This window comes from Thalia democratica, chromosome 3, assembly GCF_965202585.1.
Source record: "Thalia democratica chromosome 3, ktThaDemo2.hap1.1, whole genome shotgun sequence".
Lineage (NCBI taxonomy): Eukaryota > Metazoa > Chordata > Thaliacea > Salpida > Salpidae > Thalia > Thalia democratica.
Window position 1 is genome coordinate 3,307,657 of NC_139167.1, and position 51,672 is coordinate 3,359,328.

Consider the following 51,672-nt stretch of genomic DNA (forward strand, 5'->3'; position numbering starts at 1 on the left):
AAGAAAAAATATTCGTTTCCCTACGCCTCCCCCTACAAACTATTAGTTGACTTATATATTTTGTAGTTATGAATTTTGTTTTATAAGCCATGATTTTAGACAAACTTCTTTACTGTGTGTACTAAGTAATATATAAATTTGAATTTTTTGAACTGGATTTTCAATTTAGATCATTTGTTTATCATATTGTGTTTAACTTTGTGTTTTCATTTAAATTATGTTTGTATATATAAATATAATTTATCTTAAAGTTTTGAATATAAGTTTATTTTCTTTTTCTCTTTTTGTGCTGTTTAAGTGGCTCAGGTTTTGATGCCTGAGTCCAACATTGCACAATAAACAATACAATAATAATAATAAAATAGTCAATATCAATTTGATAATTATCTGCTAGGTTTTTTATGTAATTATTAGCTCGGATTTTTATATTAATTTTGTGTATATACATCAGTACTTTCGTTTACAATTACTTATTTTAGATATAAAAACATAATTTTATATACTTAAGAAACAGAAAAATTTTTAAACCATTTGATTTTTTTATTTATTTTTAAATCAACTAAAAGTGAGAAACTAACAGTATATAAAAACTTCTCTAAATATTCAGAAAAGTTGATAAGTTAAAGCAATAAAATAATTTAAATATACTTACATAATTAGTATTACCTGTCAACTTAAAATAGTTCATAAGCATAAAAATTTTTAAGAAACTAAGGAGTGGATGTAATGCATAATCATTAAGAAAGTAAATTTGTTTTGATAGGCAATAAAAAATAAATTATTTAAACTGTTTTATGAAAGTTAATTAATAAACTCCTACAATTAAAACTTCCTACAATTAAATGTAGGAATAGTCATTACATAAGCTAAAAAAAAAATTTCTATTAGTTTAATCCTATTGTAAACTTGTATATTTAATTAGTTAAAATTAAGACAACTTAGATGTAGTTGTGCAAATGCCTAAATATGAGATGAACTATTTATTTTTGTTTATATGTCATTATTCAGATCAATTTAAAGCTTTAAACTTAGAATTTTTCAAATCTACGCAGCATCAGTTTTACAATTTATTTTCATTTAAAGAGTTATATTAAAGTTTCGTAAAACTTAGCTGTATTTATATAAAACAAAATTAAAAGTTTGTACTTTTGTCTTGATGTTATCAAAACAAGATATTTTTTATAAACATATAAAACTTTGCAGAAGAAGAATTTTAATTTAAAACTCTTACTTGTTAAAGCTAGCAATTTTTTTTTCGAAAAGTTATCAAATGCGTTAAAAGCAGTGAGTAACTTTTTTTTTATCCTAAACTGTTTTTTTTTATTTTATCACAGAATTGTATGAATACAATTTTTTTAAAGTACAAATTCAAAATCAGGTTATAGTATTTTTTACATTAGTATATATTTTTATTGCAGTAGTTCTAAGGTGATATTTCAAATTTAAAAAAAGAAATGGATACGACAATTATCTAATTTTTTTCTTAATTTCTGTCCAAACAGTTATTTTTTATTTTTACACGGTAATTATCTTCAACGTTCTAATTCAGTAAAGTCGTCACCATTCCAAGCCTCTAAGTAGCTAGATTACAAGCGCCCCCAAAGCGCCTAGCTTTTGAAATTAAAAGTCTTAATTTTGAACTTTTGAACTAGTTCTAATTTAACAAAATATAAACAGGTATTTTAAATAACTGGAAACCAACCTTATCAAGTATTAAAACAAACATTCTACTAAGACACAGTTAGTTGTTGCTGTTTTATTTTAACACGGAGTTTTATTTTAACTTTAGTTATAACAAATTAGGGGCTGGGAAAAGAAAAACTTAAATGTAGTTCATATACACAAAATTAACAGTGGCTTAAAAACATTAAAATTATTCAAAACTTTAACTATAATAGCTTCTTCAAACATAAATTAAAACTAATTAAAACATTTAAAACGTTGACAAATATATCCACAAAAAACTGATAACCATGACGCGTTACAATTAATTTCGTGGTTACATATTAGTTGCTAATGTATTGTATTGAAATGTATTCGCCAAAATGTTATCCAATGATTTAAACATAAAAGATTTTAATAGTATGTGTCCGAAACTATATTTAAATTTGTTTGTTTCTTTTATTCAAAAACCTAATATAAGAGAAGTATACCTTTATATAATGACTCTTAAAGAGACTTTTAACGTACTTTTTAGCTTAAAACAAATTATTTCAAACGAATACTTCTTATGCAGTTTTGCTTTTTAGATTCTTATAGATTTTAGATTATGTTACTATATAGCAGTGGATGTTTCTAAGTTTTATAATATTATATTTTATATTTAGCCACACGTCTAACACTAATGTGCAATTAGCTAAATTAATACTTATAATAAATATAATTATATATTTGTTTTGATATTATAGTTTGCGTTTTTCAACAATGACCTAAATACTATTCTTAGATAACGATCATATAATATATTAATAAACTAGTTTTTGGTGTTTACTATATTATAAAAATTCTAGTTGTTAAAAATTTACTAACTAAATATTTTCCGTTGTACATTCACATGATTTTAAATTTAACAATTTTATTTTAGTTTACAATAAAAAAGTTTTTGTATTAATGTTATCAGATGACAGTTATAATTAAAAGTATTTGAAATATTCTGAAAATAAATTTTGATATTGAGTAAAATACTTTTTCACTTTAGTTTTAAATAAAGTACTTTAAATTTATGAACGTGACATTTTTCAAAAGCTTTTTTTTTTTAGATTTAACACTTGATAAAAAAGTGTCTAATTTAATTTTTGTTTATCTTGAACGATTATGTTTAATTCTTAATTGTTATTTGTAAGCTGTTTTTAAAACTTACTCAAATAAACATAAAAGGAAACATATAAAAAATTTACTTTTTAACGTATATGGATTTAATTTTTTTTTTACTATCAAAAGACTTGTTGAGAATTGCAACTAAAATATTTTTATTAAATTTTTTAGTAAATAACAACTTTAACAAAACAATTAAAAATGGATCCGACGTTTACCTAGATTACATTTTAATAATTGAATATAAGATTCGTATGAACATTAACTTAGTTTCTGGACACATTTTATTATGCAAGGTGATAGTTTTCAGCGTTCTAATTCAGTAAAGTCGTCACCATTTTAAGCTAGCTTCTAAGCAGCTAGATTACAGGCGCCGGCCAAAGCGCCCAGCTTATAACATCAAAAAATATGAGTATTTAAAACATAGTTAATAAAATAAATAAAAAACTAAAACAGTAGATTTTTTACGTTGTCGATCAACATTCTTAAGTTTTAAAATTAAATTATTGATCTACTTTTAATAACATAACAACATATCTAAATATCTGCAATGAACTAAGTTTTAATAATTGTTTAGTTACAATTTTTAAATAGTTGGTAAAAATTAAATTCCTAATCTTATTATAACAAAATAAGCAATAATACTTAACAAGTATCGGTTTTAAATTTTGTCATTAATATGTTAAATACAAAAAATAAACATTAAACTTTTGGTACTGAAGAAGTAATGAAGTTTTAAAAACTAACTCAAGTAAATTAAGTGGTCGTATATATTGTTTTGTAAAACGTTTAAAATTAGTTAAATGCGATATTTATTGAGTTATTTGTTGATATAACAGTATCTTAGTCACATAGTACTATTTAAATTTGTAAAACTAAACCGAAGTACTAAACTTAAGTTTTAGCAATTTTTATTATTACTTTTAGTACTTAGTGTTGGAACTGTTTTTTCTATAACTAAAATCAATAAAATTACAATGTTTTTTATTACCATTTAACAATTAAATTATTCTAACTACTCTATATTTTATAAATATACTAATTTTATAACTTGACATAAGTTTCTTAACTTGAAGTCTCTTTTATTAATCTTTTAAACTAAAAAAATAAATTTTAAAAAGTAGTTTTAGCATTTGCCTTCTTTTGCTGTTAGCTTTTTTATATGCTAAATAAAATATCTAGTTTCTATAATTTTACATATTCTGTTCACCATTTCAAGCTTCTTACGAAGCAAATAAAAGGCGCCCATTTTTTAATTTGATATGTAATTTTTTTCAATTTTTTAAAAGATTTAATCAGATTTTTAAAAAATTGTTTTTTTTTTATCAGCTTTGGTTAAACTTTTAATTGTTGTGATATAGTTGAAAAGAAACATATTTATAACTTTAGTTGAGTGTTTAGGTAAAACAACTGTGTAACTAAATCTAAGATGAACTTTATGAGTACATTTTACAATTTTCTAAGAATTCAACGAAACTGCTCGGTCAATAATTTCAAACATTTAAAACACTTTTAACAAGATTTTCAAGTTATAAAAGTAAAACTTCAGTTTAAAACAAGATATTTTTAACAAACTTAAAGGATACCCATAAAAAGTTTTAAAGCTGAGTTTAGTTTTTTTATGGGTATCCTATTGAATTTCAACTTTTAAACAGTTTCAACATGTTTTCAAGTTATAAAAGTAAAACTTCAGTTTAAAACAAAATATTTTTAACAAACTTAAAGGATACCCATAAAAAGTTTTAAAGCTGAGTTTAGTTTTTTTATGGGTATCCTTTTGAATTTCAACTTTAAAACAGTTTCAACATGTTTTTAAATTATAAAAGTAAAACTTTAGTTTAAACCAAGATATTTTGAATAAACTTAAGGATACCCATAAAAATTTTTAAAGCTGTGTTTAGTCTTTTTATGGGTATCCTTTTGAATTTTAACTTTAAAACAGTTTAAACATGTTTTTAAATTATAAATGTAAAACTTTAGTTTTTTACAAAATAAATTGAACAAACTTAAAGGATACCAATAAAAATTTTTAAAACTGCGTTTAGTCTTTTTATGAATATCCTTTTGAATTTTAACTTTAAAACAGTTTAAACATGTTTTTTAATTATAAAAGTAAAACTTTTGTTTTTTACAAGATACATTGAACAAACTTTAAGGATACCAATAAAAATTTTTAAAACTGCGTTTAGTCTTTTTATGAATATCCTATTGAATTTTAACTTTAAAATAGTTTAAACACGATTTTAAAGTATACAAGTAAAATTTCAGTTTAAACAAGATATTTTGAACAAACTCAAAAGGATACCTATAAAAAGTTTTAAAGCTGTGTTTAGTTTTTTTATGGGTATCCTTTTGAATTTCAAATTTAAAACAGTTTAAACATGTTTTTTAATTATAAAAGTAAAACTTTAGTTTAAAACAAGATATTTTGAATAAACTTAAGGATACCCATAAAAATTTTTAAAGCTGTGTTTAGTCTTTTTATGGGTATCCTTTTAAATTTTAACTTTAAAACAGTTGAAACATGTTTTTAAATTATAAAAGTAAAACTTTAGTTTTTTACACGATAAATTGAACAAACTTAAAGGATACCAATAAAAATTTTTAAAACTGCGTTTAGTCTTTTTATGAATATCCTTTTGAATTTTAACTAAAAAACAGTTTAAACAAGATATTTTAAACAAACTCTTATGTTAAAAAGATAAAGGATACTTATTAAAAGTTTTAATGCTTTGTTTAGTCTTTTGATGGGTAACCTTTTAGGTTTTTGCATCTAAAACAACAAACAACATTTTAAAATCATTTTAATAAAATTTAAGTTTAAAGAAATTGAATAATTTTGTGAAAAAAAAATATGTGAAAGACTTTAAAAAAAATTGTTCAAAAAAACTAAAAAAATACGTCACATTGATATATAATTGTACAATTTCTTATAGTTATCCTTATGCTGAAACTAGGATACCCATAAAAAGACCGACAATACACTTTAAAAATTATTTAAAGAATAATATATTTCTAATACATATTTGTTATAGCGACATAAAATGTAGTTGTAGCCTTTATAAACACAAATTAGAGCTCATTAAGCTTTAGTTTTGTACCGACCTTAATACAAAACAACCAATGAAAGTAAAAAGAAATGCCTCGAAACGGGATTGAACCAGGGACATTTCCGACTGAGCTATCGAGGCACGTAGTTAAATTATAGTTGTAGCGTTTATAAACACAAATTAGAGCTCATTAAGCTTTAGTTTGGTTTGTATAAAAGCTAAAACAACAAAATCATATATGTTTGTTTTAAATGATCTTGATTGATTTTTGCGTTTGAAAAGTTGAGCCTATTACTATTATTTAAAATTAACCTAAAATTAGCCTTAAAACTTTTTATGCTTTTTCACTCAAATATTTTTAAGAAAAAAAGAAGTTTTATTACGTAATAATAGAGCTGTGACGTATTTTAAAAATCTGAATATTTTTAAGTTATACTTACAAAAAGTTTTAAAGTTTAAGTACAAAAAATATTTATTTATATCCATACTTTATATTTTAAAAGTTGTTAAAAACATTTTTAAACTAATAATCGAAATTGCTATAAGAGCTTAACTTAATTTTATCTTATAAACAAAACCATACTTTAATTTAATGAATTTCTTAACTTTAATTTTTTTGTAAAACTATGAACATAAAGGAATTTATTTTGTTTTGTGACTTTTCTTTCATTAAAAGCAAGTAACTTATAAATTTTAAATAAATATGAAAAAACAAAACATTCTGTAATAATGAAAATTTGTGAAAACTAATTATAAGCCTTTTTTATCAGTTAGTTTTAACTTTAATTCATTATTCTGAGATAGTAGCATTACTTAAGTTTACTTTGGTTAATTAGAAGTAACAATTATAAGATTTCTAAACCCATTCATTATACTATGCGATAAAGCAAGAAATAATTGTAAAGCATTAAAAATGATTTTACAAAAATGTCCTTCGAGCCGGAGTCGAACCAGCGACCTATGGATTTCTAACATTCAGCTACAGTCCACCGCTCTACCAACTGAGCTATCGAAGGCGATGGATAGATGAACTTTATCGCGCGCGATTATAAAGTTTAATTTGAGCATTATAATCAGCATAAAATTTGTTAAATCTGTTTTTCCTCAATAATTTCCAATTACAATATTAAAATTAACTAAACATATTTCAGTTTTAAGTTTGCTAAAATGTTGTTTTTAAACCACAATGGGGTTCTGAAAATTATTTATAAGCTTTTATCTACCGGATTTGAAAAATTGTTATTGATAAACTTTATACCACAAGAATTCATACAGTGAAATTTAAAATGTCAATAGCTTTTGTTAAACTTAGTTTAAACTTTTGTTGCTCACTTAACTTTTTACTTTATTTTAAATTTATTTTCTAAAGTAGTTCAATTTAAAACAAATAGTAAACTATGTTACAATAATATAGTTATGTTAATTTAAAGTTTTAACTAATAACATATTTCAGTTTTAAGTTTGCTAAATTTTTGTTTTTAAACCACATTGGGGTTCTGAAAATTATTTATAAGTTTTTATCTACCGGATTTGAAAAATTGTTATTGATAAACTTTATACCACAAGAATTCATACAGTGAAATTTAAAACGTTTATAGCTTTTGTTCAACTTAGTTTAAACTTTTGTTGCTCACTTAACTTTTTACTTTATTTTAAATTTATTTTCTAAAGTAGTTCAATTTAAAACAAATAGTAAACTATGTTACAATAATATAATTAAGTAAATTTAAAGTTTTAACTAATATCAAAGATTTAAACAACATAACTTAAATTTGTGCTGACTTAACAAAATTATCAAAAATAAAAATTTTAAGATTTATATAACCTACAATATAGTCTTATTTTTTACTCAGTCATTAAATTTGTTTATGTTAGTATCTAAAGTTGAAAACTCTTTAAATTTGTTAGCATACTTTTATAAATAATATTAAGTCTTTAAGAAACTTAAAGTGTTAATAACTAATTTATATCTATATGCTTCATAACATACATTATTTATTTAATTTTAAACTGAAGTGTAATTTAATTTTTAATTTGGGCTATAGATAAAATTAAAATGTTAAAGTGTGTTCTAAAAAAAACTATTTATGACTTAGGCTAAGTTGTTCAAATATTTTAGTTAAACTTTCTAAATCTTAAGCTAGTTATTCCATCTTATATTCAGAAACATATATGATACACTTTGTTGTAAGCATAACTTTAAAATGGACGGCATTTAGTGAATTATACTTCTAAACAAATAAACATAATAAAAAATATTACATACTTTTATAGAGACAATTTAATTTATTTCTAGACATTTTCAGATTTTTAAAAACTATTAAACCTGTTTGCCTTAGAAACAAGAAAGTTTTAAATCTGTTTAAATTCTGTTTAAACCAAAAAAGTATGGTTTAAAAAATAGCTTACTCATAGATACTTCTATATTTATTAAAAAATGTTTATATCAAAACATAAATTCTTTCGTCTTAGTGACATATGAATATATAATATAGCTTCAGGCTTTACTTAACTATTTGATAATTTCTGCAACAATCTTTCAAAAGTCTTGACAAAGTTGTCAGTAAAATATTTATGACAAAAGTATTTTATAACCGCGAATAACTTGTCTTAATACTATTCACACAAAAATATTTTTAAATTTACATTTAGATTAGTTCATATGTAAGCTATTTAGGTCGCGCAAATCATTTTATAGATTTTGATTATTTTGTTGTTTTATTTTTTTTAACTTAAATTGTACAAAGTTTGTCTTTAATGAACTAAAGGTATAAACTTATAAAACATTAAAGTTGGCCTACTAAATAAATTTTTATTTTATAAAAAAAACAAAACATATAAGATTTTACATGTTGCTATATGTTTTAAACTTTTATACTGGCTAACAATAAAATAGTGTGAAACTTAAACTAAACACAAACCTATATAACTAAAAAAACTTTAGAATTTTACACATATGAGAAGATATTACAGTAAGATTTGTTTATTAATTTACAAAAAAAAATTCGGTACAACTTTGATTCATGCTTTATATACATATATACTTATCAGTGAGGTTTTAGACATTACAATAAAAATGCTACAATATACAAAATTTTACTTGTTTTAAAACTTTACAATAACTTCAAATACTTCAAAAAAGTATATTAATGTACAAAATACTGCTATACTCGACGTAAAATTGATTATTTTTAATATAAAAAAAAAGTGTATTAGTATTTACAATCCCTTATGTATTATAAGTAAATTTTTTAAATCATTTTTATAATAAAATTTAAATAGTAACAACTATTTACAAATTTACATTGAATTCACAACCCTATTATTTGCGTTAAACAAAAATAACAATAAATTTTTACTTATATACATATATATATCTAAATTTTTTTCAAGTAAAAAAAAACAGTTTTTTTAAATAAAATGTTTAAAACGACGAAGCAAAAGAAAAGTATCGATAAACATTTATTTGACATTAAATTACTGTACAAATTTACAATCTGCTAATTTTTCATGCTTTACATAAGCCAAAAACACAAAAAAAAAGTACTGTACAAATATACATTGACACCGCTTAACAAATTAAAAACACAAACAATTCAACTAACTAAATCTGTACAAATTTACAAATCTACCCATATTCTTTGCATTTAAATTAATAACGAAATGATATTTTCTGTACAAATTTAGTGTGATTACATATAGTTTTCATTTAAATCAAAAAATATTTTTATTATATACAATTTACATTAACAACAACGTCTTGTAGAAATACTAAAAAACTTTAATAAAAAAATACTGTACAAATTTACGTTGAGACCACTTTATTAAATGAAAACAACAAAAATTAAATTAATAAATTTAAATCTGTACAAATTTATAAATCACGACCCGTATTTTTTGCATTTAAACTTGAAAACAAAAAGAACAATTTTCTATACAAATTTACATTAACAACGTCTTGTAGAAATGTAAAAAAAAAACAATGAAATAGGAAAAAATACTGTACAAATTTAGAATTTATGATCCGTATTTTTTGCATTTAACAAGAATAAAACAGAAAAGTTTTTAATACAAATTTACACTGCAACCTGCTTGTATAAACAATAAAAAACAATAAATAAATTTAAATTCTGTACAAATTTACAATGTAATGCTTGTTTGTTTATGCAAAAGTTAAAATAAATTAAGTGAAAACTTCTATACAAACGTAAAGTTAAATTACTTTAAATTCATCAAAAATAAAATCTGTACAGATCTACAATAATGTTAAATGAAAAACTAAGACTTGTTTACAAATATAAAATTAAAGAAAAATAATAACGACATTTTTATACAAATTTAGAATAAAACATAAATTTAAAACTTTATACAAAATTACACAAACCAAGAATACAGCCAAGAAAAAAAAGACTTTTTTTAAATCCACGATGATAAATTAATTCTTTATAAATCTACAAAATTTATGTTATTTTTTGTATATTAGCATATGTAATTTATGAACAAGGTTTTAGTTAACTATGAGTAAATTATCAATTGATAAAAAATTATAAAAGCAATTTAAAAGAAACTATTTACAAATATACACTGCCAGCTTTTTTTGTTATAAACATATCATAAAAATAAATAAATAATAAAAAAATAAAATACTGTACAAATTTACAGTTAGGCCGTTAAACTTCATCGTTATCCAAAACAAAAATTACAAAAAATTATAAATTTACAAAGCGACATTTTAAATAAATCAATGAATTAATGACTAAAACAAAATTTAATTAATGTTTGCACAAAAAAGCATTCATTTTCGTTAATCATACATATGACTAAATAAAGTACAAAAATAAAACGAAAAAGTATTCAATTCAAAAACTCAAAAACCCCATAAGATAAAAACTTTGTATAAAAATTTACAATAATTTAGTTAAGTACGATATTTCGTTTAAACTACGACAGAGAAATTAAATTTAAACAAATTTTACAGTTTGTTGATTAAAGCTTTTATTAATTATAGAAAATTTCTGAACAAAATTACAATGGGTAGCATTCTAACAAAAATAAATCATAAAAATAGGTTTGAAATAAAAATGAAAAAACAAAACTTCTACAAATTTACAAATAATCAGATTTTAAGAATTTGAACATAAAGTAACAAACAATTAAAGCTACACAAGATACTACTAAAAGTTATACCAATATACAACTAGTAATTTCTAATATTATGAGTTAATCAAAACAACATTAATTCTTTACAAATTTACATGAATACTATAGTGTGCCCGCATAAACTACTAAGTTATATATATATAGTTTTTAAATTGTCAGCAAAAGAATTTTTTAAGTTGGCAGTGGGCAAAGCAGTACGACTCTAAAAGTAATTTTTAGCTTGAGAATATTTTGTGCAAATTAAATAAAATTTTTGACAAAGAATTTTTCGAATATGCTTTTTACTTGAATTTTAGTGTTGGTCGTTAAATAATTATTTCACTGCAAGTCTAGTTTTAGAGATTATTTTTTTAAATTTTGCCGTAAAACTTCTCAGAACTATGGGGCCGGCAAAAGTTAGTTAGTTAGTTCGAGTTCTGAATTTTTTTTCTCCTTAGTCTGACTAAAAAAACAGCCCAGCCCTACTTGACTTAAATAATTACATGAAAAATTATCAACAATATATAATAAATGTTGTTTACAAATATACAGTAACCCCTTTAGTTTGCAACAAATTAAAATTAATAAACATAAAAATTATTTTGTAAAAATTTACAATTGGTTCCCTTTAATCTAAAGTGTTTATAAACAGCAAGCCAAATTAAAAGTATACCAAAAAACTTTACAAATATACAAATAATGTTGCTGATTTTCGAGAAAATAAATCGTAAAAAAAAAACTTTATAAAAATACAAATTGACATAAATTTTATAGCTAGTTACAACATTACGTTAGTTAAAATATAAGTACAAATAATTTTTTATAAAAATTCATAATCAAAAGTAACAACTTTATTAATTATATTATTTACAAACTTACAACTTTAAGGTAGAACCCCCCCCCCCGAAAAAACATAATACTACATATAACATATACACTAAAGATATTCTACAAATATACAATTGAGCCTTTGGTACATGTGAATAGATTTTAAATAAATAAACAATCTGTAAAAATTTTCAAAATAGAATACTTATAAACAATCAGTTTAAATATAAACATTTTAAAAGGAGTACATAAGAACTGTACAAATTTACAAGAATAAGCCTTAAAAGTATAAAAAGAAAAAACTGAACAAATTCTATATAAATTTACATTAGACTGAGTAGCTTTAAAGAAATAACAAAACGACTAAACTAAAGAAACATTTACAACTATACAAATAAACAGGTAAAAACAACTAAAACAACCAAAGAATAAAGAACTTATTAAACATGATACCTATGTACGGTGTTAAACTTCTAAAACATTTATTAGAACGAAATTATTAATTAATTTTAAATATAGTTACTTTGAAGTTAAAGTTTTTTTAATGCTTTCGAGATGAATTACCCAATTAGATGATCGTTTATTTTAGATGACTTTGCAGAAATCCTCTAGTTGTGTGGAAAGTACACAATACCTGATAAAAAGCTTCGTTAACATAAAAACAAAAATTGTATTACTTGATAGAGTTCAAAATAAAGCAAATTGACAAAAACTGTTTAAAACAGTTAATTTTAACACAGAATGATTTAAAAATTTATAAGTCAAAATTTTAGCTGTTATAAATCAATATAGTATTGTCGTTGTAAATTAAAGTGTTTCAGTTTAGTTTAGTTTATCATTTTTTAATACAATGTTTATATAAATCAGTAGTATAAATTTATATAATGTAGAACATTTTGTGGTCAATTTTGATTAGAAAACTTGTAAAAATTTACGTACAAAGTTTCTCATCATTTTCTGAAGTGTTCCTGTTTATTTAAAATATATTGTTATTTCGTTTATTTTGCAGTTCGAAATTTATAATTTGTGCTATAAATTTTTGTTAAACGGTATTTATCTAACTTACGACTTTTTTTAAGGAACTTACCAAAAACTAATGTTTTTTTATGATTTCAAAGGAGCGTTAAAATTGTATAAAGCTTTTTTTTCAATAAAACTTGAACTTAAATTAACCTTTGACTATAGATTAAATCTGAACCCGTATTTTCATAGTTTAAAGTCTTACACATTGTAATGTTTTATTGTAAATTTGAACGCTTACTACGTATTTTGAAATTATAATCGATAACTGCTTATGCTAATCATAATCTATGTCATTTATAAGATCGTTAGACAACTGTACACTATCAGTTACAATTAACTTTTTACCAATGTGAAGTGGGCGACGCTTTATGACGTCATATTACATTAAAATACTAATTTCATCACATAATTTATAAATTCAAAAAATTATTCAACATTACTTTTACATTGAAAGTACAGAAACATTTATGTAAGATATAATGTTAAAAATATTTTGTGTTACTCAACATTAGTTGTCACTATGACGTCATAATTCGTCACCTGTTTCCCATTGAAACCATTAGACTTTAAACTTTAGCCTCTGTCCATAAAAGTCAAACCTTAACCCAAAAAAACTGAAACTAAACACTAAAAAACCCAAACCAAACGCCAAAAACCAATATTTGTTTGGATTTAACTTATAACTCATATTTAATACGTTATTTAAACATATATTTTAAAAATTACCGTACCTTTAAAACACTATCAACTAGTAATTATCAAAAATGTTTAGTTTCTAACCAGAAAGATTATTTTATTGTACATGTTTAAGATAAACTAAAAAACCTTAGTAAAATTTTTATAAGTACTTCTAACTAGCTTTTTTTACTTCAAAACTAAAGAAAAAAAAATGTTAAACTTAACTTAAACAAGCTGATTAAAAAAAAATTAGATTATTTAGTAAGTTAACGCAAAAGCACTTACCAAGTTTCAATTCTTGATGTTTGCAAGCCGAAATCAAAAGTTCACTAATAAATGTTTACTGACTTATATAATAAACGAGAAAAGAAAAAAAAATCATACGATTTATTGTGTTTGTTAACAATTAAAACAAATTTTTGTACTTATATGGTATCTGTAAGCGATCTACAACATATTGTGAAATTCTAATTACAAAGCTTTTCCGAAAGCTACTTATAAAACTTTGTAAAATTGTACTGACAGAATTTTTGTTGACTTCGTGAAACGCCGATAAGTTACCGTGAAATCTTACTAAAATAATATATGGTACGATTTTTTCGTGTATTTTGTTTCCTGATTTGATAATAATAAGTACTTCCGTATTCATTACACTACTTCCTAATCGTGTTAAAAAATAAATTGCAGTTTTTAAATTGAAAACAAAATTTAATTTATTTATATTAAATAGCTGGTAGATACTATACATATACCTAAAACTTTATAACCAGTCATCACTAAATGTGGAAAAAGTAAACTAATTAAATAAAAGGAACAAAAAATACTTAAACTTAATATAGTTATTTTCAAACTCTGTGGAGTATTTTTATACTGATTGTATTTTTAATAAGTTTTTATACAGTCTATGACTGGTCTATGTGACAAATGTTTTTAGCTATCTGATTAAAATTGTAGTAATTCATATTTTAGTTTAACACATTTTAGTACCTCATGTTCATTTTCATAAACGGCTCTTTAACAGAGGTTTAAAAAAATAATCACTTCATTTATAAACATTGCCCCTTTACTAGTTACTAACCCGTTTACTTTTTTACTCACTTACTAGTTACAGCTGCCTGGTAGCTAAAATCGCCTGTAAAGATAATGCACACATTGGGATATATTTGTTTAAAATAACAATAAGTATTGTTAAATTTTGAAATTGTAGTAATTTATTTCAAACTTGTTGTTTTAAGAAAAACAGTTTCTAATCAAAACAAAATTTGTTCGCCAACTTGCTAAAGATTTATAAATTTTAAGAAGTTTTAAAATCATTTTGTTAGTTTTGTAAATTTTTTTAAGGTTTTGTAAAAATTTACTAAGAGCAGCTTATATTTTATACAGTATTTGTGCAATAATGTATTTATTTCTTATGTAGTTTATGAAAAGTATTTCTGTATATAAAACATTAAGTAAAACTAGATATTTAAGTTTTTACTGAATAATATACAACATTAAAAAAGTAAAACAATATATAACAAAACTTTAAACTGGTTTCGATAATGTAAGTAATTAATTTAGAAACTATTTGTATTTGTTGGTTAAAACTACAATTCAAAAACACAAATGAAAATAAAAGTTTATTTTAATTTAATGTATTTAAGAGTTTTTATTTACGGTTACACTGTTGATTTATTTTTCAAATGTTTGGCTAGTTTAAAATATAAAAACTCACAAAAAAAAGTTCAGTAATGTCGTAGTTTAAGTTACAGCGAGAAAATAAAAAATAATAAAAACTTGAACTACTTTTAGTTATATAAATAAATTCAAAGTTAATACTTTACTAATGTATAGAAATGACTATTTAAAATTATTTCAGCTTTATCGATTAGTAAAACATTAGTAAAGTATTGTAATACTTTACTAATGTTTTACTAATCGATAAAGCTGAAATAATTTTAAATAGTCATTTCTATACAAAATTATATTCTGGCTCTAAATTTGTTCTGTATAAAGAGAAAATCTTACAATCTTTATACTGTGTATATCGTAATCTGTATTCTAAGGACTAGCCTAAAAATTAACTTTGATGTAATCGTTTCGGCATTTAACCTTAGATTAAAAAAAGATTTATATTTGCTATGATTTTCTTTGCAAAATAAACCATTATTTTTGTAATTTCTATCCTCAAAATTAATTAATGTGTAAAACACAGTATTTGTCAACTAGAATAAAACGTTTTTGTATCGGAGATTTTAAAAACTTTTTATAATTTATTTTTTAATCAAAGCCTTTTTTAAACTAATGGTCTTTGTTTTAAACAAAGATCATTGAAATATGACAATAAGTCATTCCTTATTTTTCTTTGTCAAACATAAATATAGTTTGCAAATAATACTACTTAAAGTTTTTTGTATCTTATACAGTTTTTAAGTCCTTCTTTTTAAGCTTTTTAAGATTATTTAACGTAATTTTTCAAAATAAAAAACCTTTCTAGAACTATATACTAATCTTGTAAAAAAACATTTTCACAAAAATCTTCTTAGTTTGAAAATAAATATCCAATACTATATAAAACTATACTTTAACTTAAAAACTTTAAAACAACTCGGGTTCCAACATAAACTAAAACTTTTTGTTTAATTTTTTTTCTTACTTAAGACTTTATTATTTCATCAAAGTTTAACACCGATTAATGTTTTAATTAGTATCAGTTCCATAATATAATGTAATACAATTTTCTTTGTATTTATATAAACTATAGGAACGTATAGTGCATCGACAAAAATACAAAATTAATATTAACAAATTTACAATAATAAAGTTTGTACTATAGACAAAAACAATAAAATAAATTCACAACCAACAAATATTATCTATACAAATTTACAATTAAGCAAGTTTTTTTCACTAAGTAAAACAACAAAAAAAGAATTATCAATAAATATCTATACAATGTAACCCTTTAACATACAACAAAACAAAAACACAAAAAACTTTATGAACAAAATTACAACTATGCGTACTAAGAATTAGTATAAATTTTGAATAACTCTATAAATATAACTCTCATTTTATACATTCATATAACAGCTTTAAAAAAAAATTAGATAAATTTATTCAAACTTACAAGTATAGAAAATAATTAAAAGTAGGCTTTAAATTTTCGAGGAAAATAGGTAATAAATGATACAAATTTACACTATTGTAGTCTGTAAAAACTTGAACGACACAACATAGAACAAACTGTTTAATTTAAAACTGTATAAACTTTTTACAAATTTACAATTTTCTCACAGATTTAGATAAAACTAATTATCAAACTAAAAATAGCTCTGTACAAATTTACACTGCCCCGTTGTTTAAAACAATAAAATTTTATCAAATATATTTTATTATTCAAGTACTATACAAATTTACAATAATACTTATTTTGCCGAGAAATAAAAGTTACTACAAGTTTTTAGTTATTTTCTCTGTACAAATTTACAATTTTACTATTATTTCTGTTAAAATTGAAGATATCTTTTTTACAAATGTACAAATTAACTTGTGTGCCACAAAAAAAAAAACTAAGTGTTTTATACAAATTATGCAATTAAGGTATTGTAAAAAATTTATAGTTTTAAAAATATTTTAAATTACTGAATAAACTACTAAGTTCTTTACAAACTTACATAAAGTTAAGCAAATATAAGTGAACTTTACAAACTTAAACCTTGAAAATGCAAAGATAAAAAGGTGATTAAATTAAAGAACTTTTTTTAAGTTGTAAAAAACTCTGTACAAATATACAGTGAGTTAAATTTTAGATTAAGTGTAATTTGAAAATAAATTATATTTTCACATAATAAGTTTATAAACGTATAATCAAAAACTTATTTGTAACAAACTAATTAAATACAATTTGACAATCCAAAGTTATAAAAAACGAAATATAACATTATAAAATTAGAAAAATTAGATAAAAGTTTTTTACAAATTTACATTTAGGCCTTGTGCTATGAGAAGAAAAGTATAAAAATAAAATTATCTTTACAAATTTACACAATAAAAACAATAAGAAAACTTCTTTTTACAAACAGATAAGTATTTGCATATGCCATGTTTATATACACATTTTTTTAATTCTGTACAAATTTACATGGAGTTTTATCAAGCCAACAAAAAATATTTAAACACTAAAAAAAATTTTACAAATATACAAACTAGTTTATCTTAAACTTACAACTGTCGAATTTAAATATTGTATTTTAAAAAATTTACATTGAAAACTAGTAAGAAATTGAAGTTTAGTTATTTCTGATGCCCAATGAAGTGGTTAGATTGTAGAAATTCCGTAACCTAGAAATAATTAAATATTAATATAAATTATTGAAGTGATACAATCTTACAAACTTTCTTAAATCTAAACTTCAGGGGCAACAAAAACTGAGTAAAAGATTTAAAAAACTTACCGTAGTGATGGAAAATTGTTGATTTAGTTTAGAAAACATCGAAAATTTCACCAACAGAACATCTCGTCATTTCAAAAACAAAAAGTTAATTGAAGATTTTCTGTTAAAATGTTAGAATTTTTAGTTGAAAATAATAATTTATGTTGATTTTTATAAACTAATTACTATTAAAATTATGAATAACAATGCGTTTTGCTTAGTTTCTTATTTCCTACGAAAATGAGATACTTTTTAGTTTTAAAAATTCAGGTAATTGAAAATAACCAAATAAAAAACAATTTATTTTAAGTATGTATGCTGTTTTCAATACTTGAAAAAAGCTTAAACTTTCTGAACGTTTGAAATAACGAAAAATAAAATTTATTCAAACTACTTTTTTCCTTTAAATTTTTTAAATGCTCACATTAATCTTATTTTAAAATTAACTTAAGCTGATACATGTTTTTTAATAACTACCTAGTTAAAAACTTAAACTAACTTACTTGGTTTAAAATTGAAATTTCTTTGTTACCAAGCCAATACGAAATACTAACTGAAATAAATTTTACGAGTTTAGTAATCAAAAGAGTATGAAAAAAAGAAAAAATATCATACGACAATTTTGTTGATGTTATCAAATTTGTCAGCTTATTTGGTAGCTTTAAGCTATTTATAAATGGTTGTGAAATTTCAAAGTTTTTGTGAAATTCTACTATAAGTGGCTGTCGTTTAAATGAAGTGCTAGCGTGATTTTCAAAGCCTTGTTTGGTAATGTATAGCTACTCTCAATATATAATATATATAGTTATATTCTTGAATTATATTCTAAAAGTTTATTGAGTGAATTTTGAATTTGTTGCGGGTTTTATAATTTTTAAAGTTACGACCGTTTTAAATGTAGTTTTAGATTTTAGAAATTCTTAAACATTTATCTATTCAATACTAAACTTTTAGAATAAAAAATTGGGAAGTTTAAAGTAAAACATCATTAGTTTAATTTGGATAAAAAAGGCTGTTTCTTAATCGACGTGAATTTCATTATTCTATAGAAAATTTGGCAAGTATTTTTTAAATATACAACTAAAGCTATTTTTACGATCTTTTAACTAATAATAACTTTATAGCTTTTTGTTTTTATTTTACGAAAGCCTAGTATATTTGTCGGCAGTCGCTGTTTGATTAACAATACAAAAAAAAAAAATTCTTGGTAGATAAACAACTTTTTTAATTAAAATAAAAGTTTTGCTACCCTTAACTTTAAACTTTTAGCTTAACATTTTGCTTTGAGTTTTGATGTTTTAATTTCGTTCTTTCGAACTGAAGTCGTTTGATTTGTTTATTTTTGCTGCTAAAAGGATTAATCTTAAAATATAAAAAAATTAATGTTTTTAGTTTGCGTTAAAAATATGTCGCAAATCAGTGATGTATTTAATAATTAATCGTATATTTTAATTGTTTTTTTTTGTTGTCATGCCCTTAAAACTATTTAATTTGCACCTTTCTGTTATCATACTTTAAATAAAAGCTGATTTACAATAATTCTAGACCAGGGGTCGGCAGCCTTTTATAGGTCGCGGACCAATTTTCCAAGACAAAATTGGTCGTAAGCCGCTGGGTAAAACAAAATTCTTCCGAGAGCAGTAGTTTATTTATTGTGGAATATCAACACAAAATAATATTTTAGACCAAAAGTGTGATAAAATAAGCAATAGTGAGCACTAGTAATCAGAATTACAAAATTTAGAAGACTTTTAGGCCTTTACCATATGTTTTTTTTCTTTTAACTGTTTTAAAAAAGTATTTTTTTACTTAAAATCTCGCAAGCCGCAGATTTAGGTTTATTTTATTTAGCAGATCACTAAATTAATTGATGCAGAAATACATATTACTAACTTACCAGGAGGTTTTATGTAGTCTTTGATATCAGACGATCAGTTTAAAGAAACTGTCTACTTTAAATGTGATAATATTTACCGTTTTTGATTAAAATTTTGTACCCAATCGGAAACTATTTCTAGATCAAAATCGTTAAAAGTAAGCTTTTATAAGTCTAACTGAACTAAAATCAATATTTTCTGCTTTTAATCCATCAACAGTGATTTGAGTACAGAAAATAATTTTAGACTACTAAATTTACAAAAGCTTAAATTATGGCAAATCATTTACAAAATTACAGTTTGATATTAACGCGGTTTGGTTACCGTTAAAAAATCTTAAATTTTACAAACAAAATGTTAGTTAAATTTTTTTAAAATTGTATACTTGTTTAATAATAATCAAAAAAGATTAAAAACTGCTATATTTTGAAACTACAGTAACCTCTCGCTTATTTACGCACATTGTGTCCAAATAAAACATGCGTAAAGATACGAGATGTACTAAATATGCTTACTATAATGGCTGCTTATTTATATTGCTTCTAGTTTAAAGCAGACTGGGGGCTTTCCCAATTTTAAAAATTTGTTTACTTTATTTAGAAATATGAAAACAAAAGATAAAACTATATATATATTGAAAAAAATTATATTTATTTAGAACTACATTTCTAACTAAAAATTTTTAATTATTTTAATAATAAGTAAACTTTATCTTTATCTTTATTTATATGAGACTTACTCTTTTAAAAGACAATACTCAAACTAAGCTATTATACTGGACTATGTAATATTTATAAAGAAATATTTTTTAGTCTTTTGATACAAAACGGAATATTTAAAACGACTTTTTTATTAACGCTTAAAATCATAAATAAACCACCAACAACATTGCAGATCGGTAAAGTGAAAATTAGTAAATAAACTTTTTAAAGTTTTAAAGTTGTATTTTGCAAGCATAACAAACTGTAAACTTTAAGATTTTAAAAGCATCATTATTTTTTTCTAAACTAGTTTAAGTTTTAGAAACTAAAGTTTTGTTTTACTCAAGTATATATTAGAACATTTCTCTGGCATTTAATAGTTTATAACACTCATTTAAAAAGTAAATTTACATATAACTTTATACATTCGCTTTCACAGAATGTAATGTTTAAAAAAGCTGTTTTGATTGCCAAACAAAGGTTAATGACTTTATTTTGTCGACTTAATAAAATAGAGTTGATGAAAAAATTTAATTTTAAAAAGTTTCGGAAATTAAATTTGTTTACTTGCAAGTTTAGTTTCAACTGTTAATATATCTATGTTTTAGTTTTTGTTGAGTTATTATTCGGTAAAGCATACTACAGTTACTTAAAGTATTTGTATACATATTTTTCTTTTATCTACAAAGACTTATATTTTCAGTGTATAACACCCAAAAATTGTTTGTGTTTGTTTCTAAAACCTTAAAAGTTGTTTGACTCTTAAAGGACATTGAAAGCAAAGGTTTTATGCTACTTTTTTGTTATACATCTAGCTTTTATCAAATTAAAGTTAAACTCTTTATAACCATTTTTAAGTTAGTCTTTTAGAGTCTTACTTTTTACCTAAACAACTTTGTAGGTTACTTAATAACTAAACGCTTAAAAAGGTTTTTAAAATTTTTATCAGGCTTACTGTCCTGGACAAGACGTTAAAGGTTTTCAAGCGATATGCTACTAAATAATCAATGAATTTCACCGCATGACAAGCAACAACAACATCCGAGACAATCCTACGACCGGTTTCGTCCTAGTTTGTTGTTGTTGATCTTGCGGTAAAGTTCATTGTTTATTATTGAAGGCATAAAACATTTCAACTTTGTTGGTGATGGCCGAAATGAATACTGGCTACTAATAACCGAAAGATTTTTACGTGCACCAGGCCCTAAGACCAATTATTTTGAGCGTTCTTTTTTGTCGTTTCATAAACACTAGTATAGTTTCAACTTAAAGTTTATTATTATGTAAATTTAGCTAAATGTCATACTTATAAAACTTTTATTGCTTTTTATATTTATAGTTTCTATATAAACTTAAAAAAAATAATAATTAGTTAAGTAACTATAAATTACTTGTAGCTGATAGAATAAGATAAAATAACAAAACTAAGTTAAAAAAACTAAAGTGCAGTAGTTCAATATAGACAGTTAATTTTTTTAACTTTTTTTTTAGTTTAAAAAAGTATATAGTTTTTTTTTCTTGAGTGAGGTTACTATAAGTTCTATAGGTTTTGTAACTTCTTTTTAGTTGTACTACAGAGTTAAAGATTGTATTTTGAAACTGTCAATTTTACTTAAATTTATAGTGCTATTTACTCTGAACAAATTTATATGAATTAGAGATATTATAAAATAATTCTAAAAATTATTAAAGTTGTGTTATACCATGTAAGTTTTGTTAAAAAGTTTATGCTTATTGACTCTTAAATTAAATTACTTTATTAAAAGCAGTTTTAAATTTTCATAAAAAATAAAAGCTGATTTGCTTTTGATCTTTTCTAACTCTAGTATAAATATTTATCACATTGTTTTTGAAACTTAACTATTTAGGATTGTATAAAGTAATCAAATATATGTTTTCACTTGCCTACAAACCTATTAATTGATTTACGAGTTGACTACTGTTATCAGGTTGATATTTACAGCTTTAGTTTAAGTTGAGCCTAATGTCTTCTCACATGTTTACCATATTTTTCCAGATTTTACTTTTAACTGATGATCTCTTTTGTTGAGTGAAACATTGTTTTGAAAACAAAATATTAAAATGTTTGAAGTTACCAGTGTATAAACTATGACTTTTATCATAAACAACATTATTATAACTGTCAAATATAGTATTGTTTATTGAACACATATAAAAATCTACACTCCAAAATAAACTGATGTAATGAAAAACCTTTAGACTATCGAGCTACCAACCACTTGTTTACTTTTTTTTGAGTTATTCTTAAAATATATGTAAATATTTTTAATTTAAAATTGAAAACAGACTAAATATTATGAATATCAAACTGTAATTATTCACAGTTATAATTTTTTATAGCCTTAACAGGATTAGAATAAATTTAGTTACTACCTTTTGTGTAGGTATAGCTACACTATTTTAAACTACATTGCAGGGGCATGTGTGCCACCCAAAATAAAATATAAGTAAAAAAAAGAATGCAATATCTTTATCCTTTATTGTTTATTTATTCTGCTTAAATTTCTTTTTTTCAACTATGTTTATCTAGTAATCAAAAAGTTAAACGAAATTTTGAATACCAATTAGTGACACGTTAGGAAAATTACCCAATATACTGATTCGGTGCGCAAACGAAAATGCGCACCGATGTTGATGAAAAACTCCATAAGGAAATATTTTTTTACTTCATTAACTTCATAAGAATTTAGACTTAAAAAGCACGGAACTAATGTTGTGCACCGCTGTAGTATAACCTTATGGCAGATTTTTCTACAAAAAGTTTACAAAAATACGTCACGCTTAAAGGAAAATTAAACAATTTTACAAGGTTTTTTTATGCTACAATAATGTTAAGGCTACTGCTAGTTTTGTGATCTTTATTATTGTAAACATACAAGAAAAAGCATGTCGGCCTATGAGAAATAAACTTTGTTTGTGATTATTATTTTAAACAAATACAATCAGATGATTTAAACTTAAAAAGTATACTTTTAACTATTTTACAAAGTTTTAATAAACTGTAATAACAGTTATAAAGTTGGTCTATTTTAATTTCTGTGCAACTTTATTTAAATTATGTGCAATGAAGTGTTCTTATCACTGTTATATTGTATATTAAAGAGATTGATATTTTTTTGTAAATAAAAAAGATACTTTCGTGTTATTGAACGTATTCATTTTTAAAGATATAAAGTTTACTGTAAGTAGTAAAAACAATTTTTATTTAATAAGTTTACATTTGTGCAAATATAAGTAATTCTAATGAAATTTATACTTATTTTTTAATTGTTAATTTTTGTTATATATAAGTATTTTTTAAAACAGTTACTTCTGACTTATTTTACTTAATGAATTTATTACAATTATATTACTTGTAATAATATATTTTCATCGCTAATTACAAAAGTTTTAATTTAGGGGATTTTTTTAGAAAAAAAAATTGCGCACCCCCTGACCAAAACGCCACTGCTACATTGTGACTTTTGTAGAGTTTTTCAAGATTTATAATGCATAAAAATATGATTTTATAAACTTAATTTAACTCGGACAAATTTAAGTATTGCTCTTTATATTAAACAAACTATCTATTTAAGGTTAGAGTTTCGTTTAACACTAAAAATATAGATTCGATACTTAAAATACATTATTTAATGCATTTTAAATTTATTCATCTCAATTTACGTTAGTCATGTAATAGAACTGCACATGTTTTCCATTAATTTCGAAGGTTACATTTTTTTTAGTTAATCTTGTAATTAAAATTGCTTCAAAATTTATAAGATTTGAAAAAGTAATTTTTTTCATTTCAATGAAATTTTTTAAATCATCAAGTACGTTAAAACTGATTTAGAATTGAAATATCTGATCTTTATTTTTTGCACAGAAGTTACATTTTCTAAACATGATTTTTTAAAAGTTACATTAATTTTATTAAGAACTTTGTATAAGTAAATTTATTCATCAAAAAAGTGTTGTTAGATCACCAGAGTATAAGAAGGTACAGAAAAATCAGTTATTTGTTTTAAAAAACAAAACTAATAACTTATCAACAGTTAGTACTAAACATTGAATAATAATAATTCATAACTTATAAAATTCAAGATTTAAAATGTTTACAATATTATAAAAAAATTTCATGTTAATAACAATTTAAAACATATAAAACGGTTAGTTTAATATGTATAAATATACATATTTGTTCCAGGTGAGTTAAAAATCAAATTTAGGAAACAATGATACAAATGTACAAGAGAAGATAAAGAAGACAAACACAATAAAATATGTAATTAATAACTTAAACGGAAATCAACAAACTAAAAAAATACAAACTACACAAATTTGCATGGTTGCCAATTGACTGTGTTAAAAAATTAAATAAAAAAACAAAAGTTGTTTACATATTTACAACTAGATTAATTATTTGCTTTAAAAACGTAAAGTTTTTTATTGTTCATTACATTACTTAGACATACTATTTACAAAAAAGTAAAAAAAAATACTTGAACTTTTTACAAATGTACAGAAATGATGGTTTGAAAATTTTAAAACTGATAAGATACAAAATAAAATAAAAAGTTTTATAATCAAAGAAAAACTCTGTACAATTTTACAAGTTATTAGTTTAACCACTAGAAAATCAAATTTATATATACAAATTTACAGTAGTGCCAATATACTTAGAATATAAGTTTTTTTAAAATAATTATATACAAATTTACAGGTAAATACTTTTTTTATAACAAAAAGTTTTTGTATTGCACAATTAGTAATAGCTTCAAAATTAGCAAGATAATAAAACTTCAGCAGTAAAACAAAATTATGTACAAATTTACAAAGTAAGTACGATCAAATAAAATACAAAATATTTTAAAACTAATTAGTTATTAATTTAATATTTACAATAAAGTACCATTACACTTACAGAAATGCCTTTTTCAAAAAAGTTCTATACAATTATACAAGTTTATATATTTTAAAAGTTAGATACAGATAAACATAAGCTCATAAATACAAAATTAAATAGATAAAAACACAAAATTGAAACAAAAAAAATATTACTGTACAAATTTACATGGTAGTTAACTTTTTTCAGAAAAGTTTAAAATATTTTGAACAAATTTTCGCGTTATTTTGAAAAGCTCAACAAACTTTTTTACAGAAATATACAGTTCACAAAAAATAATAATTTCTTGGTAAACTAAACTATGTGCAAGTTTACAAAGTAAAAAATAGTCTTCAACAACGTCTGAAATACGGATAAAAAAATCTACCAACTATACAAGTTAAGAAAACTAAAACAATAAACAACAATCAAATACAAACAATCATAAAAAAGACTACAAACTATACAAGTTAAGAAAATTAAAATTATAAAATGACTACAAATAATTTCTATACAAAATTAAAGGTGTGTCACTTTTCATGTAAGAAAATAAAGCATACTGAAAATGTAAAAACTGAAATTAAACATTTTAAGTTGTTTTTTACACTTTTGTATGTCTATCAGACTTGTTGCAATTTAAAAGTTAAATTCAAAAATCTGTACAAATTTATAAATTAGGGAGAGCTTTTCTTCAAAAGTTTAAATGTTATTTTGATATTTACAAAATTACAAAAAGTGCCAAGAAACTGTATAGACTTAAATTTTGTAAATATTGTATAAAAAATTTTCATTTTTTTATTATTAATTTGAACAGTTTAACGGCTAAATAGGCAGAAATTTTATGTTTTTTACAATGATTTTTGTGAGTGGATAATATTTTTCCTTGAACTTTTAAATTGAAGCCACAAAATATAAAATAAAAAACAACTGTAAAACTTCTATACAAATATACAATATAATCTCTTTTCTTTTCATACAAAGTAAGTTTTTACAAAAAAAAAGGTTTAAATTTAACACCAAAATCGAAGCAACAACTATGAAAAAATTCTCATATGATACAGCCAAATAGATAAATATTTTGCTTACCGAATCTATCTACAAATACTACAAATATCTACATTTTTTGTTATTTTTTACAATCAAAAAATAAAATAAAACAACAATCTACAAAACTACTATACAAGTTTACAATGATACAGAATGTTTTCATACAAAACAAAGTATAAGCAAAGTTAAAACATCAATTGACAGACAAAAACAACTGTAATTTTTTCAATGACTTTAATACATAATAACAATTTAGTAAGACATTTGTTTCAGGTTTTTTTTTAACTTTTACAAAAACGTTAGATAAAGTTTAGTGCAAATAGTATATATTAGTAATTAGTAGTTTTCTTGAACTTAAATATTTGGATCAATAAGTACACTGTTCACAAAAGAATGTAAAACTTATATACAAATGTACAATGTCATCATATTTTTCATATAATATGAGTATTTTGCAAAAAGAAAAGTTAAAATTTTGTATGAATTTTGTGAAACAATCAAAATAATAAAAAATTAAATCTCTAAGTCACCAAGCTACAAAACAATTACACAAATTTACAACGGTTCATACATAAGTATACACAAAATTTAAAAATACACCGACAATAAAAAAGTAACTTTAAGGTGCTTAATTACTTACATAGTTTAAACAAAACAATAAACTAATAAACAAATTTTAAAAAAGTTTAAAAAAGTTAAATCAATAAAACACAAAACTCCAAAATCAATCTACAAATATATAATGTCATCATAGTTTTAATATAAAAAAAATAGTTTGCAAAATAAAAATATGCACCAAGTCACTTTACAAATTTACAATGCTAACATTTTTTTTATAAAACAAAGTATACACAAAATTTTTATTTACATCGACAACAAAAATACAACTATAAGTCGCTCAACAACTTATAGAGTTAAAACTAAACAATAAAATATTATTTAAACAAGTTTATATTAACAAAATAAGAAATTAAGTCAATAAAAACACAAAACTACAAAATCAATAAACAAATTTACAATGCTAAGAATGTTTTGTTATAAAACAAGGTACATACCAAATTAAAACATACATCAAAAATAAAAATATAACTTTAAGTCGCTCAACAACTTACAAAGTTAAAAAAAAATAAAATAAAAATTTAACAAGTTTATATAAACCCACAAAATAATCAATAAATCAATAAAATCAAAAAATTACAAAATCACTATACAAGTTTACAATGCTAAAGAATTTTTTGTAGAAAATAAATTAAATAGTTAAAATGGTACATACAGAATAAAAAAATACGTTGAAAAAAAAAAACTATAAGCATCTTGATGACTTGTATACATAACAAAAACTAATTTTGGCTTTGAACATATTCAATTTACAAAAAAAAAATAACTTTGAGTCTTTAACAAAAACACCAAGTTACAAAATAACTATACAAATTTACAATTATACAGAAAGTTTTAATACATAATAAAGTAAATACAAAGTTTAAATTCAAGATACATTATTAATCTTATCGATTACTTATCTACATAATAAAAAATTAATAAAACAAACTACTTTACAACTTATATTTACAGGAGAAACACATTTTTGTGTTTTTAGCAGCATTTAAGTCCTTGAATATTTTTTGCGTTCTATTTACAAGTCCATTACTAGTTACCTGTGATAAAAAAACAATATAGTTATAATTTCTGGTTTTAGCTTAAAGCTTGGATCAAACTAATTACTTTTTAGTTACTAAACATACATTAGTTTTCTTTAAAGTGTTTAGCATACATATAGTTTATTGATACAAAAACAAACTTTACAAGTTTATAATCACTTTTAAAATCTGACTTAAACTTAGATTTCACCTCACAGTTAACTATATTTAAGTTAAGTTGTTTATTTAAAATACTTTGTTTAACACATAATAGGTAGTTATAAGTTGAAACTAAAACTTACCAATAAGTACTACTAAAAACTATTTAGCAGTTTACTACCAAACGTATTAATCGACTTTCTTTATTCTTTATAGCTGTTTTTAACTTTAGGTTAATAAATGATTCCTGTTTGTAGATTTATTTTTTTATCAAATTTAGATTAATCGAAAACAAATATCATTGGTAAAATAAAATTTTACTTTTAAATAACATAGATATCAAAAAATTACCAAAGTAAAAAATTAATAAATGCTGTTACTTTATAACAAGTAAATTTTTATTAGTTAACAAAGGTTGTAGCAACTCTTATTGAACTTAAAATTGTTTCAACTTATAAATCTGCAGTAAAGTTTTTTTAGCTTTGTTTCTAAACTTATTTGTTTCAAAAATCTTTTTGCTGAGTTTTATATCAACATATATTTTATAAAAAAAATGTTCAGTCTTATATGGCCAAAATTTTTAATTATTATCTAATAAGTATAAGGAAATCTGCTTAATTTAATTTAAGGAAATATGCTTAGTACAATAAAGTCTACTTCATTTAAAAAACTATTTAATTAAAAATATAATCTTTTAATTATGTCTCCATTGTATGAACAGAGAAAAAAAACAAAAACTTTTAATTTCCGTGTTTAAGAAAATTTATTTTGTCATTTTACTTAATTTATTATTTTTTTATTGGGTAGATTTCATAAATTGGATTAGAAAACTGCATGTTTATTAATTTGTAACATATAAAATATAAAATAAATAAAGTATATTGTAAATACATATTTCAGTACAAACTGTTTATAATCAAAAAAGTAAATCCCAATTAATAAATTTTATTACATTTTTAAGTTATTTTAAGCTTTTGTTTCAGTTAATTAATAATAATAAATATTAAAATAGATCAGTTAATTTAGTAAAGCTTTAAAAAAAAGCATACACTAAAAATATGCACTTAATGCTAAAACGGAAAAATATCTTAAAGCCCAACACTTATGCAAAGTTTCAAGTTGTAAGAGATTTTTAAAATTTTGATACCTTTTAAGTGGTATAACCAAATAAAAAACAATGTTTAGTAGAAATTTGCATAAAAAAGGGCCCACAAAAACCTGTGTGTGGTAAATTCAGCCAGTTATATGTAAAAGACTACCAATTAATGCCGACCTTACTATTAAACAACATCTAAAACTAAAAAGAAGTGCCTCGACCCGGGATTGAACCAGGGACCTTCAGATCTTCAGTCTGACGCTCTCCCGACTGAGCTATCGAGGCACACATTCAAATTGTGGTTGTAGCGTTTATAAACACAAATTAAAGCTCATTAAGCTTTAGTTTTGTTTGTGCAAGTGCTACTAAAACAATGAATTCATATGTGTTTGTTTTAAATAATCTTGATTGAATTTTGCATTTGAAAAGTTGAGCCTATTAAAATCATTTAAAATTAATCAAAAATTAATATCCAAATTTTTATGCTTTTCCATACTAATATTTGTAAGAAAAAAAAGAAATCTTATTACGTAATAGTAAAGCTGTAACTTTTTGATAAAATTTGAACATTTTCAGATAAACTTACAAAAAGTTTTGAAGTTATATTCTTCGAAGTTGAATAAGTTTTTATAATGGATAATTAGCGAAAAAATGTTAATCATACTTAAATTGTCTACTCAACAATAGTAATAATATCAACAAATTTAAAAAATAGCATAAAACTATTAATTTATATTTATAAAAGATGATAAAGCTTAATATAAACATAAAGTTACTTAAACTTTATGTTTTGCTTGCAACTTATATCTTTATAAAGTTCAAATTTTGTTAAATGTTTAAGTACAAAATATATTTTTTTATATCCATATTTTATATTTCAAAAGTTCTTAAATTTAATTTAATTTTATCTTATAAACCAAACCATACTTTAGTTTAATAACTTTTTTAAATAAGTAATATGAATTAGTAATATTGTGAGCAATATCTTAGAAGTATTAACTTTAAACTATAAGTAAAACAATCAAATTAAAGGAACTAACTTTGTTTTGTAACTATACTTTCAATTAATATTGATAATAACAAGTTACTTATAACTTTTGATAAATACAAATTGTTAAAACTAAGCATTCTGTAATAATAAATTTATAAAAACTAATTATAAGCCTTTTTTATCAATAAGGTTTAATTTTAATTCATTATTCTGAGATAGTAGCATTACTTATGTTTACTTTTGCTAATCAAAAACAAGAATTATAAATTTCTTAAACCGTTCATTGGTTTTAGCGATAAAGCAATAAACATTTGTTGATTACAAAAATAACTTTTAAAAAAAGTCCTTCGAGCCGGAGTCGAACCAGCGACTTATGGATTTCTAACATTCTGCTACAGTCCACCGCTCTACCAACTGAGCTATCGAAGGCGCTGCGAAAATTAACTATGTTGCGTTTATAAAGTTAAACTTGAGCATTGTAATCTGCATAATATTTGCTAAGTCTATTCTCCATAAAACATACCAAACAAATTTCAGTTTCAATTTTGCTAAATTATTGTTTTGAAAACATATTGGGGTTTTGAAAGTTTGTAATAAGTTTTTATTTACTTGTTAAAAAAAATACTGTTTATAAACTTTGTAATATAAGAATTCATACAGTGGATTTTAAGATGTTTATAGCTTTTGTTCAACTTAGTTTAAATTTTTGTTGCTTTCTAAACTTTTTACTTTATTTTAGTTTATTTTCTTAATTAATTTAACTTAAAACAGCTTAGAAATTATGTTAAAATATCAAAATTATGTTAATTTTTAGTGTTTAAATTGTTCAATGGTTGTGTTTTAACTAATATCAGAGAATTAAACCTCATAACTTAACTTTTTGTTAACTTAACAAGTTTATTTAAAAAAAGTTCAAATCAATAAAACCTATAATAAAAACTTTTTTTTACTAAAGCTTTAAATTTGTTTATGTTAGTATTTATTTAATAAAGTAAAAAGTTGAAAACTCTTTAAATTAGGTAAACATATTTTTATAAATATTATATAGTCTTTAAATAACTTTAAGCTTTAATAACTCAAATATATCTCTATGCTTCTCATATATGCTACATTATGTATTTAATTTTAAACTGTATTTTAAATTTAATTTTATTTTTTTATCAACTTTTAATTTGTGCTATAGATAAAATTAATATGCTTAGGTTTATTCTAAACAAGTACTATATTCAACTTAGACTTAGTTGTTTAAAAACTTTAGTTTAACTTTCTAAGACTATTTTTAAAGATTAATGATTTAATATACTTTATATCTTTACAGAGACAATTTAGTTCAATTATAGACAGTTTAATCATTTTCAGAGTTTTAAGAACTCTTAAATTTATTTGTGTTAGAAAAAATAAAGTTTTAAACCCGCTTTGAACTACATTTACCAAAAAAGTATGGTTTAAAAAATAGGTTACTCATAGATACTTCTATACTTATAAAAAAAAGTTGATATTATAATATAACATTCTTTTGTCTTAGTGACATGTGAATATACAGTATAGCTTCAGGCCTTTTTATAACCTATCTGACAATTTGTTTAAAAATCTTTTAACAGTCTAGTCTAGACCAGTGGTCTTCAAGCTGATAAAAACCCATACACACTAAACTGCGAATAAGAATTTATGAAACCTTGGTGTGAATTATACATTTATAAATTATGATTAGATAAAACTAAAAACTAAACTAATTTAATATACTGGGAAGTTCCAAATATAAAAAACAAAACCGTTTATGACTTAGAGTTCATTACTCTAAATGTTTAGTAGACTTCCTAGACTTAATTTGGACAAAACAAGAACTTTTAATTGTTTAGTAAATTTTAATCTAAGTTTTAAATGCTAATACACTTGAAATAATACAAACAACTTAAATACTTCATTAGATGAGAACAATGATATTCGTTTTAAACTTGCAACGACAACAATTTAATTTTTGTTATATTCAGTATATAATAGTGAGTTGTCAATTAATGTTCGATAAAGTTTTAATTTGACATTTATTATTACTTATGAAATTTACAAACTTTATTAAAATATTTAGACTACTAACTTTTATTAAAGATTGTGTTAAATTATTAAAATCATCAAAAAGCACTTTAAAATTATGAGTCTTAGTATTTAAAAAAAAACTTTACCTTGTTTTTAAAACAATGCTAGTTACACCATTTGTGTTGAACAACAAACTTGTAATTATTAACTTTAGTGAAAGAATATCCTACCGCAAATATCATTATAAATACAAATATTCTAAAATTTCTTAAAAAAGTTATTTTTTTTACATTTAAGATAATTGTTTATATATTTTCAGAGTTTAAACATTTTGACTAATTTTTTTTTTTAGGTTACCGTTTTAAAACTAGCTTTTAAACTACATTTAGAAAATATTTTGTTTATAAAACAGCATACTTATACTTTGGCTAGACATTTCTAAACTTGTGTAAAATTTGTTGATATAATAACATAAAATTCTTTTGTCTTAGTGACATGTGAATATATAATATAGCTTCAGGCTTTATATAAACTATATGACAATTTATAAAAAAAATTTTCTAGAATCTAGACAAAGTTGTCAGTAAAATATTTGTGACAAAAATATTTATTACCGCAAATAATTTTCCTTACTACTAGTCACACAAAAATATTTACAAATTTACATTTAGATTACTTTATATGTAAGCTATTTAGATCGCGTAATTAAATTTAAATAATTTTATAAATTTGTCCATTTACTTGTTTTAAATTGTATAGTACAACGTTTGTCCTCAATGAACTAAAGGTATAAATTTATAGAAAATTTAAGTTAGCCTACCAAATATTTTTTATGATTTTAAAAAAACAAAACATGTTAGATTTTACTTGTTGCTACCTTATATATGTTATAAACTTTTATACTGTCTAACAATCAAATATAGTTAAATTTAAATTAAACACATACCTATATAATAAAAATAAACTTTAGGATTTTACACATATGAGAAGATATTACGGTAAGTTTTGTTTATTAATTTACAAAAAAAATCGGTACAACTTTGATTCATACTTTATATACATATATACTTATCAGAGAGGTTTTAGACATTACAATAAAAATGCTACAATATACAAAACTTTACAATAACTTCAAATACTTAAAAAAAGTATATTAATGTACAAAATACTGCTATACTCGACTTAAATATGAATATTTTAAATATAAAAGAAAAAAAAAGTGTATTAGTATTTACAATCCCTTATGTATTATAAGTAATTTTTTTAAATATTTTTAGAACAAAATTTAAATAGTAACAACTATTTACAATTTTACATTGAATTAAATATAAACATTAAAAACTAAAATCAACTACTTCTCTACAATTTTGCAATTCACAACCCTACTATTTGCGTTAAACTTAATTAACAATAAATTTTTATAGGTAAATTTATATACATATATATATCTAAACTGCTTTCAAGTAAAAATAACAGTTTTTTTTAAATAAAATGTTTAAATTGACGAAGTAAAAGAAAAGTGTCAATAAACATTTATTTGACATTAAATTACTGTACAAATCTATAATCTGCTAATTTTTTATGCTTCACAAAAAGCCAAAAACACAAAAAAAAAGTACTGTACAAATATATATTGACACCGCTTAACAAATTAAAAACACAAAAAGTTAAATTAACTAAATCTTTACAAATTTACAAATCTACCCATATTCTTTGCATTTAAATTAATACCGAAATGAACAATTTTCTGTACAAATTTACAATGTGATTACAATTAGTTTTCATTCAAATAAAAAATGTTTTTTTTTATATACAAATTTACATTAACAACAACGTCTTGTAGAAATACTAAAAAACAATGAAAACAAAATACTGTACAAATTTACGTTGAGACCACTTTATTAAATAAAAAGAACAACAAATAAAATTAACAAATTTTAATCTGTACAAATTTACAATTCGCGACCGGTATTCTTTGCACTTATATTAGAAATAAAGCAAACAATTTTCTAAACAAATTTACATTTACAATGTCTTCTATAAAATTTAAAAATAAAATGAAATAAAACATAAATTAGTTCTGTACAGATTTACAATGTGATGCTTGTTTGTTTATGCGAAAAAAATAAGACTTATATACAAATGTACAACTAAATTAGTTTGAACCCATCAAATTCAGAAAAAAAAAAACAGTATAAATTTACAATTCACGGCCCGTATTCTCTGCGTTAAAATTAAAAAAAAAATAGTACAAGTTTACATTGCAACCTGCTTGTATAAACAATAAAAATCAATAAATAAATTTAAACTACGTACAAATTAATAATGTGATGATTGTTTGTTTATGCAAAAGTAAAAATAAATTAAGTGAAAACTTCTATACAAACGTACAGTTAAATTACTTTAAATTCATCAAAAATAAAATCTGTACAGATCTACAATCATGTTAAATGAAAAACTAAGATTTGTTTACAAACATAAAATTAAAGGAAAATAATAACGACACTTTTATACGAGTTTAGAATAAAATATAAATTTAAAACTTTATACAAAATTACACATACCAAGAATACAGCCAAGAAAAAAAAGACTTTTTTTAAATCAACGATGATAAATTAAATCTCTATAAATCTACAAAATTTCTATTATTTTTCGTATATAAACATATGTAATTTATGAACAAGGTTTTAGTTAACTATGAGTAAATTATCAATTGATAAAAATTTATAAAATCAAGTTAAAAGAAACTATTTACAAATATACACTGCCAACTTTTTTCGTTATAAACATATCATAAAAAATAAATAAATAATAAAATAAAAAAATATTGTACAAATTTACAGTTAGGCTGTTATACATCATCGTTATCCAAAACAAAATTACAAAAAATTATAAATTTACAAAGCGACATTTTAAATAAATCAATAAATTGATGACTAAAATAAACTTAAATCAATGTTTGCACAAAAAAGCATTCATTTTCGTTAATCATACATATGACTAAATCAAGTACAAAAATTAAACGAAAAAGTATACAAATCAAAATTCGAAAACCTATAAGATGAAAACTTTATATACAAACTTACAATAATATATTTGAAGTACGATATGTATTTTAAACTGCGACAATGAAGTTAGATTTAAATAAATTTTACAAATTGTGAATTAAAGCTTTTGTTAATATTTGAAAAGTTCTGTACAATATACAATGTATAGCACTCGAACGAAAATAAATCATAAAAATAAGTTTCAAATAAAAACTTATAATCAAAACTTCAACAAATTAACAAATATATCACTTTTTAAGAACTTGAACAATAAACAATAAACAATCAAAGTTACACAAGTTACAACTAAAAGTTTGTACAAATATACAACTAGTTATTTATAATATTATGAGTTAATCAAAACAACAGAAATTCTTAATAAATTAAAATGAGTATTATAATGTGCCCGTATAAACTACTAAGTTATATATATATATAAAGTTTTTTAATTGTCAGCAAAAGATTTTTTAAGTCGGGAGTGAGCAAAGTAGTACGGCTCTAAAAGTTATTATCAGCTTGAGAATATTTTGTGCAAAACAAATAAAATTTTTGACAAGGAATTTTTCGAATATGCTTTTTACTTGAACTTCAGTATTGGTCGTTAAATAATTATTTCACTGCAAGTCTAGTTTTAGAGATTATTTTTTCAAATTTTGCCAAAAACTTCGCAGAACTATGGGGCCGGCAAAATTAAGTTAATTAGTTCGAGTTCTGAAAATTTTTTCTCCTAAGTCTGACTAGAAAAACAGCCCAGCCCTACTTGACTTAAATAATTACTGAAAACTTATCAACAATATATAATAAATGTTGTTTACAAATATACAGTAGCCCCTTTAGTTTGCAACAATATGAAAACATGAAACATTAATCTGTGCAAATTTACAATTGGTTCCCTTTAATCTAAAGTATTTATAAATAACAAGCCAATTTAAAAGTACACCAAAAAACTTTACAAATATACAAATAATGTTGCTGATTTTCGAGAAAATAAATCTTCAAGAAAAAAAACCTTTATAAATATACAAATTGACATAAACTTTATAGCTAGTTACAACATTACGTTAGTTAAAATATAAGTACAAATAAATTTTTATGAAAATTCATAATCAAAAGTAACAACTGTAATAATCATATTATTTACAAACTTACAACTTAAAGGTAGATCCCCCCAAAAAAACATAATACTACATATAACATATACACAAAATATATTCTACAAATATACAATTGAGCCTTTTTTATATGTGAATAGATTATAAATAAATAAACAATCTGTACAAATTTTCAAAATAGAATACTTATTAACAATCAATTTAAATATAAACATTTTAAAAGGAGTACATAAGAACTGTACAAATTTACAACAGTAAGCCTTAAAAGTATAAAAAGAAAAAACTGAACAAATACTGTATAAATTTACATTAGACTGAGTAGCTTTAAAGAAATAACAAAACAACTAAACTAAAGAAACATTCACAACTTAACAAATATACAGGTAAAAACAAATAAAACAATCAAAGAATAAAGAAACTTATCAAACATGATACCTATGTATGGTGTTAAACTTCTAAAACATTTATTAGAACGAAATTATTAATCGATTTTGAAAAAAGTTACTTTGAATTTTTTTTTGCAGATTGTTTTAATGCTTTCGAGATGAATTACCCAATTAGATGATCGTTTATTTTAGGTGACTTTGCTGAAATCCTCTAATTGTGTGGACAGTACACAATACCTGAAATAAAAAAATCTTCGTTAGCATAAAAAAAAAATTGTATTGCTTGATAGAGTCTAAAATAAAGCAAATTGACAAAAACTGTTTAAAACAGTTAATTTGAACACAGAATGATTTAAAAATTTATAAGACAAAGTTTTAGTTGTCAGAAAACAATATAGTATTGTCGTTGTAAATTTAAGTGTTTCAGTTTCGTTTAGTTTATAAATTTTTAATACAAGGTTTATATAAATCAGTTTATCTTTTAAACACATAATTAGTTTAAACATACAACGTTGAATGTAGAAAATTTTGTGGTCATCTTTGATTAGAAAACTTGGAAAAATTTACGTACACAATTTCTCATCATTTTCTGAAGTGCGCCTGTAAAGTTTAAATATATTGTTAATTAGTTTATTTTGCAGTTCGAAATTTAGAAATTGTACTATAAATTTTTGTTAAACGGTATTTATCTAAGTTACGATATTTTTTAAGAACTTATCAAAAACAAATGCTTTTTTTATAATTTCAAAGGAGCGTTAAAATTGTATAAAGTTTATTTTTTCAAAAAAAACTTGAACTTAAATTAACCTTTGACTATAGATTAAATTGGAACCCTTATTTTCATAGTTTAAAGTCTTACACATTGTAATGTTTTATTGTAAATTTAAACGCTTACTATATATTTTGAAATTATTATCGATAACTGCTTATGCTATCACAACCTATGTCTTATAAAATATCGTTAGACAACTGTATACTATCAGTTACAATTAATTTTTTACTAATGTGAAGTGAGCGACGTTTTATGACGTCATATTACATTAGAATACTAATTTCATCACATAATTTATAAACTTTAAAAATTATTCAACATTACTTTTACATTGAAAGTACAGAAACATTTATGTAAGATATAATGTTGAAATTATTTTGTGTTACTCAACATTAGTTGTCACTATGACGTCATAATTCGTCACCTTTGTCCCATTGAAACCATTAGACTTTAATCTTTAGCCTCTGTCCATAAAAGTCAAACCTTAATCCATAAAAGCTCTAAAACTAAACACTAAAAAACCCAAACCAAACGCCAAAAACCAATATTTCTTTGGATTTTACTTATAACTCATATTTAATACGTTATTTAAACATATATTTTAAAAATTACGGTACCTTAAAAACACAATCAAATACTAATTAACAATAATTTTTATGTTCTAATCAGAAGGATTATTTTATTGTACATGTTTAAGATAAACTAAAAAACCTTAGTAAAATTTTTATAAGTTCTTCTAACTAACTTTTTTTACTTCAAAACTAAAGAAAAAAAACGTTAAACTTAACTTAATCAAGCTGATTAAAAACAAATTAGATTATTTAGTAAAATAACGCAAAAGCATTTACCAAGTTTCAATTCTTAATGCTCACAAGTCGGTATCAAGTGTCGACTAATAAATGTTTACTGACTTATAAAATAAACGAGAAAAGAAAAAAATCATACGATTTATTGTCTTTGTTAACAATTAAAACATATTATGCCTTTATATGGTATCTGTAAGCGATCTACAATGTATTGTAAAATTCTACTTACAAATTGCCTCCGAAAGCTACTTATAAAACTTTGTGAAATTCTACTTACAAATTGTTTCCGAAAACTACTTGTAAAACTTTGTGAAATTCTACTTAGAAAGTTTTTGGTGACTTCGTGAAACGCCGATAATTTACCGTGAAAACTTACTTAAATAATATATGGTACGATTTTTACCGTGTATTTGTTTCCTGATTTGATAATAATAAGTACTTGCGTATTTATTACACTACTTCCTTAAACGTAATAAAAAATAAATTGCAGTTTTGAAATTGAAAACAACATTTAGTTTAATTTATATTAATTAGCTGGTACTAATATCTAGTATACATATACCTAAAACTTTAAAACTATGCATCACTTAATGCCGTAAAAGTTAACTAATTAAATAAAAGGAACAAAAAGTACTTAAAATTAATATAGTTATTTTCAAATTCTGTGGAGTATTTTTATACTGTTTGTATTTTTAATAAGTTTTTATACAGTCTATGACTGGTCTATGTGACAAACTTTTTGAACTATCTGATTAAAATTGTAGTAAATCATATTTTAGTTTAACACATTTTAGTATCTCAATATAATTTTCTTAAACGACCCCTTAGCAGAGGTTTAAAAAATAATCACTTCATTTATAAATATCGCCCCTTTACTAGTTAGTACCCGTTTACTTTTTTACTCACTTACGTATTACAGTAGCCTGATAGGTAAAATCGCCTGTAAAAATAATTTACACATTGGGATATATTACAAGAAAAAATAAATATTGTTAAGTTTTGAAATTGTAGCAGTTTACTTCAAACTTGTTGTTTTAAGAAAAACAATTTCAAATAAAAATAAAATTTGTTCGCCAACTTGCTAAAGTATTAATAAATTTTAAAAAGTTTTACTTTTGTTAGTTTCGTAAATTTTTTTAAGGTTTTGTAAAAATTTACTAAGAGCAGCTTATATTTTATACAGTATTTGTGCAATAATGTATTTATTTCTTATGTAGTTTATGAAAAGTATTTCTGTATATAAAACATTAAGTAAAACTAGATATTTAAGTTTTTACTGAATAATATACAACATTAAAAAAGTGAAACAATATATAACAAAACTTTAAACTGGTTTCGATAATGTAAGTAATTAATTTAGAAACTATTTGTATTTGTTGGTTAGAATTACAATTCAAAAAAACAAATGAAAATAAATAGTTTATGAATTTAGTATTTAAACGTTTTTATTTACGGTTACACTGTTGATTTATTTTTTCAAATGTTTGGCTAGTTTGAAATATAAAAACTCACAAAAAAAAAACAGTAATGTCGTAGTTTAAGTTACAGCGAGGAAAAAAAAAATAATAAAATTTTTAACTACTTTTAGTTATATAAATAAATTCAAAACTAATACTTTAATAATGTTTTACTAATCGATAAAGCTGAAATTATTTTAAATAGTCATTTCTATACAAAATTATATTCTGGTTCTAAATTTGTTCTGTATAAAGAGAAAATCTTACAGTCTTTATACTGTGTATATCGTAATCTGTATTCTAAGGACTAGCTTAAAAATTAACTTTTATATAATCGTTTCGGCATTTAAACTTAGATAAAAAAAAGTTTTATGTTTGTTTTGGTTTTCTATGCATAATAATCAATTATTTTTGTAATTTCTATCCTTAAAATTAATTAATGTGTAAAACACAGTATTTGTCAACTATAATAAAACGTTTTTGTATCGGAGATTAAAAAAAAAAATTTTAATTTATTTTTTTAATCAAAGCCTTTTTAAAACTATAAATAAAAATAAAACTATAAAATAAGGAATTATTTATTGTCATATTTCAATGGTCTTTGTTTTAAACAAAGATCATTGAAATATGACAATAAATCATTCCTCATTTTTCTTTGTCAAACATAAAAAAAGTTTGCAAATAATACTACTTCTTATTTTTTTGTATTTTGTATCTTATACAGATTTTAAGTCCTTCTTTTTAAGCTTTCTAAGATTACTTAACATAATTTTTCAAAATAAAAAACTTTTCTAGAACTATTTACTATTCTTGTAAAGTTTTAATTTTTTTACAAAAATCTTCTTAGTTTGAAAATAAATATCCAATACTATATAAAACTATACTTTGACTTAAAAACTTTAAAAAAACTCGGGTTTAAACATAAACTAAAACTTGTTGTTTTATTTTTTTTTCTTACTTAAGATTTTATAACTTCATCCAAGTTTAACACCGATTAATATTTTAATTAGTATCATTTTCCATAATAAAATGTAATATAATTTCCTTGTATTTATATAAACTATGCTTATAAATAAACTTGACATCTAAGGCACTAACTTAAAATTTTATATATCTCACTATACTTAAACTGTTATATATTTAAATATAATACATTTTAAGTAAAATATCTTAAATTAAAAAAAACAACAAATACATACATACAAGTTTTATTGATTATATAAAGTATTTCAGCGTGAATAGTTTTAGAAAAGTTATATACATGAGAAACCAAAAAATTAATCAAAAAAGTAAGTTTTCAAATAAAGCAAGTATTCATATTAATATCCTGTACAAAAACACATTTCACAAAAAAAGAATTTTAAAATCCATCGTTAAAAACTTTACAAATTTACAGCTGACAAGTTTTGTGTAGATAAATTACAACTAAACAAAATAAGATTTGTACAAATTTACATATAACAGAAATAACACTGATAAAAATAAACAATAAAGAAAATCTGTACAAATTTACATTTTGTCCCTTTGAAGTAAAAAATCAATCAAAATCTGTACAAATTTACATTTCTGCCCCTTTTAAGTAAAAAACAATCAAAATCTGTACAAATATACATTGGGCGACTGTTGTAACGTGTATTTAAAATGATATCAAATAAATAGTAAAAATCCGTACAAATTTACACATAACAGAAATAACACTAACAAAAAAAAACAATAATCTGTACAAATTTACATTTTGCAACCAATCTGTACAATTAAATATAAAAAAAATTAATCTATAAAAACTAACAACAGCGAATATTTTTAACACCGATAACAAGAAAAGTATAACTGAAAAAGCAACAAAACGTCTGTACAAATTTACATTATAATCTATTATTAAACCAATAAAATACGCAAAAAAAGACTCTAAACAAAAACACCTGTACAAATTTACATTATAATCCATTATTAAACCAACAAAATACGCAAAAAAAAAGACTCTTAACAAAAACATCTGTACAAATTTACACTATAATCCATTATTAAACCAATAAAACACGCAAAATAAATATTTTAAACAAAAACACATGTACGAAATAAGTTTCATAAGAGAAGCGCATCAGTTTAAAACAGAAAAGTAATCTTTACAAATTTACAATTAAACAAGTTTTTTGACCATGAGTAAATACAATTAAGTAATTTCAAAATCAACAATAACTACATGTACAAATTTACAATTATAAGTATTGAAGACACCAACAAAAACAAATAAAAAAGCAAAATAATTCAAACTAACAAAGATCTTTAAAAATTTACAATATAATAAGAATAAGTTTAAACTCAAAATCAATATATAGGTATATAGACAAATTTACAAAATCTACTATCTAACCAATTAAAACACACAAAGAAAATTATTTTTATATAAAAAAAACAATGAAGATTTTGTTACGCAAGATAAGTATTAACTAAATCGTAAAGACTAAATTTAAATTGTCACATTTAAACTCAAAATCAATGAATAGGTATCTGTACAGACTTACATTATAATTTAAATAAAGTCAAAAAAAGATTAAAATCAAAAAATATATATTTACAAAATTTACATGTAGCAATGTTTATGTTTGTATTTAATAAAATAAAATAGAACAAAAAATTAATATATTTACAAAATTTACAAGTTGGTCCTTATTCATGAGTAAAACTGAATAAAAGAATAAAAAACTTTTTTTCAACTATATAAAATATTTCTTTTTATTATTAATATACATTAATAGTTATAAATTACTGCTCAAATTAAGTTCCCTTTTCAAATTAATAAAAGATTAAAAAAATTAAAAAATATGTAAAAATTTTACAGTATGAGTAACGTATAGTGCATCGATAAAAATACAAAATTAGTGTTTACAAATTTACAATAAAAAAGTTTATACTATAGACAAAAAGAACAAAATAAATTCAAAACCAGCAAATATTATACATACAAAATTACAATTAAGCAAGTTATTTTCATTAATTTAAAACAACAAAAAAAATTACCAAAAAACATCTATAGAAATGTACAATTTTATCATTTATTATACAACAAAACAAAAACACAAAAAACTTTATGAACAAATTTACAACTATGCGTACTAAAATTAAAGATAGATTTTTTAAAACTCTCATTTTATATATTTATATATTAACTTTAAAAAATTTTAGACAAACTAATACAAACTTACAAGTATAAAAAATTAAATAATTGAAACTAAACTTTAAATTTTTGAGGAAAATAGGTAATAAATTATACAAATTTACACTATTGTATTCTGTAAGAACTTGAGCGACACAACATAAAACAAACTAGTTAAACTCAAAACTATATAAACTTTTTATAAATTTACAACTTTCTCGAAAATTTAGATAAAACTTATTATCAAACAAAAATTAGTTCTCTACATATTTACAATGTCCTTGTTTTTTTAATAATAGAATTTTATCAAAAATATTTAAATATTCAAGTGCTATACAAATATACACTAATATTTATTTCACCAGGATAAAAAGTTACCACAAATTTTTAGTTATTTTCTCTGTACAAATTTACAATTTTACTATTATTTCTATTTAAATTGAAGAATTTTTTATTTTACAAATGTACAAATTAACTTGTTTGCTACAAAAAATACAAAACTAAGTGTTTTATACAATTTATGCAATTAAGGTATTGTAAACAAGGTATAGTTTCAAAACTAGTTGAAATTACTGAAAAAACTATTTTATTGTTTACATATTTACATAAAGTTTAGCAATTATAAATGAACTTTACAGACTTTAACCTAAAAAACGCAAATATAAAAAGATGATTACATTAAAGAAGAATTTTAAGTTGTAAAAAACTCTGTACAAATATATAGTGAGTCACCTTTTAGATTAAGTGTAATTTTAAAATAAATTATATTTTTACATAATAAGTTTATAAACGTATAATCAAAAACTTATTTGTAACAAACTAAGTAAATACAAGTTTACAATCCAAAGTTATAAACAACGAAAAATAACGTTAGAGTATTAAAAAATGTATAAAAGTTTTTTTTTACAAATTTACATTTAGGCCTTGTGCTATGAGAAGAAAAGTATAAAAATAAAATTGTCTTTACAAATTTACACAATAAAAACAATAAGAAAATTTCTTTTTATAAATAGATAAGTATTTGCATGTGCCATGTTTATATACACAATATTTTTTTATTCTGTACAAATTTACATGGAGTTTTATCAAGCCAACAAAAAATATTTAAGCACTAAAACAATTTTTACAAATACACAAATTAGTTTATCTTAAACTTACAATTGTCGAATTTAAATATTGTATTTTTAAAAAATTTACATTGAAAACTAGTAAGAAATTGAAGTTTAGTTATTTCTGATGCCCAATAAAGTGGTCAGATTGTAGAAATTCCGAGACCTGAAAATAAATAGCTTTTAATATAAATTATTAAAGTGATACTACCATCTTGAAATTTTCATTATAAATTTAAATTACAGAATTAACAGAAGACTTTTAACTAAGTAAAAAGGCTTACCTTATTAATCGCAGTGATAAAAAAAACATTGATTTTGTTTAGAAAACATCGAAAATTTCACAAACAGGTCAAACCAAATACGAAAGGTTGGTTGAAGCTTTTCTATTAAAAAGTTAGAATTTTTAGTTAAGAAATAAACATTGATATTGGTTTTTATTGTACACTATTTATCTAGATTTTCTAAGTGTTTTTTTATAAAGAGCTTTTTTGATGATAAACAATGTTGTATAATGTATTATATGATAACTACAGTTATCGTTTTTATAAACTAATTACTATTAAAATTATAAATAACAATGCGTTTTGCTTAGTTTCTTATTTCCTACGAAAATAAGGTACTTTTTAGTTTTAAAAATTCAGGTAATTGAAAATAACCAAATAAAAAACAATTTATTTTAAGTATGCATGCTGTTTTCAATACTTGAAAAAAGCTTAAAATTTCTGAACGTTTGAAATAACGAAAACTAAAATTTTATTAAAACTACTATTTTCCGTTTTTATTTTTTAAAAGCTCACACTAATCTTAATTTAAAATTAATTTAAGCTGATACATATTTTTTAATAACTACCTAGTTAAAAACTTATATTAAGTCAAAACTTACTTGGTTTAAAATTGAACTCTTATGTTACCAAGCCAATACGAAACACTAACTGAAATAAATTTTACAAGCTTAGTAATTAAAAGAGTATGAAAAAAAAAGAAAAAATATCAGGCGACAATTTTGTTGATGTTATGAAGTTTGTCTGCTTATTTGGTAGCTGTAAGCTATTTATAAACTATTGTGAAATTTTAAATATTATGTGAAATTCTACTATTAAAAGCTGTCGTTTAAATGAAGTGCTAACATGATTTTGAAAACCTTATTTGGTAATGTTTAGCTACTCTCAATATATAATTTTCATGTTAGTTGTTTGTTGAGTAAAGTTTTAATTTGTTCCGGGTTTTGTCAATTTTAAAGTTATGACCGTTTTTAATAAAATTTAAATTTTTTAAATAGTAAAGTTTGATCGAACTTACAATATATTTTCAAAAGAATTACTTAATAGTTTCAAGTATAACAACATTTAGTTTAATCTAAATAAAAAAGTATAATTTAAAACAGTACTTTCTGTAAATAGTCTTGTTGTTTCTTATATTAGTTCTTTAGAAATTTAACTAAAGACTTATCCGTAAAAATTTTTATCCTTCTACAGAAATTTTGGCAAGTTATCTAATAAGCTTTTAAGTTTATGATAATTGTGGCTTAATCTGCCAATTAAACATGTTTGTTCTTACTTAGTAATTTTCTGTTATTAAAGTTTTATATAAATCTACAACTAAGCTACTTCTACAACTTTTTAACTAATAGTAACTCTATTGATGTTCGTTTTTAGTTTTACTAATGTCTAGTACAGTTGTAGATATTTGCTATTTAATAAATAATATAAAAAAATTGTTTTTGTAAATAAACAACTTTTATGTTGAAAATAGAAATTTTGTTACCCTTATCTTAAAACTTTTAGTCTTTAACGTTTTGCTTCGAGTTTTAATGTTTTGAGTTCGTTTTTTTGTACTCAAATGGTTTGGACTGTTTTAAAACTAAATAGTTTGTTTGAAAAAGGTAATAGATGTTTAAAATTATTTATAATTCGCGTTTCAAATATATCGTAAATAAGTGTTGTATTAACTACTTGATCGTATATTTTAATTGAGTGTTTTTCATGCATATAACTATTTACTGTTGTTACATTGAAAATAAACAGGTTTAGAATTATTTCTAGGCAGATTACTAAAATAATTGATTCAGAAATACATATTACAAACTTACCTGGAGTATTTATGAAGTCTTTTAATATCAGACAATCAGTTTAAAGAAACTATCTACTGTAAATGTGCTAATATTTACCGTTTTTGATTAAATTTTGTACCCAGTCGAAAAATATTTCTAGATCAAAATTGTTAAAAATAAGTTTTTATAAGTCTAATGTTTTCAAATTTAATACTTTTTTGAATTTAGCTATCAATACTACTCACATAACGATTTAAAAAACATTTTAAACTATTTAATTTAAAGCAACTCTGACATATTTATATAGTTACAATATAATGTTAACGTGGTTTGATTACCGTTTAAGAATTCTTAAATTTTATCAACAACAGAAAATATATTTCTCATAGTTAACTTAATTTAAAAGTTATGAGTGTACTTGTTTAATAACTAATAAAAAAAAGGTTAAAAACTACCATTTACAACAATTTTTTATTGTCATTATACTATATGTTTTAAATCTAATAAATTTCATACTATGTTTAGGAGGTTTCTTAAGCTAGTAGTTAAGCGAATAAATAACCATAAGTATGTGCTTTTAAACTAAATATTTCAGCAACGAAATCTATTTATTTACAAAAAACATAAAATCTGTTTCATTTTATTTTTCATTAGAAGGCATTGAAAAAGTTTAAGTAGTCAAGAAAAGAATTATTCTTGCAAATGTTTTGTTACAAGTTTTTAGCTAATTAATAAAATTTACTTTTTTAATGGTGCACTGTAGTTGCTAAATGAAATATTTTTATAGTTTTAAAAAACTGTATTTGAATTAATTATACAAAAAAATTAAGTTTGGTATCAAAATCTGTTTAAAATAAAAATTTGTTAACTTAACGTTTTTTTTTCATTTTAAAAGTTGCAAACAAAACTATTTAACATCAAAGAGGTACAAAAATTAAAGTTAATATGTAAAAGATAATAATCAAATAAAACTTTTAATGCGCAGTGTAATAATTTTAAAGTAACAAATTATTGTTTTTGTGATATAAAGCAGATGATCATAAAATATTTTTTATTAGCGCTTTTAATCAGAAATAAACTTCTAACAACATTGCCAATCGGTAAAAGTGAATATTTGTAAGTAAATATTTTAGAGTCTTGAAAATTAAAGTTGTAGTTTGCAAACATAACAAACTTTAAGCTTTAGGATTTTTAAAGCATCACGTTTTTTTCTAAATTAATTTTGTTACAGAAATGAAAGTTTTTTTTTACTCAAGTATATATTAGATCATGTCTCTAGTGTTTAACAGTTTATAACATACAATTAAAAAACAAATTTACATACAATTTGATACATTAACTTTTATAGAATGTAATGTTTAAAAAAGCTTTTTTTTTGTTTGTCAAACAAAATTAGAGATTTTGTTTGGTGCATTAGATAAAAGAGTGTTAAAACCTTTTAATTTTATAAAAATTTAGAAGTTACATATCTTTATTTTTAAAGTTGGTTTCAGCTATTGATATGTCTAATTTTTAGTTGTTAAGTAGTTTTTAGTCAATAAAGCATACAATAGTTACATAAGATATTTGTACATCTATTTTTATTTTATCTACAAAGACTTATATTTACAGTGTGTAACATACAAAAAATCTTTTTATTTGTTTATTAATACTTAGAAGTTATTAGACTCTTAAAGGACAGTAAAGAAAAAGTTTTTATGCTCTTTTTTAATACGTTTCTAGCTTTTATTAAAATAAAGTTAAATTCATTATAAGCCTTTTCGAGTAGGACTTTTAAACTCTTACTTTTTGTAGATTACTTTAGTTTAGCAACATATTACTTACACCTGATATAATAATATACTATAATAAAACTAAGTTAAAAAAAAATAAAGCGCAGCAATCATATATAAAATATTTTTTATATAAAACTTTTTTTTCAAGTCTTTCAAAAGTATAAAATTTTAATTTTTAATGTTAGTTGAGGTTACTATAACTGTTTTTGTAAACTTTTCTAGTAGTATTACAGAGTTAAAGATTGTATTTGTAACTGCCGACTTTACTTTAGTTTATAGTGCTATTTAATCTAAACAAACTTATAAGAATTATGTATGTTATGTAAAAAACCTAAAACTTTTGAAGTAGTGAGAGTTCAGTGAAAGTTTTGTTTTAAATTTTAAGCTTATTGATTTTTATTTACTTTGTTAACAGCAGTTTTAAATGTTCATAAAACTTCATTGGTGTTTGGCTTTGATCTCTTTAAACTTTACTTGAAATGTTTGTTACATTTTTTTTTGAAACTTAACTATCTATGACTCAATTAAAACTAAGTAACCAAATATATGTTTTCATTTTCCTACAAATAAATTAAATCATTCGAAACTTAACTACTGTTATCAGGTTGACATTTACAGTTTAATATAAGTTAAGCCTAATGTCTTCTTACATGTTTATCTGATTTTTTCTAGATTTTATTATAAACTGATGATCTCCTTTTAACAGTGAAAAATTGTTTTGAAAACAGAGTCTTAAAGTGTTTAAAGTTATCTTTGTAAATTTTGTATAACTGGTGCATTTAAATGACTTTTTATCATCAAGCAAAATTTTTATAACTTTTAAATATAATATTTTTTGTTTAGCACATATCGAAATCTAAGCTCAAAAACATAACCAAGCAAATTACCTGATGTGTAGAAAAACTTTTAGGTTATCGCGCTACACACTTCTTATTTACTTTTATTTGAGTTATTCTTAAGTTAGATTTTAATACCAAGTTCTTTATTTTGTTTTGTATCTATTGCTTAAAATTTAATACAGAATATATTATCATGACAATCAAACTGTAAATGTTAAAGATTTTGTTTTTATATAGCCTTAAAAAGGATAGAAGAAATTTAGTTTAGTTACTACCTTGTGTTTAAGAGCAGCTACACTATTTAATATTATATTGAGACTTTTTAAAAGTTTTGCAAGATATTTAATGCACAAAAATATGAATTTGTGAATTTCATTTAACTCGGACAATTTTAAAAATTGCTGTTATATTTTTTAAAGCTATCTGTTTAAGTTAGGTGCTTATATGTAATACTTTGAATATAATTCGATACTTTTAATACTTTATTTTGTACACAAAATTAGTTTTCGAAGTTTAGTTTTGATGATAAATCATGTAAATATCTAATTATGAAAGTAAGACTTATTAATATTCTAACTCACTAAGAAACTAAATATTTTCTTTTCTCTAAACTGTTATAAAAAGCAACTTCTTTACAAACAGTTCTTTGTTTTTTCATTCTACAATTTTACTAATATCTGCAAAAAACATATAAATAAAACATTTATTATAATTAAAAGTATATTCTACTATAATTTTTGAACTTTTCTGATTTTTAAACAACTACAATTGCTGCATAAGAGCTGTAGGTTTATTTACAGCTATAGAAAAACAAAACAGAATAAGTTTTACTTTAGTATATTAAAAGCTGTTGTTGTAACTTGGATTTCTTTATAATCTAAGCTAAAAAGTGTTTCAAGTATGAAATAAATTATTTTTTCTAATCTAACCCTTTTAAACTACTTAAAGCCTTTAAAATTTAAATTTGATAAAACAGTGTATTCAAACATTGGAAGCTGTAAATTAGTTTTACCTTGTAAGGGGATGAATAAATAAAATATACTTGGTTAATCACCAACTATTACAAAACACTTTGCTTTTACTATAGTAAAGTCTTATGAAAACTGGATATCAAAACATTTGTAATGGATATCAAAGCATGTAGTTTGTTATGTTTAGAGAATAAGCAGAGCGAACAGCAAATCAGTTATTAAGGAGATACTAATATAATTTTTTTTCAAACAGAATATGTATAAAAATAAAAAAAATTTATGAGCGAAAGAAAACTTGGTTTAACATTTATTAAAAATCGCATTAAAACTGTTTGAAATAACATTTAAGAAACCTGTTTTAGTTATATGTCCTACTTTTATTATTGTATTTTTTTATATCGTTAGTTATAGAAACTACCGACCCCTGCATTATAACTAAACCTTTTTATGAAACATTCAATATTTTATTTCTATTTTCTGTACACCGTATTATTCAATTGTGATACTTTAAACTACTGAGATTTATCTTCGCTGTATCAGTACTTTATGCTTATAAGTTTTAATATTAAACACACTTAAGTCTGTTTAGTACTTGTGTATTACCTTGTTTACCCACATGCTATAAGTTTTCCTGTAAATTTTAAATCAAAACTTGTTTCTACAAATTATAGTGGAAAAAAATTATGTTATGTCTATTAAAGTTTTACGTTGAAATAAACATTAACAGTAGTTTAAATATGTTTTCTAAATTCCTCTAACTCATAAAATCAACTACCAATAAGTTTATTCTGAAGTTATTATATTTACAGCCGTAATAATCAAATTATATATTTAAGGCTTTATAAGTACATTGAGATATAAAACTTTGAGATCCAATTTTTTAAAAACAAAGTTAAAGGAAAACCTAAAGTTAATTGTTAAACTAATATTATTATTTGAAAGATTTTTATGACTTTGAAAAAATTATGACTGTTAATACCTTAAGTTTTTAAATACAGAGTAAACCCATTTAAGTTTTTTTTAATTATTTTTGATAAATATTAGCAGAAATAACTACAAATTAAAATACTTATATAAACGCAAATCGTTTGTAAAATCGAAATTTTTCAACCTAAAGATGAGTTACATAATTATTTGTCGATTAAACTTTTATCAAGGAATAAAACATTGCAAACGTGTTTTATTCAGAGATAACTTTTGATAATGGATAAAGAGTTTTTTAATTATAATTTTTTATACAAAATAGTAAATTAAGTAAATTGTGTTAGTCTGCATTTATCAATACTTTTTAAACTTTAAGCTGTACTGTGCTAAGAGAGGCCTTAAGAACCTTAATTTTGTTCTTTATTTACCATAAAATAGTTATAATACTGTGACTTGCTTTAAACTAAACAATAGAAAGTTCTCAACTTATTCTCTTTAAGGAGACGAGTTAGATTTTATTTTCACAGATTATTACAAACGCTACAATGTTTCAATCTTATATCAAATAATATGAGATCATCAGTTGTTAAAACTATTTTAATTCAAATTATATTTTGAAAATGAAGTTCTATTTAAATTATTCTAACAATTGATGATATCTTTTAATTTGATATAAGATTGGAACATTGTAGTGTTTGTAATAATCTGTGAGAATAAAATAATAAAAGATAAACCAGTAAATAAATTTAGTTTTACCGAAATTAAAATTTACCAGCTCAGTTATAATTGACAATATTTTAAAGGGATACTTGTAAAATTATTCAAACATTTAAAGTCACTTTTAACTGCTACAAACCTAATTTAGTTATGAGCTGAAATTAAATTGAAAT

General features: G+C 22.3%; 3 non-coding genes across 3 annotated transcripts; all 3 read right to left on the bottom strand.

Moving 5' to 3' along the window:
• Positions 1–6,794: 6,794 nt before the first annotated feature.
• Positions 6,795–6,880, bottom strand: Trnay-gua (transfer RNA tyrosine (anticodon GUA)). Its single transcript is given in 2 exon segments — positions 6,795–6,830; positions 6,844–6,880. It is a non-coding gene; the product is annotated as a tRNA-Tyr (tRNA).
• Positions 6,881–29,561: 22,681 nt separating this feature from the next.
• Trnaf-gaa (transfer RNA phenylalanine (anticodon GAA)) lies at positions 29,562–29,634 on the bottom strand. The gene has a single exon. It is a non-coding gene; the product is annotated as a tRNA-Phe (tRNA).
• Positions 29,635–30,683: 1,049 nt separating this feature from the next.
• Positions 30,684–30,769, bottom strand: Trnay-gua (transfer RNA tyrosine (anticodon GUA)). The gene is given in 2 exon segments: positions 30,684–30,719; positions 30,733–30,769. It is a non-coding gene; the product is annotated as a tRNA-Tyr (tRNA).
• Positions 30,770–51,672: the final 20,903 nt, after the last annotated feature.